The sequence below is a fragment of the Oncorhynchus keta genome, chromosome 22, assembly GCF_023373465.1.
Source record: "Oncorhynchus keta strain PuntledgeMale-10-30-2019 chromosome 22, Oket_V2, whole genome shotgun sequence".
NCBI lineage: Eukaryota > Metazoa > Chordata > Actinopteri > Salmoniformes > Salmonidae > Oncorhynchus > Oncorhynchus keta.
The window spans coordinates 698,115-770,203 of record NC_068442.1 but is presented as its reverse complement, the minus strand read 5'-3'; the positions used below and the strand labels follow the sequence as shown (position 1 = coordinate 770,203).

Below are 72,089 nucleotides of genomic sequence, written 5' to 3'. Positions count from 1 at the left end.
ATTAAGGTGAAATAAAATTTAAAAATTAAAAAAACCTATCGTCTCAATCTCCCCACCCACTACCGGACCTCACCTTCCTTTCATGTTTCCTTCCACAGGCCAGTGGTGCCAGGTCCCCTGGCTGATGCCGTCCCTCATGACACCGCACCGCCTCCCATGGACGTCGAGGGGACCCCTGCCTATGCTGTTATGTCCCTCTTGTACTCTCGACGTCGTGGGGGTCGGCTCCAGTACTTGCTGCAAAAGGTGTCTCTACAAAGTATTGACTTTGGCGGGGTGAATAGTTATGCATGCTCAAGTTTTCAGTTTTTTTTTTGTCTTATTTCTTGTTTGTTTCACAATAAAAAATATGTAATAATATGCATCTTCAAAGTGGTAGGTGTGTTGTGTAAATCAAATGATACAAACCCCTCCAAAAATCTATTTTAATTCCAGGTTGTAAGGCAACAAAATAGGAAAAACGCCAAGGGGATGAATACTTTTGCAAGGCAATCTATTTAGGGAGTTTCTCCCATTCTTCTATGCAGATCCTCTCAAGCTCTGTCAGGTTGGAAGGGGAGCATCGTTGCACAGCTATTTTCAGGTTCTCTCCAGAGATGTTTGATTGGGTTCAAGTCTGGGCTCTGGCTGGGCCACTTAAGTACATTCAGAGACTTTCCCCAAAGCCAATATTGCATTGTCTTAGCTGTGTGCTTAGGGTAGTTTTCCTGTTGGAAGACTAACACTCACCCCGGTCTGGGGTCCGGAGCACTCTGGAGAAGGTTTTCATCAAGGATCTGGCTGTACTTTGCTCTGTTTATTTTTCCCTCGATCCTGACTAGTCTCCCCAGTCCCTGCTGCAGAGAAACATCCCCACAGCAGGATGATTGCTTCCACTATGCTTCACCGTAGGGATGGTGCCAGGTTTCCTCCAGACGCATGTCATTGAGGTGAAGAGTTCAATTTTAGTTCCATCAGACCAGAGAATCTTGTTTCTCATGGTCTGAGAGTCTTTTGGTGCCTTTTGGCAAACTGCAACCGGGCTGTCATGTGCCTTTTACGGAGGTGTGGCTTCCATCTGGCCAATCTACCATAAAGGCCTGATTGGAGTAGTGCTTTGGAGATGGTTGTCCTTCTGGAAGGTTATCCCATCTCCACAGAAGCTGGAGCTCTGTCAGAGTGACCATTGGGTTATTGGTCACCTCCCTGACCAGGGCCTTTCTCCCCCGATTGCTCAGTTTGCCCAGGTGGCCAGTTCTAGAAAGAGTCATGGTGGTTCCAAACTTCTTCCATTTAAGAATGATGGCGGTCACTGTGTTCGTGACCGCCATCCAATGCTGCAGAAATGTGTTGGTACCCTTCCCCAGATCTGTGCCTCGACACAATCCCACCTCGGAGCTCTACGGATAATTCCTTCGACCTCATGGCTTGGTCTTTACTGTGGGACCTTATATAGACAGGTGTGTGCCTTTCTAAACCATGTCCAATCAATTGAATTTTCCACAGATGGACGGACTCTAATCAAGTTGTGGAAACATCTCAACAATGATCAATGGAAAAAGGATGCATCTGGCCTTAATTTCCAGTCTTTTTTTTTTCCAAAAAACTTTTGTTGCTTTGTCATTATGGGGTATTATGTGTAGATTGATGAGGGGAAAAAATGTATTTAATCCATTTTAGAATAAGGCTATTACAAAATGTGGGAAAAGGGGTCTGAATATTTTCTGAATGCACTGTATGTTAGGCAGAGCTCCCCATGCTCTTATTTAGACCTGGGGTGGTGTAGGATCGGCTACACTTATCTACCGCCTCGCAGAAGTACTTTATCATTCAGTATTTTTACCAAGCATTCCTTTGGTAAAATTCCTGTAGCTCAGAGCACACTACTCCGCTCCGTCGACAGTCAGTACTTGGGTGTACCATAATGCATTGCACCATTAGAGAGAACCAACATGGTGACACGATTGTCATTCCATTTAATGTGGCCCAGCTGTCTCCCTACCAAATGGCTCTGCTCCAAAATACCCAGGGTACAGTGCTGCAGGTTGTGGCTGCACCCCAAATGGCACCCTATTTCCTATTCAGTGAACTACTTTTAAATCAGGGCCAATTAAAAGTAGTGCACTACATAGGGAATAGGGTGCCATTTATAAAGCATCCTCTGTTCCTCACTCCCCTGCTGGGAGAAGTAAAGACGGGTGCTCAGTGTAGTGTGGGGGACTAAAGGTGACATCGCTGTGAACCAGGGACGGGAACACAGAGGACAAACACACACCAAGACAGACGAACGCACGCACACATGCAAACGCCTCCGCTGAGAGGACGGGGATGTGGCAGTAAGGATTCCCTGGTGGTTTAGGCAGCTGTAAACATGATACACTACTGAGAAAAGGAGAAGCAAGGGAGAGAGAGAAAGAGGGATTAGAGAGAACCATAAAGGGGGGATAGAGGGCGCATGGATAGAACAAAAGCATGAGACAGATGAAGAGGGATCGAGGGAAGAGAAGGGGGCAGAACAGATGGAACAAACAGTCACAGCAGGGGCCATTCTGTTCATATTAGATTGTGCCAATGAATATCATTAACATCTTCTCTAATCAGTCTCCAGGAATATTCTACGAACTCATGGCTGCTCCTCCCCAACTGCTACAACACCCTTTCTATTCCGCTTTCTTCCCCTTTTGACTTAAAAGTCACAAATTCATAAATTCATAAAATGCAAAGGTTCTGATAACAAATGTCCCCTGAAGAAAGCTGCTGTTATGAATGGCTGTCACACCCTGACCATAGTTTGCTTTGTATGTTTCTATGTTTTGGTTGGTCAGGGTGTGAGCTGGGTGGGCATTCTATGTTCCATGTCTAGTTTGTCTAGTTCTATGTTTGGCCTGATATGGTTCTCAATCAGAGGCAGGTGTTCGTCATTGTCTCTGATTGGGAACCATATTTAGGTAGCCTGTTTGGTGTTGGGTTTTGTGGGTGATTGTCCTTGTTCTGTCTCTGTGTTACTTTGCACCATTATCAGGCTGTTTCGGTTTTCGTGTTTCGTTTATTGTTTTTGTATTTGATTCGTGTTTACTTTGTTTTCATTAAACATGGATCGCAATAGCCACGACGCATTTTGGTCTGACTCTCTTTCACCTAAAGAAAACTGTGACAATGGCGTCTGTTCCATACTGTTGCATACTGTTGTCAGTCACAATAACCTGCCCTTATCTTACTAAAAAACATCCATACCCGTGTTGCATACTCATATACCTCTATTATAAACGCTTGGTTGATAATTGAGGGGAATTGTTTTCAACCATTTTTGGTCTGCAAATGAGCATTTGAAATCGTTACGCAGTCAAGCTCAAATCTGTGCTTTCCAAATGGCAGTTTACGAGATTAAGGAAACCAAACCACTCATGAACATTATTATCTGTGACACTCAAATGTGGCGGTACGGTCAAAAAATCAAGTTATAACAGTTTTTGGGGAAACAGTTCTTGTCGTTTCACTCATCAGAATTCATTGGCTTTATTCAACCAGGTAATTTATTGAGAACAAATTATCTTTGACAATAACAACCTGGAATTGCAGTCTCTTTGTGAAGATGTAGCCTATATCCTGTCACAAAACAAGAGATGACAGGATGTGTGCACTCAGAAACACAGCCTTCACAGAAGAGAGTAACCTTGATTAGCCCAAGGCAGGACAGGAAGACAGGTTTATTTCTCTAAAACATCCAGGACAAAGGAGGGTCAATAGGTTGTCAGTCAGATGTGTCACATTATAGGGGACAACAGGAAGTGAAGCATGGGTGATGGCAGGAAGCTCTGTCTCTGTGAAACAAGGATGTCCTTTTCTTTATGTGTACCGACTGTCCTCTCTCCTTTTCCTTTATGAGGACAGCACAGCCTTGACACACCTGAAGCCCCAAGCCATTGTGACAAGACCTCAAAAAGAAAGCATTGAGAAAGAGACCACATGCTCCTTCTGTCTCTCCTCTGTCTTCTTTTGTGATATGACAAGCTGTTGGAAGACAAGGAGGATATGGTGGACTCACTCAATATCCTCAGTGATGGACCATAGAGATACATACCTACAGTATGTGTCCTATTTAATGCTGTGTGATGTACTGACTCTCTGATAGGCACTGCACCTGGTCCCTGTCCCCACCATTCCCATGGAATTCCCATGGTCTTGTCTGCTCCCAGCCTGGGTGTGTTCCTGGCACTGTGCGGATGGGATAAATAAATCACACAGTCCCCCTGGAGAAAAGGGAAATGGAAGACATCTGGTGATGGCGATGAGGCTGGAGCTTCTCTATTAGAGCCTGTTGGACAGTCACAAATAGTTTCAACTGCAGTCAAATATTGGTCAAAGCGTCTTTGTCTCTTCTAAGGATTTTATTTTTTACAGGACAGGCTATGTTCAGATGTATTACTCCTTCCAATCATCACATCAACACCGAGCACTGATTCTCTCTCCTCGGTGTTGAGATGCCACTGTATGTGGTGTAGTCTCCTGTGACAGACTGTTAACGCAATGTCAGAGGATATCGGGAGATGAAGTGGAAACTGACCACTAGGGGCAACAGTGAATGCTGCTACCTTCAAGTAGGTTTAGGTTTTGCTGTACAGGGATGGTGGATAGGCGTAAGCATCTGCCTCTGGTGTCAAATGTTGCATGTTCGAATTCAGCGATAGAAGTTTTATTTTATTTTTTATTTTAAGCCCATCCTCAGATCCTCAAAAAGGTTCCACACCTGACTGGTTGCATCACTGCTTGGTATGGCAACTGCTCAGCCTCCAACCGCAAGGCACTACAGAGGGTAATGCGAACGGGCCAGTACATCACTGGGGCTAAGCTTCCTGCCATCCAGGACCTCTATATCAGGCCCTCTATATCAGGCCTTGTCAGAGGAAGGCCCCCAGTCATAGACTGTTCTCTCTGCTACCGAACGGCAAGCTGTACCGGAGTGCCAAATCTAGGCCCTAAAGGCATCTTAACAGTTTCTACCCACAACCATAAGACTCCTGAACAGCTAATCAAAGGGCTACCCAGACACCTCTTTTACGCTGCTGCTACTCTCTGTTTATTATCTATGCATATCACTTTAACTCTACCTACATGTACATATTAACTCAATTACCTCCACTAACCGGTGCCCCTGCACATTGACTCTGTACCGGTACCCCCTGTATATAGACTCGCTAATGTCATATTTGTTACTCTTATTTTTACATTTTAACATCTATTTTTTCACTTAAACAACCTCTTTGGGATAGGGGGCAGCATTGGCTGGTTACTTCTTTGTGGCCAAGAAGGATGAAGGGTTGCGTCCATGCATCGACTACAGAGGACTCAATGAGATTTCCACGACGTATCGGTATCCTCTCCTGTCGGTGCCGGCCATCGAACAGCTCTGCGGGGCCCGCTTCTTTACCAAACTGGACCTGCAGAGTGCTTACAATCTCATCCGCATCTGGGAGGGAGATGAGTGGAAGACTGTGTTTATCACAATGTCTGGTCACTACGAGTACTTCGTAATGCCATTTGGCTTAGTCAATGCTCCGTCAGTGTTCCAGGCATTCGTTAACGTGGTGTTTTGGGACATGCTCGGACGCCAGGTCGGTTGTGTATGTCGATGACATCTTGACTACTCGGCTACCCTGGAGGATAACATCACTCCTGTTCATGCCAATTTCATCAGAGGGTTGTCTCATTCTTAGGCTACCAAATCAGCCCGCAGTGAGTGAAGATGGACTATAAGAAGGCAGATGCGGTCAGGTCATGGCCAGTACCAAACACCATAAAGGGGTTACAACGGTTTTTGAGGTTTGACAACTTCTACAGCTGTTTCATCAGGAACTTCAGCACTGTTCGCGCTCCTCTCACCTCTCTCCTGAAGGGAGGCCCCTGTTGGTTGGCGTGGAGCCCAGCTGCCTATGAGGCCTTCCGTCTGCTCAAGGGACATTTCACCTCCACCCCATTGCTCAAACATCCAGATCCCACGATATCCTTTGTGGTGGAGAGTGGACGCTTCAGAGGTAGGCGTGGGGGCAGTTGTACTGTGCACTTTTTACTCTAAGAAACTATCCCCTGCAGACAGGAATTACGACGTCGGTGATCGTGAGCTCCTGGAGGTGAAGTTGGCATTAGAGGAGTGGAGATGCTGGCTGGAGGGCGCCAAGGAACCATTCGTCATTCTCACCGACCATCGGAACCTAGAGTATATAAGGACAGCAAGGAGGCTGAATCCGTGCCAAGCAAGGTGGGCCAAGGTTTAACTCCACACTGACCTTTCGACCAGGTTCAAAGAACTGCAAAGCCGATGCCCTGTCCCATCTCTACGATTCGGGAGAGGGTCCTGTCCAGAATGCTCCTATAATCTCATCCTCCCGAGTTGTAGCTCCTGTGGTCTGAGACGTAGATGTGGAGATGCACCAGGCTCTGGAGAGCAAGCCCGCACCCACTAACTGTTCTCCCGAGCGCATTTAATTTCCTACAGGGATAAGGGACCTGCTGCTGCCCTGGGCACACACAGCTGTCATCGCTGGACATCCAGGGATTTCTCGCACTACCCAATCCATCTCTGGGAAACACTGGTGGCCCACCTTAGCTTGGGATGTCACTCGCTACATCAACTCCTGTTCTGTATGTACCCAAACCAAATCCCCACGGAACGCTCCAGCAGGGAAGCTCCTTCCCCTTTCCGTGCCTCAGCATCCCTGGTCCCATCTATCTATTGCCTTTGTTACCTCTTCTGATGGTTTCACCACCATTTTGGTGGTTGTGGATAGATTTTTTTTTATCCTGTCATTTCATCCCTCTTTCTGGTCTCCCTACTACTCTACAGGTCGCTGAGGCACTCTTCCAGCAGGTCTTCTGTAATTATGGCCTCCCGGAGGACATCGTCTCTGACCGTGGCCCCCAATTCACATCACGGGTATGGAAAGCCTTTATGGAGAAGCTCAGGGTCATGGCAGCGGAGAGGATGAAGCAGGAGCTGGGGAGGTTCCTGAGGAGTCACTGTCAGGACGGCAGGGAGAGTGGGCGCAATTCTTTCCATGTACAGAGTACCACAACTCGCTACGTCACTCCTCCACTGGGTTGACCCCTTCCAGTGTGTTCTGGGTTTTCAGCCGGCCCTGGCTCCTGCAGTTGATGAGTGGTTCCGGCGCGAGGAAGAAGTGTGGAGCAATGCTCACGTGAGACTCCAGCGCGCCATCCACCATCCAAAGGAGCTGGCAGACCACTATTGCAGACCGACCCCTGTGTTCCACCCTGGGGATCGTGTCTGGCTTTCAGGAACCTCCCACTCCGCCTGCCCTGAAAGAAACTGAGCCCCCGGTTTGTGGGGCCGTTTAAGTTTCTCCGGAGGGCCAAGAGGTGACGTATAGGTTACAGCTTCCCAGTGACTACCGTATCTCACCTTCTTTTCATGTCTCCCTTCTCAGGCCAGTGGTTCCTAGTCCCCTAGCTGATGTTGTCCCCCATGACACACCTCCATCCCCCCCTAGACATCGAGGGGAAACCAGCATATGCCATCAGATCCCTACTGGACTCCCCATGTTGTGGGGGTCGACTCCAGTACCTGGTGGACTGGGAGGGGTATGGCCCAGAGGAGTGGAGTTGGGTTCCAGTGGAGAACATTCTGAATCACAACTGTGATTTCCACCTTCGCCACCTGTACCGGCCTTTTCCTCGTCCTCTGTGTCGACCCTTCTGTTGGTGTCATCTTACGGAGGGAGCCGCCAATCAGAGTGGGGATAATGTCACGTCTACTCCCACTCCTCTCCTCTGATGTTCGATGTCGCCGGTATACTAACCACCAGTCCTGGGAACCATCATTACTCACACACGGCATCCATCATTACGCGCACCTGCAGATCATCATGATACTCACCTGGACTCCATTACCTTCCTGATTACCTCCCATATATCGGTCACTCCCTTGGGTTCCATCCTCAGTCAGTATTGTTCCTGTGTTCATGGGTAAACACCACTGTTACGTTGTCTCTTTTTATTAAATGTTTCACCTGCACCTGCTTCTCGACTCACAGCGTCTCCGTTACATAAACTTAAAAAATGTAGTTAATGAGTTCATGCCTAAACCTATCCTTAAACACTTCGAAATTTGACCTTTGGAACAACTTCAAAATTTGACATTTAAGAAACATGGATGAATGTCTAATTCTGACACAAGACTGTGAGAACTAGTTGTAAAATACATTTTAGCTAGCTAGTACATGCAAGATTTGGATCTGGGTTCTAAGATATTACTGTATGTGTTGTAAAGGCATGTAAGCCACTTTGGTGAGGCCCTAGTGTAACTTAAGTCCATGAGCAAACAGGGCCATGTGTTCATGTGGACTGCTATCTACAGGTTATAGTTGGTCTGGCACCATGCAGCCATACTGTTCTCTCATTGGGTTACTGTGCTGGGACCATGCTGGGATCTCATTGGGTTACTGAGCACAGATTACATTAGAATATGTAGCTGCTGCTGTGTTGAGGTGACCTGGGAATATAGGGGATACACACACATGGATGCATGCACATGCAGACACACACACACATGGATGCAGACACACACACACATGGATGCATGCACACACACACACACACACACACACACATACACATACACATACACACACACACACTGCTTGGAGAAAAACTGGGGATTTAGGGATATGTGTGTGTGCGTATGCAACAGAGAGGGAGAAAGACACACACACAGAGCGTGAGAGACAGACACACACACACAGAGTTGAGAGACACACACACAGAAAGAGAGAGAGAGAGAGACACACACACACAGAGAGAGAAAGACATACACACACACAGAGAAAGACAAACAGAGATAAAGACACACACACAGAGAGAAAGACAGACATACACACACACACACAGAGAGAAGAGACACACAGAGAAGAGACACACACACACAGAGAGAGACAGACAGAGAGAGAGAGAGAGAGAGAGAGAGAGAGAGAACTGAAGCGTAGATAGCTGAGCGTGGATAGCCATCCTCTACAACTGTGCTGTGAGGCTCGATCAGCCGATCAGATCAGTGTGACAGATGCATTACCATAGGTTAATGAGAATCCTAACACTGCTGCCTGTAGCGGCAATCAACTCTACTCTCACAAGATACTCTCTACTCTTTCTACACCCACCTCCATCAATCAGTGTCACGTGGTTGGAGTTGTACAGAAGAGATAGACACACACTCCCTAACTGCGAGCTATCACATCACATTACAGTTTAAATTAATTTTTGTGAAGTTTTAATACATCTAGGGTGTAATCTGAGCCATACAAATTAATCGACTTCTTTAGCGCTGGTGATAAGCAGGAATAACACCACCCAACTGCTATGTCAATCCATCAAAAGCCACAGATTTATCCAGATAAAGTCAAATGTAAATCATGCATGTGTCACTCTGTAAGGGATATATAGGAGAGGAGGAGTGTTCATTTGGACCTGGCTCCAATTCTCTCTCTCTCTCTCCCTCTTTACAGCAGGAGGCTGGAAACAGCATGCTTTCACAGAATCATATTCCTGATGTTCCCTGATCTCCGGCAGGGCTGAAGCTGCACCATACTCATTTCGCGCACACGCACACACAGGGACAGACAGGAAGGCTGCATGTTAAGGAAGGATGACTGCTATCTTGCTTTCAGGTCCTGAGCAGCTCAGTTGATAAGAGACTGGCACTAGCTAGAAATGCTAAGGTTGTGTGTTCAATTTCTGCAGGGATCACATACACATACTAAAATGTATGCACTCACTGTACTGTAAGTCACTTTGGACAGACTGTAGCTCTGTGAGAAAGAAAGGAGCTGTGTGGGGATTGGGGGAGGTGTTGTGAGTCATTTGGAGCTCCGTGCTAGGTGATGGTGGGCTGCTGAGCAGGAAATTAGGCTTATGGAGCAGCCACTAATCTGGGACCCGAGACACGATGCCTCACTGCCTATCAGAGGAACAATTTAAACAGCTAATGGAATGAGACTGATTCCTCTCTCTCCCTCCCTCCCTCTCTTTTTCTGTCACTCTATCTCTCCTCCCTCCTCAGACTCCTCTTCTCTCTCCCTCTCTTTCTCTCCCTGGTATGTGAGCTCAGTCAGTGACTCAGAGCACATCTCTGTTACCTCCAGGCTTAAGGCAATCTAAATCTGGCAAGGGAATGATTCTTGGACAACTAGAGTATATGTGTGTGTGTGTGTATGTTTGCATATGAGTGTGTGTGTTTGAGGCTAATGTGCTTCTGAGTGTGTATATGTGTTAGTGGTGCGCCACCCTCAGTTACTAATAAACAATCAGCCATCGTCCGACTATATGTGATAAATTGAAACTCTGATTCCCGCCCCAGACCCTAACTGCAAATATATGCTAGTCAGAAATGGTGGAACAATATTTTGACAGGGTGCAGGGTTTATTTTGCCTAATTTAGATGTTTCTGCTTCTTTTCTGTCATTATATGTTGCCCTAGAAGACTAAATAAACCCTTACTCACCTGAATAATGCCATGAATCGACGAATGCTTCACTCTAGTTGACATCGGTAAAGTTCTCTGTCAGCTCTGCTTCTTTCGCAGAGCAAAGATGTTTAGGGACCGGGACTCCAATAACGAAAAGAAAACGGGAATGATGCTCTGTGCAACATTTTCAAATTACACCAGTTTGACTGGTTGTAAGGAAATAGCAAGCTGTAAAAACGATCCAGCATGTTTCTGATAAGATTTCAGTTTGGCTTGGATGCATATTTTATGTGGTTGAAATACTATCAGCTTTTATGATAGTGATAAAGATAGTTAATATTAAGGCTATGTGCAAGTGTATAGACCTACAGTCAGTGTCCAGATTTCAGTTTCCATTTTACTCATCTGAACAGTAGGCTACAGTTCGCTTGACATGCTATAGGCCTATTTGAAGTCCCCATCTTGTGACTGTCGAATTTGAATAGCGCCTCGCAATCATCACACGTAACATTCACTTCTATCATCCTCTTTTAACACTTCACTAAATCTTTCCCAAACATTGCTATTCTGTCCCTCCCTTCTCTATTTTAAAATCTCAATTTCGCAGCTTTTCTCTTGTTGAATTAAACTCTGACACTAGCTAGGTTTCCATCCAATTGGCAACAGATTTTCATGCGAATATTATAAAATCTGCATAAAGAAACTATGCTAATTTACCCACCACGAGCCATGTTTCCATGCTCCTTTGCAAAAAAATATTCTGGTGACATGATGATCGATGCTTCCCGAGTCGTAGTGCGAGGACCACACACCATATCATCGAGTGACTCCAAGTTCACTTCCATAATCATGGTTATTATATCAATATTAGCACATAAAGGCGTTTCCAACACCATTAGTCACATAATGTATTATACCGACACGAAACGATCCCACCATGTTAAACGGAGAACTGATTTTCCTGCATTTATAAAATTGTACCCAAAACAATTGTTTTTTTCCTAATATGGTATGACTTTACTCGCATAAAAACTGTAGATGGAAAAGTGGTTAGCGTTCATACTTGTTCTGCACGTTCCCAAAAGCATTTGGCCATTGGCGTGTAGGCTATTTGGTGCTTGTACAGTTAGGTCCTAAAAGCTTAGGTTTACACACTAATGGCAGATTTAATTAAAGAAAAACCTCAATGTATCCTGTAGATATAAATTGCACAAGAAGGATACATTTTGGGATTTTTTTAATGTATCGTTTTCTCTTTATTCAACCCGCCCGACCACCCACCTGCCTTTCCTCTAGACAATATTTCATGACCCTAAAACCACCCACTCTGAACCGGGTTATGAGTCACCCTGTGCATCACTAGTGTGTTAGTGTGTGTTTGTGTGCATTCCCCCTATGTGTGTGCATGTATTAATGCTATTGTAGTAGGCCATACTAGGTATTGCTATTGTAATGCTATTGTACTATATGAGTTACACGCAATCATGGCTTTGTATAATACTATATGCTTCTTTAATTTTCTTCTGGAACTGGGGACTGTGAAAAGACCCCTGGTCGTTTGTAACTACGCAAACAATTTGGAATTTCCAACACAATGTTTCTTATAGAAACAAGAAGCAATGCAGTCAGCCTTTCCTCAACTCTTAGCCAAAAGACACTGGCATGCATAGTATTGATATCAGCCCTCTGATTACAATGAAGAGCAAAACGTGCCGCTCTGTTCTGGGCCAGATGCAGCTTAATTAGGTCCTTCTTTTCAACACTTGACAATACTCAGGATCTTTATCATGGACAGACCTCTCCCCATCTTTACAACCATTGAAGCAATATGTTTTGACCATGACAGTTTACAATCGAAAGTAATACCAAGTAATTGTGTCTCCTCAACTTGCTCAACAGCCACATCATTCATTACCAGATTTAGCTGAGATCTAGAACTTTTGTACAAAATACAATGCTCTGAGTTTTAGAGATGTTCAGGACCATGTTGAGGATGTTCAGGTTTATTACTGGCCACCCATTCCAAAACAGTGATTTCACTAGCTGTGGTTGCTGACACGTATAAAGTTGAGTCATCAGCATACATGGAGACATGCTTTGTTTAATGCAGTGACAGGTCATTGGTAAAAATAGAAAACAGTAGAGGGCCAAGAGAGCTGCCTTGCAGTACACTCCACTCCACTTTATGTTTAACATTAGAGAAGCTCCATTAAAGAAAACCCTCTGTGTGTAAGGGTTGTCGTCGGTGGAAGAAGGAGAGGACCAAAGCGCAGTGTGGTTATTGTTCATCTTTTTAATAAACAACTGAACACTTCAAAAAATACAAAATAAAACAAAGTGACAACCGAAACAGTTCTATCTGGTGCAGACACACAAGGACTGAAAATATAGAAAAACAAACATAGACTGCCCACCCCAACTCACGCCCTGACCATACTAAATAAAGACAAAACAAAGGAATAAAGGTCAGAACGTGACAGTACACCCCCCTAGCCATGGGTCCCGAATGGACGGGAGATTCCGGCAGCGTCGGAGTGAAGGATGACTCCGGCAGCTCCTGGCTAACTGACGGCCAGACTCCTGGTGACGACCTGTTGTGACACAGCCCAGGATCAAACCCCGGGTCTGTAGTGACGCTTCTGTCATAGTGCCTTAGACTGCTGCACCACTCGAAAGGCCTTGATAGTACTTTCTACCACGCTGTTTTTGAAAGATATAACGTTAGTCGAGAACTACAAAAGTTTTGCGACATTCTCAACAACATTGATGCCCTGAATTTAGCAGGTGCTATCGACAGTTAACTGGAAAAAGTTGGAATAAGTGATGGGCTACTTTCTGCACACGCCACAGTAAGTGTGAACCAGAGTGACTTAACACACTGCTGGCCAAACAGAGTTAAACACACTGTAGCTACAAACGAAACAGAGTTATTAAGTGGTTCCAGTCTGCCTTGAAGCGTTCATCCATGTATGCGGATAAGAGTCTTGCTACAATTTCAGTTATACTTTAAAATGTAGTCAGAAAATCATTTTTATTGCAAGTTAAAGTGTACTGTTAGTTAGCTAAAGAATGTTAGCTTGCTGGCTCGCTTGTGGTAATATTACTACAAACTTGCAGTACTTGAATTACTTGAATCAGAAATGTATTTGCATTGCTAGTTATAGCCTAATGTTAGGTAGCTAACATTGAACCTAGTTTGTTAGCTTTAGCTACCTGCAGATTCATACTACAGCTATGACAATTTTTGTATTGGTTGCAGTATGAGTTGGGATTATGCTAGCTACTTGTCTAAACAAAAGACTCCACTTCGGCTGGATTATTACATGACCTATAAAATTAGCCAGGTGTGTCTGGGGGTGATTAAGGCCCTCTATTGTATTTCATGAACACGTGTACATGTCTAGACAATAGTGACCCATCCACTTAGCTAGATGTGGGTGAGGGGTGGTTATAGCATTTCCTTCACATAACCCATCAATTTAGACAAGTATGTCGGGTAAGAGTCTATAATCTATAATTATAAAATATTTTTATCTGGATACTTTCTGTTTTTGGTATTGCTACTATGCATGATTACGATGTGTCACTGTTCATGTTGGCATTTCCTGCCTAGGTTTACCCACTTTACCAAAAATAATTGTCAACATCAAATGTTTTTGTGACGATTAAGCCATCTGATTCAATGAAAGATGGAGTTGAATTTGTCTTTCTGACCATAATTTCCTTTAAAGTACTCTTAAAGTCCCCCCCCCCCCATCATTATTATATCATTGATCTTGTTTTCAATATACTCAGGCCACCAGGTGGAGGTGGTGGGGTACCACTGGTGACCACTGTGGCGTGAGGGGGGTCCAGCCTGAGGATGCCCACTATAGTGAGCACTATAGTAAGGGACCCTGCTGTGGGAGTGGAAGTGTGTGTGTGTGAGAGAGGAAGAGGGGTAGTAGGCAGCAGCACTAACCCTATACCTACATCCGGGTTGGATTATCACCCACAGCCATGGGACCGGCGGCCAAAAGTGAGTGAATGTTAGACATGTTCAATCAACCAGTCAGTTGTGACAGTGGTATGGTACTCCTGGGGTACAGGCCTGATGGGTCCATAATTTGCATTCCCAGCACTGCACCCAGACCTCCTTAGGCTTGTTACAACTAACCCTGACCCTTGCAGCCATTGACTAGATTCAATTTTAGCTACATGTTAAAACTTTAGCATTGCTAACATCAAATTATAAACCTGATATAAACTGCTACATTCACACCTCTACCATTGTAAGTCGCTCTGGATAAGAGCGTCTGCTAAATGACTTAAATGTAAATATAGCAGTGTTCCTACATGCTCAAAAGAGTAATTATACACGGTTCATAGGCTTCTAGCCTTCACCACTCTATAACCTTCCCATTATCTCATGCTCTGTCTGAAGGATCATTTAGAGCCAATACCTGTGTCCCACTTCCTGACCCTAGTGATAGAAACAGAGAGGAGACCTTGCTTCTTCTTATGAGTGTATGTGTGTGTGGTGCGTGCCAGTGTTGTGCTGAGAGTGGGCTCGTGGCCATGGCCGAGTGCTGCTGTATCCATCCAGAACCCCTCAGACACACACATACACACAAACTAGACACGAGACGAACCAGAGTTCCATCAAAAAGACAAATGAAAGAGTAACACAAAACAGAGATGGACTCAAAATAAAAAGTCAGTATTTCCCATTCTGTTTTCTCCCTCAAGGCTCTTGCTTTAAAAAGGAGCAGGGTCTTTGTCATTGACACAGATTACATCAGTAAGAAGTCGTTTGAAACATTGTTGAGTGATCCTAATAGCCTACTTCAGTCAGTTCCATCATGGGTTAACACCTACCATATGCAGGTTATCATAGTGGACAGGGTGGGCACAGGTTGAAGATGAGGGCACCTGCATATGTTCCAACAAAATAGGCCACAGGCATACCCTCTGCTAGGTTTGAAATTAATGCAAGTTATGATCTATGGTCTATTCTGATACTGTACATGGGCAACAATTAAACAAAGCAAACCAGGATCCTCCCTCTGACTTTTTCCTGTACTCAACCAGGGCCAGTATCCACAAAGCGTTTCAGAGTAGCAGTGCTGATCTAGGATCAGACTACCCCGTCTATGTAATCTTAATCCATTATTATCTAATAGACAAAACTGATACCAGATCAGCATTTATACTCTCAGACGCTTTATGAATATAGGCCCAGGCTTTCAACATTACTCTCTGCTCAGCTGTGGCAGACACACACTAACTGTGTGCCTATGCTGCTTTCTTCTGGCTGTGTTCAGTATTGCAGCTGTCTGATCCTGCCTTGGCCACATTTCAGACCCCTTGACCTTTTCCACATTTTGTTGTGTTGTAGCCTTATTCTAAAATGGATTAAATAAATAACATTCCTCAGCAATCTACACACAATACCCCACACTGACAAAGCAAAAAAGGTTGAGAAATGTTTGCAAATATATAACAAATAGAAAATCAGACCCTTTGCTATGAGATTCAAAATTGAGCTCAGGTGCATCCTGTTTCCATTGATCAGAGCAAAAACCAAGCCATGGGGTCGAAGGTATTGTTCTCATAGCTCCGAGACAGGATTGTGTCGAGGCACAGATCTGGGGAAGGGTAGCAAAATATTTCTGCAGAATTGAAGGTCACCAAGAACACAGTGGCATCCATCATTGTTAGATGGAAGTTTGGAAGACTCTTCCTAGAGCTGGCCGCCCGGCCAAACTGAGCAATTGGGGAGAAGGGCCTTGGTCAGGGAGGTGACCAAGAGCTTTAGAGTTATTCTGTGGAGATGGGAGAACCTTACAGAAGGACTACCATCTCTGCAGCACTCCACCAATCAGGCCTTTATGGTAGAGTGGCCAGACGGAAGCCATTCCTCAGTAAAAAGCAGCCCGCTTGGAGTTTGCCAAAAGGCACCTAAAGAATCTCAGACCAATGGAAACAAGATTATCTGGTCTGATGAAACCAAGATGGAACTCTTTGGCCTGTATGCCAAGCGTCATGTCTGGAGGAAACCTGGCACCATCCCTACAGTGAAGCATGGTGGTGGCAGCATCATGCTGTGGGGATGTTTTCAAAGACAGGGACTGGGAGACTAGTCAGGATCGAGGCAAAGATGAACGGAGCAAAGTACAGTGATTCTTGATGAAAACCTTCTCCAGAGCGCTCAAACCCTCAAAGTGGGGCAAAGTTTCACCTTCCAACAGCAAAACGACACTAAGCCCAAAGCATAGACAACACAGGTGTGGCTTCGGGACAAGTCTCTGAATGTCCTTGAGTGGCCCAGCCAGAGCCCGGACTTGAACCCAACCGAACATCAATGGAGAGACCTGAAAATAGATGTGCAGCGACGCTCCCCATCCAACCTGACAGAGCTTGACGGGATCTGCATAGAATAATGGGAGAAACTTCCCATAAACAGATATGCCAAGCTTGTAGCATCATACCCAAGAAGACTCAAGGCTGTAATCACTGCCAAAGGTGCTTCAACAAAGTGCTGAGTAAAGGGTCTGAATACTTAGGTCAATGTGATATTTCCTTTTTTATTTTGAAAGAATTAGCAAAAATGTCTAAACACCTGTTTTTGCTTTGTCATTATAGGGCATTGTGTGTAGATTGATGATAATTATTTTACATTTTTAAATACATTTTAGAATAAGGTTGTAACATAACAACATGTGGTAAATGTCAAGGGGTCTGAATACTTTACGAAGGCACTGTAAATCTGCAGATTGTAAGTCTTCCTCCTATATCAAAATAAAATAATACAACTCAAAAATACAGTATAAATCCTTTCTTTTATACTTTCTTAAAAAATATATAATACTGCTAATGATTTGTGATGGATTCAGTTTATTAGCAATCCTTGATACTGAATAAAAAATGCCAAATTGTTTTCCTTTTCAACATGGCTTCTAACTCCAGGAACACCCCTACATGTAACATACAACAAATACATACATGACTTTAGAATGTTTCTATTGAGTCAAATAGAAACTTTCAAAAGTACAAAGAGGACTTCACAGGGATTTTATATTTCATACCTCCACTGATTTTCGAATAATGCCTCGGCTTATTATTAAAAACTCTTCTTCGTGTCGAAAATGGCCAACTTAATAAAATAATAATACATCTGTTTTGAATGTGTAGTTATATAAGTAATGCTGAAATGAGAAATGTAGCAACCTCTTAAAGGGATGACAGTCATGGTGGTGGAATTCTTGGGCTGAAGAACAGAGAACAGAGACCTAAGGTTTCAGAGACCAACAGTTTCACCAACAGTCTGACTACAATAGCTACATAAAGTCAGGACCCGATTTCTCTGCCTATTCCACAGCAAATAGTGCCGATAATAGCAGTGAAGCTACTACATCAGCCAGCCAGACTCTGTAGTTAATAAGAGACAATGTCTGCATGCCAATTGGTGCCCTTTTTCCTATAAAGTATACCACTTTTGACCAGGGCTCAAAGGGAATACATAGGGGCTTTGGTCAAAAGTAGAGTGCAATATATAGGGAATAGGTTGCAATTTGGGGTGCACACAATAAGAGTGGAAACGAATAATAGCATCCTGAAAATAAAACAAAAACAGAGCAGGCGGGCTGAAGCGATCGCTTTCTTTCCAATATAAAATACTGACCATGCTCAGTGACTCAAACCATCACTAATTTGTCCCTTAGTAACGTTTTTAAAAATCCCATGAAAAAATGACAAAGAAATGACAAACAAAATAATAAAAGAAAGTAAAACACAAGCATAATGTATCATACACACATATACACTGAGTGTACAAAACATTAGGAACACCTGCTCTAAATCCACTTGAATCAGTGTAGATGAAGGGGAGGAGGAGACAGGTTAAAGCATAATTTTTAAGCCTTGAGACAATTGAGACATGGATTGTGTATGTGTGCCATTCAGAGGGTGAATGGGCAAGACAAAATATTTGCCTTTGAACGGGGTAGGTCAGGGGCACCAATTTAAGTGTGTCAAAAACTGCAACACTGCTGGGTTTTTCATGCGCAACAGTTTCCTGTGTGTATCCAGAATGGTCCACCACCCAAAGGACATGCAGCCAACTTGACACAACTGTGGAAAGCATTGGAGTCAACATGGGCCAGCATCCTTGTGGAACGCTTTCGACACCTTGTAGAGTCCATGCCCCGATGAATTGAGACTTGTTCTGAGGGCAAAAAAGGTGTGCAACTCAATATTAGGAAGGTGTTCCTAAGGTTTTGTACACTCAGTGTATAATATACTTCATGAAATCTATTAATTCATCTTGGTAGCTACTCGTTTTCCGGAAACCAGTCAGACCAGACACACCCGTAAGAAAAAGGGAGGGCAGATGAAGGCAGAAGATACTAAGGCCTCCGTGGAGAGACTGATGAAAGAGTGGAGTAAAAAGTAAAACCCACCTCAGCACCACAAATAGCAGCTGTGGGATACCCCTCCTGCAGTACCCCCTCCACAGTGTTCCATAGTGTTGCATTTCAAGCCCCTCCCCAAAGCCCATCTTCAGAAAGTAGGAGTGCTGATCTACTATCAGTTGCCTTTTAGATAATAATGAATAGACAAGAATGGAAAGGGGATACCTGATCATAGATCAGCACAGGTCCAGGTCCTCTCTCTGATCAACAGCTCACAAAAAGTCACTAAAGTGCTCTCACAAACAAAGCTAGCTTACTAACTAATTACGTAACAACCCCGAAAAGCGCTTCAGGAAGAGACAGAAAATAACAGATGAGAACATCCTGGATTCATATGGGTGTTTGTTCACACTCACTTCATCAGATACATTATATCCCACTGTTGAATTCATTAATACCTAAAGATGAGTGTCTTCTAAAACCAAGTCATTTTATGAAAGATAAGGCAAAATGTGTGTGTCCAAAAAGATACAGGTCCATATGTTGTGCTTGATTGAGAGTATGTGTGTCCGGACACTGTGTCTGTGTTTCTCTGTCAGAGTGTGTGTCCGGACACTGTGTCTGTGTTTCTCTGTCAGAGTGTGTGTCCGGACACTGTCTGTGTTTCTCTGTCAGAGTTTGTGTCCGGACACTGTGTCTGTGTTTCTCTGTCAGAGTGTGTGTCCGGACACTGTGTCTGTGTTTCACTGTCAGAGTGTGTGTCTGCGTGTCTGTGTTTCACTGTCAGTGTGTGTCTGCATGTCTGTGTTTCACTGTCAGTGTGTGTCTGCGTGTCTGTGTTTCACTGTCAGACTGTGTGTCTGCGTTTCTCTGTCAGAGTGTGTGTCTGCGTGTCTGTGTTTCACTGTCAGAGTGTGTGTCTGTGTTTCACTGTCAGTGTTTTTCTGCATGTCTGTGTTTCACTGTCAGTGTGTGTCTGCGTGTCTGTGTTTCACTGTCAGTGTGTGTCTGCATGTCTGTGTTTCACTGTCAGTGTGTGTCTGCGTGTCTGTGTTTCACTGTCAGAGTGTGTGTCTGCGTGTCTGCGTTTCACTGTCAGAGTGTGTGTCTACGTGTCTGCGTTTCACTGTCAGAGTGTGTGTCTGCATGTCTGTGTTTCTATGCTGTGTGGTGTATAGCTTTTCGTGTCTTCAGGTCTTCATAGTCAGTACTTGGGTACTTTGGTGTAGTCCTCCTGGACAACACTCTTACACAGGCACATAGACAGGATCATTCCCAGAAGCTGGAGGACGAAACAACTGGGTTAGTTATGCTAAAAGCACGCACGCACACACGCACGCACAAACACACACACACACACGTGTGCCCAAAAGCACCAATGCATGCACACACAGATAGACAGACACAAGCACGCACACGGCAAGTACGCACACAAGCATTAAAACCAAAACTAGCATACACAAAGACAACCACACCAGGCGCAGAAACAGGGTGGGGCACAGTAGACCTCCTATTATTAATCTTGAAGGTGCAGGATGCATACACATTCATACCTCACAGGATGAGGGACTGTGTGTGGGCATGTATGTAATGTGTGTGTGAGGGCCTGTGTGTGTGTGCGATACCTCAATGACTGCCACTCCAACACAGATTCCAAGAATAACTCCACAGTTCTCCAGAAGCCAGCCCTCCACACTATGCATGCAGCCCTGTAGAAAGAGGGGGGAGAGAGAGAGAGAGACAGATTTTAATTTGAGAAAACCTTGAATGGCACAATCCAGGTAATGTACATACCGTACACAGTGGCGAACCGTCATTCAGGGCAGCTTTGAGCCCCACATTTTTGCCCCCCCCCCAAAAAAAATGAAAGGGGTTGCAGTCTGCTGTGAAGCATTCCACCATGTATACGGACGGGTAAGAGTCTAGCTACAGATTCAGATATTATACATACAGTTGAAGTCGGAGGTTTACATGCATTTAGATTAGAGTCATTAGAACTCGTTTTTCAACCACTCCACAAATTTCTTGCTAACAAACTATAGTTTTGGCAAGTCGGTTAGGACATCTACTTTTTGCATGACAAGTAATTTTTACAACAATTGTTTACAGACAGATTATTTCACATATAATTCACTGTATCACAATTCCAGTGGGTCAGAAGATAAAATACACAAAGTTGACTGTGCCTTTAAACAGCTTGGACAATTCCAGAAAATTATATCCTGGCTTTAGAAGCTTCTGAAAGGCTAATTGACATCATTTGAGTCAATTAGAGGTGTACCTGTGGATGTTTTTCCAGGCCTACCTTTCAACTCAGTGCCTCTTTTCTTGACGTCATGGGAAAATCAAAAGAAATCAGACCTCCACAAGTCTGGTTCATTCTTGGGAGCAATTTCCAAACGCCTGAAGGTACCACGTTCATCTGCACAAAGTATAGTACGCAAGTATAAACACCATGGGACCACGCAGCATCATACCGCTCAGGAAGGAGACTTGGTCTGTCCCCTACAGATGAACGTACTTTGGTGCGAAAAGTGAAAATCAATCCCAGAACAACAGCAAAGGACCGTGTGAAGATGCTGGAGGAAACAGGTAAAAAAGTATCTATATCCACATTAAAACGAGTCCCTATATCGACATAACCTGAAAGGCCGCTCAGCAAGGAAGAAGCCACTGCTCCAAAACCGCCATAAAAAAGCCAGACGAAGGTTTGCATCTGCACATGGGGACAAAGATTGTAATTTTTGGAGAAATGTCCTCTGGTCTGATGAAATTGAAATAGAACTGTTTGACAAAAATGACCATCGTTATTTTTGGAGGAAAAAGGGGGAATCTTGTTAGCCAAAGAATACCATCCCAACTGTAAAGCACGGGGGTGGCAGCATCATGTTGTGGGGTGCTTTGCTGCAGGAGGGACTGGTGGACTTCACAAAATAGATGGCATCATGGGTAGGAAAATTATGTGGAGATATTGAAGCAACATCAGTCAGGAAGTTAAAGCTTGGTTGCAAAATGGATCTTCCAAATGGACAATGACCACAAGCAGACTTCCAAAGTTGTGGCAAAATGGCTTAAGGACAACAAAGGCAAGGCATTGGAGTGGCCATCACAAAGCCCTGACCTCAATCCTATAGAAAATGTGTGGGAAGAACTGAAAAAGCGTGTGTGAGCAAGGAGTCCTACAAACCTGATTCATTTACACCAGCTCTGTCAGGAGGAATGGGCCAAAATTCACCCAAGCTTGTGGAAGGCTTGTGTTGGTTGACACGTTGTGTTAGCTAATCCAAGCTTATCATTTTAACCTGTTAATCCTACCCCCTACTTTTTTGAACATTCTGTTAAAAATCGCTCAACATTTCAGCACCCTGCTACTCATGCCAGGAATATAGTATATGCATATGATTAGTATGTGTGGATAGAAAACACTCAGACGTTTATAAAACTGGTTAAATCACGGCTGTGACTATAACAGAACGTGCGTTTCATCGAAAAGCGCAGGAAAATCTGATCACTGAAAATGGAAATATATATCCATGCGCGACTTGAACCCATTGATAAAGGTGAACCACATTTAATGGGGCTGAGGTTGCAATACCTACAGCTTCCACACGTTGTCTAGAGTCTTGTCATTTGCCTAGGCTTTGTTTCTTGGTCAAACAGACGCAAGGCAACGCATTTCCTCCGGTCTCCGACCGGATATTTTGGTTGAGAATTACACAGACATTTTTTCCAGACGGACAGCTAAAGAATATACTTCGCCTCGTGATCAATTTGATCGCTTATTAACGTTTAATAATACCTAAAGTTGCATTACAAAAGTATTTCGAAGTGTTTTGTGAAAGTTTATCGTCGACTTTTTTAATAAAAAAAAATGACGTTACGTTATAAGACGCTATTTTTTTCCCGTTTATCACACAGTCTTCATAGATCGATATCTAGGCTATATATGGACCGATTTAATCGAAAAAAAGACCCAATAGTGATTATGGGACATCTATGAGTGCCAACAAAGAAGATGGTCAAAGGTAATGAATGTTTTATATTTTATTTGTGCGGTTTGTGTAGCGACGACTATGCTAATTATTTTGTTTACGTCCCCTGCGGGTCTTTTGGGGTGTTACATACTATCAGATAATAGCTTCTCATGCTTTCGCCGAAAAGCATTTTAAAAATCTGACTTGTTGCCTGGATTCACAACGAGTGTAGCTTTAATTCATACCCTGCATGTGTATTTTAATGAACGTTTGAGTTTTAACTAGTACTATTAGCATTTAGCGTAGCGCATTTGCATTTCCAGATGTCTAGATGGGACGCCTGCGTGCCAGGTAGGACCAAGAGGTTAAAAGGCTAATTGATCATTAGAAAACCCTTTTGCAATTATGTTAGCACAGCTGAAAACTGTTGTCCTGTTTAAAGAAGCAATGAAATTGGCCTTCTTCAGACTAGTTGAGTATCTGGAGCATTAGCATTTGTGGATTCGTGGGTTCGATTACAGACTCAAAATGGCCAGAAGCAAAGACCTTTCTTCTGAAATTAGTCAGTCTATTCTTGTTATGAGAAATTAAGGCTATTACGTGCGAGAAATTGCCAAGACACTGAAGATCTTGTATATCACTGTGTACTACTCCCTTCACAGAACAGTGCAAACTGTCTCTAACTAGAATAGAAAGACGAGTGGGAGGCCCCGGTGCACAACTGAGCAAGAGGACAAGTACATTAGAGTGTCTAGTTTGAGAAACAGACGCCTCACAAGTCCTCAACTGGCAGCTTCATTAAATAGTACCCACAAATCACCAGTCTCAACGTCAACAGTGAAGAGGCGACTCCGGGATGCTGGCCTTCTAGGCATAGTTCCTCTGTCCAGTGTCTGTGTTCTTTTGCCCATCTTAATCTTTTATTTTTATTGGCCAGTCTGAGATATGGCTTTTCTTTGCAACTCTGCCTGGAAGGCCAGCATCACTGAGGAAGTACAGTTCCCGCTCAGCCCAGTCAAAACTGTTCGCTGCTCTGGCTCCCCAATGGTGGAACAAACTCCCTCACGACGCCAGGACAGCGGAGTCAATCACCACCTTCCGTAGACACCTGAAACCCCACCTCTTTAAGGAATACCTAGGATAGGATAAAGTAATCCTTCTCACCCCCCGCAACCCCCCCCTTAAAAGATTTAGATGCACTATTGTAAAGTGGCTGTTCCACTGGATGTCATAAGGTGAATGCACCAATTTGTAAGTCGCTCTGGATAAGAGCGTCTGCTAAATGACTTAAATGTAAATGTAAATGTAATCCCGGAGTCGCCGCTTCACTGTTGACGTTGAGACTGGTGATTTGTGGTTACTATTTAGAGAAAGAGATTGAGAGAAATAGAGAGGGGGAGAGCAATAGATACAGGGAGAGAGAGGGAGAGAGAGGTGTGCAGAAAGAGGTAAGAATAAAGGGGTTATCCAAACGGGCCAGGACACAGAGCGCTCTCCAAACACCACCGTTGTCTTTGGACGAGGCTCAGTGCAGCATGCATACCGGTGTGTGTGTGTGTTGTCTTTGGCGGGGCCTGTAGAGCGGTAGAATAACAACCAGAGGCTGGCTGGAAAGAGAGAACATAAAAAGGGTCCCTCTATAATAACAGTCCAGCAGCCTTACGGGAAAACATAGGAAACATTCATCAGCCCTCTGCTGTGTGTGTGTCTCTGCTGTGTGAATAGAGGCCTTTACTCAACACAAACAACAGGGATTGCTGCTGTCAACAGGGTGAGCAGGGTGATTAAGTACTACCGTAGTCCTGCCTTACTGAATTACCATCTGGGACATGACAAGGTTGCTGTCGGATGGTCAGGTGGAGTCTGATTAGATTCATATAGGAATATAACTTTGTAATGAGATGACACAGACCTTTGCTAAAAATACATTTTCTGTTCAAAATAAATATAAACAGAGAAGTTTATCTATGGTTTGCCCTAATGAACAAGAGCCAGGGCGTGGCTCATATACAGGCAGGTCAGCAGACAGGTGTACACAGATCCCAGTCTCCTTGACGTCTGTCCCTCTCCCTCCCTCTATACTACTTCGTATACAGGCAGGTCAGCAGACAGGTGTTCACAGATCCCAGTCTCCTTGACATCTGTCCCCCTCCCTCCCTCCCTCTATACTATTTCATAAACAGGCAGGTCAGCAGACAGGTGTTCAGAGCCCAGTCTCCTTGACATCTGTCCCCCTCCCTCCCTCCATACCGTTTCGTAGACTGGCAGACCGGTAGAGCATGGTTTAATGTCAGTCCCCCCTATCCCACCCTCTCTCTTTAGCTTTCCCTCCCTTCCCCCTCTCTCCAACATACCGTTTTTGTAGACAGGCAGGTCAGTAGACAGGTGTTCACACAGCCTACTCCTTGATATCTGTCCCCCCCTCTCTCTATCTCCCCCCTTCAACATACCGTTTCGTAGACCGGGAGGATGTTGGACAAGTGTTCACAGAGCCCTGTCTCCTTGACGTCTGTCCCGGGCAGGGTTTCGTTCCGACAGGAGCAAGGGTACATGGAGACAGAACTGTTCCTGATCCATACATTCTCCGACCAGTTGCCTGGGCCAGTCCAACCACAGCACTTCATCTGGAAGGCGGCGGGGGGGGGGCAGGACAGGGAGGTGGGAAGAGGATGGGGGAGAGAGAGAGGGGGGATTGGCAGAAAGAAAGAACAAAAGAAAGAGAAATAGGGAGAGAAAGCATGATTCATATGTACCAGTTAAATTCTTTGCTGAAACTGCATGCTTTGGAACTACTGAACATAACACGCCAATGTAAACTGAGATTTTGGATATAAATATTCACTTTATCGATCAAAACATACAAAACATTTACATTTTATCCAAAGCAACTTACAGTCATGTGTAACATTCTATGAAATATCCTGCTCTATGTGCTAGAAGGACCACGTGTCATCTGAGTGTCAAGATCATTAACCTGTTGTGACTAGGGGGCAGTATTTTCATTTTTGGAAAAATAACGTTCCCAAAGTAAACGGGATATTTTGTCAGGACAAGATGCTAGAATATGCATATAATTGACAGCTTAGGTGTCACGAATATTACCGAAGGTGACTCCCTTCTTGTTTGGGTGGCGCTCGGCGGTCGTCGTCACAGGTCTACCAGCTATCACCGATCCTTTTCTGGTTTTTGTTTTGTCTGATTGGTATCACCTGTTTCTTGTTTGGTTGTTAGGGTGGGGTTATATAAGTTTGTTCAGCCCGTTTCTGTTTCGTGCGGGCTTGTTCGTCTGTTTTGTGTTAGAGTGATTTTTGTTTGCATTTTCGGGTTTCGCGCTGTCCGTTATTATTTCTGATCATTTGTTTTCCTACTTTTGTTCATGTTATTTTTCCTGGACATTAAAGCGTGTTTTTCCCACATCCTTTTGCTCTCTGCGCCTGACTCCACACCTCTTCACTCATTAATCGTAACATTAGGATAGAAAACACTTGTTTCCAAAACTGTAAAAATATTGTCTGTGAGTATAACAGAACTGATGCAGTTCTGAGAAAGCCTGAGAAAAATCCAATCCGGATGTGACTCATGTTTTGAATGCGCTGCGTTCCGATGCGTCCCTATTGAGCAGTGAATGGGCTATCAACCAGATTCCTTTTTCTACGTATTCCCCAGGCGTCTACAGCATTGAGACGTAGTTTCACGCCTTTATGTTGAAGAATACCCGTAAGAGGCTACATTGCGCAAGTGGTCACCCGATGGCTCTCAGAGTGATTCTTGCGTAAAATACAGAGGTAGCCATTTTTCCTCTCGCTCCTACTGAAAAACCAATTGTCCCGGTGGATATATTATCGAATAGATATTTGAAAAACACCTTGAGGATTGATTATAAACAACGTTTGCCATGTTTTTGTCGATATTATGGAGCTAATTTGGAATAGTTTCCGGCGTTGTCGTGAATTTACGGTGGATTTCTCAGCCAAACATGAAGAACAAACGGAGCTATTTCGCCTACAAAAATAATATTTTTGGAAAAAAGGAACATTTGCTATCTAACTGGGAGTCTCGTGAGTGAAAACATCCGAAGCTCATCAAAGGTAAACGATTTAATTTGATTGCTTTTCTGATTTTCGTGACCAAGTTACCTGCTGCTAGCTGGTCATAATGCTATGCTAGGCTATCGATAAACTTACACAAATGCTTGTCTTGCTTTGGCTGTAAAGCATATTTTGAAAATCTGAGATGACAGGGTGATTAACTAAAGGCTAAGCTGTATTTCAATATATTTCACTTGTGATTTTCATGAATAGGAATATTTTCTAGTAATATTTATGTCCGTTGCATTATGCTAATTAGTGTCAGATGGGAGTTACAACAAGTTAAAGGTTAGTGATTCATTTTATCTATATTTCTGCTTTTTGTGACAACTCTCTTTGGCTAGAAAAATGGCCTTGATTTTCTGTGACTTGGTGGTGACCTAACATAATCGTTTGTGGATCTTTCGCTGTGAAGCATTTTTGAAATCAGAGACTGTGGCTGGATTAACGAGAATTGTATCTTTAAAATGGTGCCTAATACCTGTATGATTTATGAGATTTCTGTTGATTGAATTTGGCGCCCTGCAATTTCATTGGCTGTTGGCGAGCGGTTCCACTAGCGGATGGAACATTTCTGGGATCTTTTATTCAGCTCGTGAAACATGGGACCAGCACTTTACATGTTGCGTTTCTATTTTTGTTCAGTGTAAATATCAACATTGACAAAGTGGAAACTAAGGCTACTCACCGTCCTCTGTACATAGTCCCAGGTGTGTTCTGTGGTCCTGTTCTGACCAGTGTAGTTGATCAACATCCCCTTGATGATGTTGGACATCTCATGCTTCAGCTGCATAGGGAGACAAAGGAAATAATACATGCATGAGCTAATTTAACTTTCAAAGTTAGGACAAGAAAAGGTACTAAAAAAGGTACTAATATTATCTAGGCATGATGCACTAATATTATGAAACCTGAATATAGCACAGAGCATGGGTAATAATGCACACATCAACAGCACAATGTCATGTTTCAATTGCCTTTCTATATACAAATAATGACAACAAGCTATACACTAAGTGTACAAAACATCAGGAACACCTGCTCTTTTCATGGAATAGACTGACCAGGTGAATCCAGGTGAAAGCTATGATCCCTTATTGATGTCACTTGTATACTCCACTTCAATCAATGTAGATGACTGGGAAGGGACAGGTTAAAGAAGTATTTTTGAGCCTTGAGACATTTTAGACATGGATTGTGTTTGTGTGCCATTGAGAGTGAATTGACAAGACAAAAGATTGAAGTGCCCTTGAACGAGGAATGGTATTCGGGGCCAGGTTGGGTTTTTCACGCTCAACAGTTTCCTGCGTGTATCCAGAATGGTCCACCATCCAAAGGACATCCAGCCAACTTGACACAACTGTGGGAAGCATTGGAGTCAACATGGGCCAGCATCCCTGTGGAACGCTTTCGACACCTTGTAGAGTCCATGCCCCGACTAATTTAGGCTGTTCTGAGGGCAAAAGGGGGTGCAACTCAATATTAGGAAGGTGTTCCTAATGTTTTGTACACTGAGTGTATATTACAGGGCCACATGGTAGGGAGGCAGGGGAGTTGTGCCTAGCCTACATGCCTTAATTAGGGGAGGAGTGGTGAGGGAGCCCAACCCTGTTCTGGGAAAGTGTGCCACCCTGCCCTGGCCTGTGGTAAATCCTAAACACAGAGAGCAAGCATTCACACACACATACAACCATAGCAACCCCCACCTATCGTGAGTCATGAGATTCAAGTGGATCATGGGAACGGCTGAGCTAACAGAACTTAAACCGGTCAGATCGGCTCAAACAAAACACTCCCGTTTGTTCACACACACACACACACACACACACACACACACACACACACACACACACACACACACACACACACACACACACACACACACACACACACACACACACACACACACACACACACACACACACACACACACACACACACACAATTTCACCCATTAGCCTACTCTTCTTTCTTCTATAAAACAAGAATCACAGGTCCCAACAAGTTATGAAATCTTGAATATCATTATTCTACCTCAATTTTGTGTTAAACAATTAAATAAAAGCTTGAGCAGTTTGACTCTGGTAAAAACTCAAATAGCTGACACTCAAGTTTGTATCTATGCTGTTTTAATGTTAGAGTTACAGTAGATTTACAGTTGACCAACCCTTGTGGTGCTGCTTGTGCCCCTCTCCTACCTATAGGGTGTGACGTGCCATTATACACCGTGATGACACATCTCCATCCCCGTGCTGTCATTTCACCAGCCACTCAGAGTTGGCAACCGTCACGACAGAGCTGGAAACACATTTCACAAGCAAATGCCTTCCACATCGTTCCCCCTCCACAACCTTTCACACCCCTCACCCCCACATCAATCCCCAGCCTGCCCCCCCCGAGTAGAAGCGGAACTACCTGTATGAACTGCTCACAATGAAAACATACAACACCACAGTACAGCAATACACGTTTCCTCTGCAGATTTCACACATCTCTCCCTCAACCCCACCTGCTCTCAGTCTTTCACTTTCCACTGATGGGTTGCGATCCGATTCTCTACTCTTCACCCAGTAGTGTCTACCCGTTCAATCCCCCCTAAAAACACTGCATTGGAGCAAGCATGGCTGGAGGAAGTTTCCACCATATTTCTTAAATCCTTTTAAATCCATAAGTGGAAGTACACTTCTGGAGAAGGGTCGAGAATCGGAACTCAACCGTTGACTCATCACAGAACAATGCTTCACTCCTGGCACACCCTGTTCCTGTTACACCAACACTAACTGTACATTCCATCACAGTCAGGGGTCAGAGGGGGGATTCTGAGAAGGCCTTCCCAGGAGTCAGGGAAGGTACAGCTGTGTAGGGGGGAGTGGAAATGCAAGATATGTCCCAGCTGCAAGGCCAAGAGAGGGAAGGTGAAGGGGGGAGAGCGGGACTCGGGAGATGGGGTGGGAGAGGGGCAGGGATTGTTAAAGGGGGACAAGGAAGGCAAAGAGGGAGAAGGATGAAGGGGGTGGGAGAGGGATGAAGAGAGAGGTGGTAGAAGAGTGAAGCAGAGGGAGATGAAGATGGAGAGAGGGTGGGGTAGAAAGAACAGGGAAGGACATAGGGAGGAAGGTATAACTCACCCTGTCTCTCTGAAAGTAGATGAGCACCCCAGCGGTTACCTGGGCAATGAGGATGAGCAGGAGGCAGGTGAAGTACTGGGGAGAGACAGACAGAGAGCATCATGGGAAAGTGAGTTTGACAGGTTCATTATAACAGTTCAAAACAACAATGGTCTAGTTTGTATGACACAGGCCAAACCAGGTTTTACAGAGAACGTTAATCAATGTTATTGACTTGAAATGTTAGTCAGTTTAGTTAATCTGAAATGGAATCTCAGAAGTTGAATGGACACTGAAATAATGTATGTCATTTGAAATGTTTTCGTAGAAGCAGAGCATGGCTGCCCTTACTACACCCCTGAAGTTCCCAGGTTTATCTCCCTGTAACTCCTCCTCACCCTCCTTTAACCCTCTCATCACAGTAAATCCACACATACCTAGGATGGTATTTAACTAACAATCCTCCATAGACCAAACAGGACTCTTTGCGTCTATACTAGAGGTCAAGCGATTAATCGGCACGGCCGATTATTTAGGGCCGATTTCAAGTTTTCATAGCAATCGGTTTTGAATGCCGATTATGGCCAATTACATTGCAGTCCATGAGGAGACTGCGTGGCAGGCTGACCACTTGTTACGTGAGTGCAGCAAGGAGCCAAGGTAATTTGGTAGCTAGCATTAAACGTATCTTATAAAAAACAATCAATCTTAACATAATCACTAGTTAACTACACATGGTTGATGATATTACTAGATTAACTAGCTTGTCCTGCGTTGCATATAATCAATGTGGTGCCTTTTCATTTATCATCGAATCACAGCCTACTTCGCCAAACGGGTGATGATTTAACAAAGCGCATTCGCGAAAAAAGCAGTCGTTGCACCAATATACCTAACCATAAACATCAATGCTTTCTTAAAATTGTACATAATTATGACATAACATTGAAGGTTGTGCAATGTAACAGCAATATTTAGACTTATGGATGCCACCGGTTCGATAAAATACGGAACGGTTCCGTATTTCACTGAACGAATAAACGTTTTCTTTTTTAAATGATAGTTTCCGGATTTGACAATAATAGTGGCTCGTATTTCTGTGTGTTTTTTTTACATTATAATTAAGTCTATGATTTGATATTTGATAGAGCAGTCTGACTGAGCGGTGGCAGGCAGCAGCAGGCTCGTAAACATTCATTCATACAGCACCATCCTGAGTTTTCCAGCAGCTCTTCGCAATGCTTGAAGCACAGCGCTGTTTATGACTTCAAGCCTATCAACTCCTGAGATTAGGCTGGCAATAGTATAGTGCCTATAAGAACATCCAATAGTCAAAGGTATTTAAAATACAAATGGTATAGAGAGAAATAGTCCTATAATTCCTATAATAACTACAACCTAAAACTTCTTAACTGGGAACATTGAAGACTCATGTTCAAAGGAACCACCAGCTTTGTTCTCATGTTCTGAGCAAGGAACTTAAAAGTTAGCTTTTATACATGGCACATATTGCACTTTTACTTTCTTCTTCAACAATGTGTTTTTGCATTATTTTTACCAAATTGAACATGTTTCATTATTTATTTGAGACTAAATAGATTTTTATTTATGTATTATATTAACTTAAAATAAAAGTGCTCATTCATTATTGTTGTAATTGTCAGTATTACAAATATATATATATATATATATATATATATATCAACCGGCCGATTAATCGGTATCGGCGTTGAAAAATCATAATTGGTCGACATCTAGTTTATAAACACTTCCACAACAAATCAGGGCCGCCAAATAAGAATTGAAGACCCAAGAGTCAATGAGTAATTTGAAATGTGAAACTTTAGGTTTAGCATTAGCGTGTTAGTAGTGGTGTTGTGTGTACAGTGGAAAGAAGAAGTATGTGAATCCTTTGGAATTATCTGGATTTCTGCATAAATTGGTCATAAAAGTTGATATTTGCAGGAGAATGTAAGGCTATCTGTCCGCCAATTGAAGCTCGACAGAAGTTGGGTGATGCAACAGTCCTGGCCTCAACCCGATTGAGATGCTGTGGCATGACCTCAAGAGAACGGTTCACACCAGACATCCCAAGAATATTGCAGTTTTGAGACAGTTTTGTAAAGAGGAATGGTCCAAAATTCCTCCTGACCGTTGAGCAGGTCTGATCCGCAACTACAGAAAACGTTTGGTTGAGGTTATAGCTGCCAAGGTAGGGTCAACCAGTTATTAAATCCAATGGTTCACATAGTTTTCCCACCCTGCACTGTGAATGTTTACACTGTGTTCAATAAAGACATGAAAAAGTATAATTGTTTGTGTGTTATTAGTTTAAGCAGACTGTTTGTCTATTGTTGTGACTTAGATGAAGATCAAATTTGATGACCAATTTATACAGAAATCCAGGTAATTCCAAAGGGTTCACATCATATTTCCACTTCATATTACTCGGTGTGTGTGTTTACTCACCAGGCCCAGCAGGCAGCGTATCTCATAGATGGCTCCTATACAGCCCAGGAAGCCCATGGCCATGGAAAGAGACCCCACACTGATGAAAATGTAGGACACTACCTTCAGGGTAGTAGAGGATTCCTCTGTAGGGAAGACATAGTGGAAAAGGTCAACTCTCAGCCCACACTAAACCAGAATCCATTTTACCTACTAGCTAAAATCAGGCCTACTCCTGGACTAAAAGGTATGCTCAACTAAAAAGGTATGCACATGTGGCAGATGAAGTACCATCTAACCTGTGCATTCAGTAGTACCGTAGTCAAGCAAAGCAACGTGGTCTGCCACAGACCAGGGCTCAAATGAGGCATTCTAAACATTCTAGCAATTCTCTGGACTACAAGAGTTTAAATGGCCCACCAGAGCAAAGGAGGAGATACAGAGCATTCACAAAGTATTGAGAACCCTAGTTGTTTTCCACATTTTGTTACATTACAGCCTTATTTTAAAATTAATTTAAAAAAAAAATCCCCTCATCAGTTTACACACAGTACCCCATAATGACAAAGCAAAAACAGTTTTTTTTGGTGCTAATTCATGTAAAATAAAATAAACGGAAATGTCACATTCACATAAGTATTCAGAACCTTTACTTAGTACTTTGTTGAAGCACCTTTGGCAGCGATTACAGCCTCGAGTCTTCTTGGGTATGATGCTACAGGCTTGGCACACCTGTACTTGGGGAGCTTCTGCTCCAAATCACTGGGGCCACAGCCAGAAGAACCAGAGAGTCCTATATACTGCATGATAACCTTTTACTCAACCCTGTTCCATGAATAATACAATCACAATATAGTCACATCAAGCCAGCCAAAATGCTCTAAAGATAAAACGCAATAAGTCACTTCAAAATATTGGCTCAAGGTGCAGAATATATTAATTTCAGAACCTGCCTTTGTTAAATCTATACTGTGGCAATACCAGTCACCTTATATGAATGGTAAACTACTGTTTGTGTAGCCTATTGTTATTTTATAATTTATTTTAAAAGAAAGTTGTCTTTAAAAAGTATGGTAATTTCTTATCAAGATTGGGGGAAATATCCCTGGACTGTCCATATTTGAAATGTGTATTAAATGAAGTCAATCATGATACTTATATAATTATGTTTTTTTATCAAGTGAAAATGTAGTGTAATAAAGTTATTTCAAATAGCACACATATTATTTTTCCATTGATGGTGAAACAGCCCACTATTTCTATATTCTTATACTCTAAGTATTTTTTCACTCATAAGTCCAGAACGTAGACACAGCTGTCTAGTATCATAATCACATGGCAAGGTAACATGAGAGACCAACTGATCTGTAAGAATTTTTGTTTGTTTTAACATGTTATCTCCCGTTAGTATCTTTTTAAGAAATACAGCGTTAACCTGCAGGGGCACGTTAAGTTCTGCATTTTCGTTGCAATTGACCCTACATGTCCATGAAGGATAAACAATGCCGGTATAATCATATATCTATTCTACAGTATAGCTATAGTGAAAGTAAACCAAGTCAGCGTAGTACAGTACATCACTGTGTGTACAGACAGACATATATAGGCTATCAGTAACGTTTGTTTGCTCTGTTCTAGGCCCTCTCTTATTCTCGCTATACACCAAGTCACTTGGCTCTGTCATAACCTCACATGGTCTCTCCTATCATTGCTATGCAGACGACACACAATTAATCTTCTCCTTTCCCCCTTCTGATGACCAGGTGGCGAATCGCATCTCTGCATGTCTGGCAGACATATCAGTGTGGATGACGGATCACCACCTCAAGCTGAACCTCAGCAAGACGGAGCTCCTCTTCCTCCCGGGGAAGGACTGCCCGTTCCATGATCTCGCCATCACGGTTGACAACTCCATTGTGTCCTCCTCCCAGAGCGCTAAGAACCTTGGCGTGATCCTGGACAACACCCTGTCGTTCTCAACTAACATCAAGGCGGTGTCCCGTTCCTGTAGGTTCATGCTCTACAACATCCGCAGAGTACGACCCTGCCTCACACAGGAAGCGGCGCAGGTCCTAATCCAGGCACTTGTCATCTCCCGTCTTGATTACTGCAACTCGCTGTTGGCTGGGCTCCCTGCCTGTGCCATTAAACCCCTACAACTCATCCAGAACGCCGCAGCCCGTCTGGTGTTCAACCTTCCCAAGTTCTCTCACGTCACCCCGCTCCTCCGCTCTCTCCACTGGCTTCCAGTTGAAGCTCGCATCCGCTACAAGACCATGGTGCTTGCCTACGGAGCTGTGAGGGGAACGGCACCTCAGTACCTCCAGGCTCTGATCAGGCCCTACACCCAAACAAGGGCACTGCGTTCATCCACCTCTGGCCTGCTCGCCTCCCTACCACTGAGGAAGTACAGTTCCCGCTCAGCCCAGTCAAAACTGTTCGCTGCTCTGGCCCCCAATGGTGGAACAAACTCCCTCACGACGCCAGGACAGCGGAGTCAATCACCACCTTCCGGAGACACCTGAAACCCCACCTCTTCAAGGAATACCTAGGATAGGGTAAGTAATCCTTCTCACCCCCCTAAAAGATTTAGATGCACTATTGTAAGTGGCTGTTCCACTGGATGTCATAAGGTGTATGCACCAATTTGTAAGTCGCTCTGGATAAGAGCGTCTGCTAAATGACTTAAATGTAAATGTAAATGTAAATGTTTGTCTTCCTCCTCTTCTGAGGAGGAGTAGCAAGATCGGAGCACCAATGCGCAGCGTGGAACGTGTTCATGATGAATTTATTAAACACAGAACACTAAAACAAAAATAACAAAGAGAATGACACGAAACGAAACAGTCCTGTCTGGTGACATACACAAAGACAGAAAACAATCACCCACGAAACACAGGTGGGAAAACGCTACCTAAGTATGATTCTCAATCAGAGACAACTAACATTTTACATTACATTTTACATTTAAGTCATTTAGCAGACGCTCTTATCCAGAGCGACTTACAAATTGGTGCATTCACCTTATGACATCCAGTGGAACAGCCACTTTACAATAGTGCATCTAAATCTTTTAAGGGGGGTGAGAAGGATTACTTTATCCTATCCTAGGTATTCCTTAAAGAGGTGGGGTTTCAGGTGTCTCCGGAAGGTGGTGATTGACTCCGCTGTCCTGGCGTCGTGAGGGAGTTTGTTCCACCATTGGGGAGCCAGAGCAGCGAACAGTTTTGACTGGGCTGAGCGGGAACTGTACTTCCTCAGTGGTAGGGAGGCGAGCAGGCCAGAGGTGGATGAACGCAGTGCCCTTGTTTGGGTGTAGGGCCTGATCAGAGCCTGGAGGTACTGAGGTGCCGTTCCCCTCACAGCTCCGTAGGAAAGCACCATGGTCTTGTAGCGGATGCGAGCTTCAACTGGAAGCCAGTGGAGAGAGCGGAGGAGCGGGGTGACGTGAGAGAACTTGAGAACTAACGACACCTGCCTCTGACAACCCACCCCAACTCACGTCCTGACCAACCTAAAACAAATACATAACAAAATAACTAAGGTCAGAACGTGACAGTACCCCCGGTGCGGACTATGGCCGCAAAACCTGAACCTATAGGGGAGGGTCTGGGTGGGTGTCTGTCAGCAGTGGCGGCTCTGGCGCAGGACGTGGGCCCACTCCACCATAGTCTTTCTCCACCTCTTAACCCGCCTCCGTGGCGCCTTTCGAGCGGCGACCCTCGGACTGGGGACCCTAGCAACGGGACCCGAATGGACGGGAGATTCCGGCAGCACCGGACAGGAAGGAGACTCCGGCAGCTCCGGAGTGAAGGGCGATTCCGGCAGCTCAGGACAGACGGGCGACTCCGGCAGCTCAGGACAGACGGGCGACTCCGGCAGCTCAGGACAGACGGGCGACTCCGGCAGCTCAGGACAGACGGGCGACTCCGGCAGCTCAGGACAGACGGGCGACTCCGGCAGCTCAGGACAGGCGGGCGACTCCGGCAGCTCAGGACAGACGGGCGACTCCGGCAGCTCAGGACAGACGGGCGACTCCGGCAGCTCAGGACAGACGGGCGACTCCGGCAGCTCAGGACAGGCGGGCGACTCCGGCAGCTCAGGACAGGCGGGCGACTCTGGCAGCTCAGGACAGGCGGGCGACTCAGGCAGCTCAGGACAGGCGGGCGACTCTGGCAGCTCAGGACAGGCGGGCGACTCTGGCAGCTCAGGACAGGCGGGAGACTCTGGCAGCTCAGGACAGGCGGGAGACTCTGGCAGCTCAGGACAGGCGGGAGACTCTGGCAGCTCAGGACAGGCGGGAGACTCTGGCAGCTCAGGACAGGCGGGAGACTCTGGCAGCTCAGGACAGGCGGGAGACTCTGGCAGCTCAGGACAGGCGGGAGACTCTGGCAGCGCTGGACAGGCGGGAGCACCTGCCACCGGAGACCTGCCACCGGAGGCCTGGTACGTGGAGGAGGCACCGGATAGACCGGACTTTGGAGTCGCACTGGAGGTCTCGAGCACCGAGCCTGCACAAACCTACCAAGCTGGATACTCCCAGTAGCCAGGCCAGTGCGGCAAGGTGGAAGAGACCGCACTGGGCTGTGCTGGCGAACCGGGGACACCATGCGTAGGGCTGGTGCCATGTACCCCGGCCCGAGGAGACCAGATGCGCTGAGCCGACTTCATGGCACCTGGCTCGATGCCCACTCTAGTCCGGCTGGTACGAGGCGCTGCGATGTAACGCACCGGGCTATGCCTGCGCACCGGGGACACTGTGTAACTCACGGCATGGCAGTGGGTGCGAAAGACGAAACAGCCCTGTCTGGTGACATACACAAAGACAGAAAACAATCACCCACAAAACACAGGTGGGAAAAGGCTACCTGAGTATGATTCGCAATCAGAGAGAACTAACAACACCTGCCTCTGGTTGAGAACCATACCAGGCCAAACGCAAAACACAATATAGAAAAACGAACACAGACAACCCACCCCAACTCACACCCTGACCAACCTAAAACAAAGACATAACAAAAGAACTAAGGTCAGAACGTGACACGATCCCACTTCAGACAGGCAAAAACACATACATTTATACTTTATACACACACTCATAACCTACATGCATGCATACGTCAGTCGCAGTGGTTATGGGATAATGAAAAGGCCTGGGTTTCACAGGGTGGGTCTACTACTAAGTATAGAGCAGGACACCCCATACAGACAGACTGTATGTGGCTCAGGACTATAATTTATGGGGATGTAACACACACACTGATCTATATCCAGTAAAGCCCCCTCCAATGTGCATGTGTGTGTGTTACACACATACGGCACTACAGAGCCATACTGAAATACGCTAGTTAAAAGGGCTCACACACAGAAAACACAGATCTAAGCTCCACCTGTCTTACAGCACTTGGCATCCGCTGACAGGAGCCTCTCACTACAAAACACAGATTCTTTGTGGATATAGAGGAGAGAGGAGCAGTTGTACTGAGCACCAGTGTACTATACTGTAAGACTCAAAGCACGTGAAGTAAGGAACACAGTGGACTGACAGAGATCAGCCCAATACTTCCTAACTCTGACCAAGGTCGTTGGTGACAGAAAAGTTAGCAAACAAAACAGTGAAACTTGCATGCAGACTTCATTTCACAGCTGGATACTTTCTAAAAGCAGGATCTCAAGGCCTTCAGATTAGTAACTTCTCTCCGAATGCACCTCTTGTCACATCTGCTCCTGCTATGCCCTCTGGTGTTCATCCAGTGTCTTCTTGACCTGCAGTTACTCCCCCTGTACACTCTCTCTCCCTCTTCCTCTCTGTGTGATTGTGTGGTTGGAGACAGGTGTGCTGGAGTCAGAGCAGATCCCTACCAGATGCAACTTGTTCCATAATAAAGACCTCCACAAAATTCAGTCCTGCCACTTCAACTCTGCCAGATCATAATCTCTGCACAGTCAGTTCGCAATTATATCCATTTATGATTATTCAAGATCCTGTTACTCTGCTGTGCCTGTTACCCTGCCTGACACCATTTATCGTTTCATTGCATTTACCGATATGTCTCTGGCTCCTGTTCCACATTCACCACCCAACTACCCTAAATTCCCCTCAGGATCTGCTTACCCTGTTCTACTCAGCTAACTCCAACCTCAGTCTCCACATCTGGTTTTTCTGCAAGTCATCCGAGCTTCCCCGGATCTGCACTCCATATCTCTATGTGTAACAATAAATATTTTGGTTAATTCATCCCTGTTTCCTCATCTGAGTCTGCTCTTGGGTTCCCCTGTGTCGCTCCGTGTAACACATCTGTATTCTCTAGTGGTAGCGTAGCTAAAACAACTTTTCCCTGTAGTCAGGATGTGTTCTCTGCTCTACTCTGTCTTGTACTATGGCACATTTCCAAGTAGGTCTCCTTCCCCTGGAACTGCCAAAATAGTTCCTCTGGTGGTTTCCACAGAAACGTACATTTAAAGAGTTTATTTCAAGGCTGCATCCCAAATGGCACCCTATTCCCTTCGACCAGGGCCCATAGGGTGCCATTTGGAAACCAGCAGCTGCTCAGATTTAGGGGGATTATTTGGCATAGCAGGGTTCAATGTATAAACATTTCCAGCTAGGGCAACATATTTAGTCTGTATTCAAATACCGAATGAACGCATCAAATGGAGCACATATTCTCATTTTAAACACAGTGATTCCACATTGACCTCAAATTCAATCTGTAAGACAGATATAATATATCACGTTTTTACCTCAACAAGATTCAGTGTGGGATACATGTGAACTGAAAAAACATTCCCTGAGCTAAACTGATAAATGCAGCAGTTTGAGATTGAACCCAAATTCAACCTGTACAATGGATATAATACATATTTTTACCTCATAAAGTGTGTGTTTGTGTACATTGAAAAAATAATTCTATGAGCTATAATCTTTCTCTCATCTTAACTGAAGTATAGCCTTGCAGATCATAATTTCACACTGAGTTTTGGCACAAGATCGTAGATCTCCCTCACCAAGGCCAAGGTCTTTTGTTTAAATATATGTCAAGCTGTGTTTTCGCGAGCGCTCCAATGATGAACTGTGTGTCGCGCGCGTCACTATGGTGAACTACTAACAGAGTGGCACTGATAGAGAGAGAACAGTAGTCCAGTAGCTACTCCCATGGTGGAACAGCTGGACTCAGAGAGTCGGTCCCCATGGAGGAAGAAGGGGGAGAAAAAGGAGAATGAATATAGTGAGCCCCTCGAGAAGGAAGAGGGGATATCCTAAGGGTTCCCCACCTTCTTGATTTGAGGGGTAGATATAAAACGCCGCATAAATCCATGATGCTTTAGGCTAGAAGCAAGCGGTAAAATGCCAGAGGAAGACATGACTCTGATGCACATGGTTTCTCTCTATGACATTCAGGAACTGAGCTACAACCTTTTAAAGTAGAGGAGTCATTACAAATTGACTTGGGAAGTAATCTTATACAATTTGTGACTGTCGCTATCAATTGATCAATTCACTTTCTGTAAAAAATAATATGTATAATTAAATTGAGGGTTCATATAGATTATCATAATAAAACATTTGGTAGTGGAATAATATTTGGGGAAATTGGGTCTAGATTTTATTTTCCTTATCAATTATTATACATTTTATTATTATTGTCTTGAGTCTTGTTAAACTACGTAGAATTGCAGGTAATAAGCTTAAAACAAGTCTATATACAGTGGGGAGAACAAGTATTTGATACACTGCCGATTTTGCAGGTTTTCCTACTTACAAAGCATGTAGAGATCTGTCATTTTTATCATAGGTACACTTCCACTGTGAGAGACGGAATCGAAAACAAAAATCCAGAAAATCACATTGTATGATTTTTAAGTAATTAATTTGCATTTTATTGCATGACATAAGTATTCGATTACCTACCAACCAGTAAGAATTCCGGCTCTCACAGACCTGTTAGTTTTTCTTTAAGAAGCCCTCCTGTTCTCCACTTATTACCTGTATTAATTGCACCTGTTTGAACTCGTTACTTGTGTAAAAGACACCTGTCCACACACTCAATCAAACAGACTCCAACCTCTCCACAATGGCCAAGTAAAATTGGGTAAAATTGTAGACCTGCTACAGGACAATAGGCAAGCAGCTTGGTGAGAAGGCAACAACTGTTGGCGCAATTATTAGAAAATGGAAGAAGTTCAAGATGACGGTCAATCACCCTTGGTCTGGGGCTCCATGCAAGATCTAATCTCGTGGGGAATCAATGATCCTGAGGAAGGTGAGGGATCAGCCCAGAACTACATGGAGGACCTGGCCAATGACCTGAAGAGAGCTGGGACCACAGTCTCAAAGAAAACCATTAGTAACACACTACGCCATCATGGATTAAAATCCTGCAGCGCATGCAAGGTCCCCCTACTCAAGCCAGCGCATGTCCAGGCCTGTCTGAAGTTTGCCAATGACCATCTGGATGATCCAGAGGAGGAATGGGAGAAGGTTATGTGGTCTGATGAGACAAAAATAAAGCTTTTTGGTCTAAACTCCACTCTCCGTGTTTGGAGGAAGAAGAAGGATGAGTACAACCCCAAGAACACCATCCCAACCGTGAAGCATGGAGGTGGAAACATCATTCTTTGGGGATGCTTTTCTGCAAAGGGGACAGGACGACTGCACCGTATTGAGGGGAGGATGGATGGGGCCATGTATCGCGAGATCTTGGCCAACAACCTCCTTCCCTCAGTAAGAGCATTGAATATGGGTCGTGGCTGGGTCTTCCAGCATGACAACGACCCAAAACACACAGCCAGGGCAACTAAGGAGTGGCTCCGTAAGAAGCATCTCAAGGTCCTGGAGTGGCCTAGCCAGTTTCCAGACCTGAACCCAATAGAACATCTTTGGAGGAAGCTGAAAGTAATTATTGCCCAGCGACAGCCCTGAAACCTGAAGGATCTGGAGAAGGTCTGTATGGAGGAGTGGGCCAAAATCCCTGCTGCAGTGTGTGCAAACCTGGTCAAGAACTACAGGAAACGTATGATCTCTGTAATTGCAAACAAAGGTTTCTGTACCAAATATTAAGTTCTGCTTTTGTGATGTATCAAATACTTATGTCATGCAATAAAACGCAAATTAATTACTTAAAAATCATACAATGTGATTTTCTGGATTTTTGTTTTAGATTCCGTCTTTCACAGTTGAAGTGTACCTATGATAAATATTACAGACCTCTACATGCTTTGTAAGTAGGAAAACCTGCAAAATCGGCAGTGTATTAAAAATACTTGTTCTCCCCACTGTATATCTTAGGTTGGGGGCATTTTTTTTTTTCAATGTGAAAAAGGGGGTCCTGGGGGAAAAAGGTAAGGGTATGGTCCGAGGGAATATAGGGGGAGGATACAGGATCTCAGCTATCTGTAGAACAGCTGGATAATAAAAACAATGCATGATAAAGAGACTGGGGCCAGGGCTGTGCTGTGCTTTGTGTTATGTCCCGGACACCCGACCTTGGTCAGAACAGATGGTGGTTCAGTATCCCATATTCACAATGAGTGTCAGAATATTAGTAGTGCTGATTTAGGATTGGGTACACCTTTTAGATTATAATGAATACGATTATATGGCAGATCCTAGATCAGTAGAGAGGGATCATCGCCTAGGCTAAGCAGCAGGCATCAATCAATATTCAGTGACCTTGGAAAACATCAAGAGGGAAATGCCGATTCCAGAATCTCCATCCCTCAGTGATATATTTAATTTAGCCTTTATTTAGCCATGAAGTCCCATGAGATGAGACATATTTTTTTAAAGGAGACCCAGTGGAAAATGATGACCACAGGGAAGAGAGGAGGGAAGACCCAGGCCAGGCCTGAGAGGTCCGGGAAACATGTTACGTTTCTATGTGTGTGTGTGTGTGTGTGTGTGTGTGTGTGTGTGTGTGTGTGTGTGTGTGTCACAGGGAAGAGAGGTCCGGGTAACACTTCCAGTTCTGGCCAGTTAATACTCTCTCCAGACTAAATATAGACTATCTACTACTCCACCTAACCTTCTGTGAGAGATCTCACTGGTCGCTCCAGCAATACAACTCATTGACGGAGTTGGAATCAACTAGAATTAAGTTCAGAGTTATGCAGGAAAAAAATCCTACACGCCAAGAGAAGTACATTTCCAAGAGCAGTTCAAATAGAAAGTTGGATATGTATGACTTCCCGATGAAAATCAAAAGAAGAATCATTGAAGGGAGAGGATCAACTTTATGCTCTTCTGTAGCTCCAAAGGTGGTTTTCCATCCATGTTTCCCTTGATGGCCTGCTCTCTCCTTAAGCTACAGATTGAGACTGGGCTTGCTACTGACTTGCAGTGTCTATAAGAAACCAATAAAACTAAAGCAGAAAAGATGGTGGGGATATCTGCTACCTCTTAACACGGCATGTAAAGGTATTGAAACAGATCTAACCATATGTGTCCGCGTGTCTGCTTCTGCGCGTGCGTACAAAGTGTTTGTACCTGCATATATGACTCGTTTCAGGAAACTAGGCGTATGTCGCAAGTCACGACTTCACAGGAGAGGCTTCAACTTTAATGTTTTTAAATTTTTTATCAAAATGGGTTTTCGGGCAGAAATGCCTTCTTGAACATTTGAACATTCATGTGCCTTAATAACAAACGTGAATGCCATCTGTGCCATTTAGCAACAGGAAAAGTCAGGAACCTTCCCGCTAGCCATGATTGGCTGAGATAATGAATGGGCTGGACATGCCGAGAGATGAGTTTCGGATTGGTCTGCCGTGTAGCATCTTCTGTCTATAAAATGAGCTGCTCGTTATGAGTCGATAAACCTTTCTACTGCAGTTTTTTATAAAGATATAACGTTAGCCATGGAGTACTACAAATGTGTTGCTACTTGTCTCTAACATTGCTGCCCTGAATTTATCAGGCACTATCGACAAAGGTCAGTGGGAAAAAGTTGTGATGGATTACTTTCAGGAGGACAATCGTACCATGCTCACTCTCTCTGACTCTGAAAATGAAATCAGACAATGTGAACCAGAGTAACTTGACACAACGGGCCAAGCAAGCTGTACAAACAAAACAGAAATGACACAGGACGTGTTATTTAATGAAAGGGGTTTTGCAGTCTGCTGTGAAGCATTCCACCATGTATACGGGTAAGAGTCTAGCTACAGATTCAGATATTATACATACAGTTGAAGTCGGAAGTTTACATACACTTAGGTTGGAGTCATTAAAACATGTTTTTCAACCACCTCACAAATTTCTTGTTAAAACCTCTCTGGGATATGTGGGACGGTAGCGTCCCACTTGGCCAAAAGCCAGAGAAAATGCAGAGCGCCAAATTCAAATAAATTCCTATAAAAATCAAACTTTCATGAAATCACACATGTAAGATACCAAATTAAAGCTACACGTGTTGTGAATCCAGCCAACATGTCAGATTTCAAAAAGGCTTTTCGGCGAAAGCAAACGATGCTATTATCTGAGGATAGCACCTCCATAAACAAAAGAGAGAAAACATTTCAACCATGCAGGCGCGACACAAAACGCAGAAATAAAAATATAAATCATGCCTTACCTTTGACAAGCTTCTTCTGTTGGCACTCCAATATGTCCCATAAACATCACAAATGGTCCTTTTGTTCGATTCATTCCGTCCATATATATCCAAAATGTCAATTTATGTGGTACGTTTGATCCAGAGAAACACGGGTTCCAACTTGCGCAAAGTGACTACAAAATATATCAAACGTTACCTGTAAACTTTGCCAAAACATTTCAAACTATTTTTAGAATACAACTTTAGGTATTTTTTAAAGTAAATAATCGTTAAATTGAAGACGGGATGATCTGTGTTCAATACAGGAAGACAACAAACTGAAGCATGTTTTCTGGTCATCTATCAAACAGTACACATGAAGTGACCCTCGTTCAAGATGGCCGTACTTCTTCATCACAACCAAGTCCCTTAGAAATCTGGATTTCCATAGAAAAGAGGGTGATGTCAAAAAAAATAATCTGAATGGTTTGTCCTCAGGGTTTCGCCTGCTACATAAGTTCTGTTATACTCACAGACATGATTCAAACCGTTTTAGAAACTTAAAGTGTTTTCTAGCCAAATCTACTAATAATATGCATATCCTGGCTTCTGAGCCTGAGTAGCAGGCCGTTTACTTTGGACACACTTTTCATCCGGACATGAAAATAATAATATGCATCTTATCTTCTGGGGATGAGTAGCAGGTAGTTGAATTTGGGCATGCTTTTCATCCAAAATTCCAAATGCTGCCCCCTATCCTAAAGAACTTAACAAACTATAGTTTTCGCAAGTCGGATAGGACATCTATTTTGTACATGACAGAGTAATTTTTTCAACAATTGTTTACAGACAGATTATTTAACTTATAATTCACTGTATCACAATTCCAGTGGGTCAGAAGTTTACTTAGCTTCTGATAGGCTAATTGACATCATTTGAGTCAATTGCAGGTGTACCTGTGGACGTACATCAAGGCCAACCTTCAATCTCGGTGCCTCTTTGCTTGACATCATGGGAAAATCAAAAGAAATCAGGCAAGACCTCAGAAAAAACTATTGTAGACCTCCACATGTCTGGTTCATCCTTGGGAGCAATTTCCAAATGCCTGAAGGTACCATGTTCATCTGTACAAACAATAGTACGCAGGTATAAACACCATGGGACCACGCAGCCGTCATACCGCTCAGGAAGAAGACGCTGTCTGTCTCCTAGAGAGGAATGTGCTTTGGTGCGAAAAGTGCAAATCAATCCCAGAATAGCAGAAAAGGACCTTGTGAAGATGCTGGAGGAAACAGGTACAAAAGTATCTATATCCACATTAAAACCATTCCTATATCGACATAACCTGAAAGGCCATTTAGCAAATAAGAAGCCACTGCTACAAAACCGCCATAAAAAAAAGCCAGACTACGGTTTGCAACTGCACATTGGGACAAAGATCGTACTTTTTGGAGAAATGTCCTCTGGTCTGATGACAAACAAATTGGACTGTTTGGCCATAATGACCATCGTTATGTTAGGAGGAAAAAGGGGGCTTGCAAGCCGAAGAACGCTATCCTAACCGTAAAAGCACAGGTGTGGCAGCATCATGTTGTGGGGGTGCTTCGCTGCAGGAGGGACTGGTGCACTTCACAAAATAGATGGCATCATGGGGCGGAACATATGTGGATATATTGAAGCAACATCTCAAGACATCAGTCAGGAAGTTAAATCTTGGTCAAAAATGGGTCTTCCAAATGGACAATGACCCCAAGCATAGTTCCAAAGTTGTGGCAAAATGGCTTAAGGACAACAAAGTCAAGGTATTGGAGTGGCCATCACAAAGCCCTGACCTCAATCCTATAGAAAATGTGTGGGCAGAACTGAAAAAGCGTGTGCGAGCAAGGAGGCCTACAAACCTGACTCAGTTACACCATCTCTGTCAGGAGGAAATAGCCCAAATTCCCCCAACTTATTGTGGCAAGCTTGTGGGAGGCTACCCGAAACGTCTGACCCAAGTTAAACAATTTAAACCGGGAATACTATTATTCTGTCATTTCACATTCTTTAAATAAAGTGGTGATTCTAACTGACCTAAGACAGGGAATTTTTACTAGGATTAAATGTCAGGAATTGTGAAAAAATGAGTTTAACTGTATTTGGCTAAGGTGTCTGTAAACTTCTGACCTCAACTGTATCTAATTTTGTCAGAAAGTTGTTTTTATTGCAAGTTAAAGTTTATTGTTAGCGAGCTAGCTGAAGCTAGGTGGGTGGCTGGCTAGCTAACATTATGTGTAGGATCTGTCGAGTAATATTATCTTAGAAATACATTTGCATTGCTAGTTGTAGCCTAATGTTAGCTAGACAGGAACTAGCTAACATTGAACTTTATTTGGTTAACTTTAGCTAGCTATGACAATCCATTTGTATTGCTAGTACTCTATGGATTAGGATTATGGTTCATTGTTTAGCTAGCATATCTAAACAAATGATTGGATTGATGACATGACCCATCAAGTTAGACAGGTGTGTATGATGGTGATTACGGCTATCTATTGTATTATAATGTTAAAATATTTGTATCTGGAATTTGACTTTCAGCATCAGTAGAACACGCCTGACTCTCCTCCACCAGTCATACAAGGAGAATGATCTAATGCCTCCCATCAAAAAGAGAGCTGGCTCAAGCAAGCAATTGTTTACAGTGAGCAGTCGGTCTGCAGTGGTCAAAACAAGAAAAAGTTTGTGCTCTGGTATTGTGCCTGGCGGACCATGCACAAACTCCACCATAGTCTGGACATTCACTTCCTGGTGGAAAGCTTGCAACAACACCTGAGTCCGTAGTGCAGGCCACTGCCACAGATCAAGCAGTACCAGCACTTCAGGTGAATATTATTTTCACTGCATTGTATGAGGTTATTTTTCTTATCTAAACTTGGGAGATGAATTGATGTTACGCAAGGTTGTAATGTCCTCTCAATTTTTTTTGTTATTTCCTGTTTTACAGTTTCGATGCTCTGGAGCCTGGTATTGTTGTCTCCAAGGAGCATTCGGACTCAGTCGTGACCAGGTTTTAGCTGCTGCGCAATGCTGACATCCTTCCTCCCATTGATGGTCAGCCTGTACAAGCAACCACCTTGACTGGACACAGCTAGACAAACATATATTTTTGACAAGATCAGGGAGTTTTGTGACAAAGAGGCTATGGACATCACATGCCCTGCACCAAAGTCAATGGCAGCACAGAAACAGGCTCTCCGAATATAGATTACCTTGTTCATGCGTGGTTTGGACTTGGAGTGAGTTCCCAGTCATCAACACTATCTGCAGTGCCTCTATTCACATGACTCTCTCCTAACACACATGCCATACGTTGCTACTAGTGGTCCTTCTGTAGCTCAGTTGGTAGAGCATGGCGCTTGTAACGCCAGGGTAGTGGGTTCGATTCCCGGGACCACCCATACGTAGAATGTATGCACACATGACTGTAAGTCGCTTTGGATAAAAGCGTCTGCTAAATTCCATATATTATTTATATTATTACTACAACTTAAAAAATGGATCCTGCTGCTCAACCACTTTTCCCTTGATTGTATGCATATAACTACCTCATACATCACTGATATCATTATTGATATTGTTCTTGAACATAATGTATATTATTTTTATTTTTTTTCTACTGGCATTGACACTTGTTATTTTTTTTCTTTATATTGACACTCTCTCTTTTTGATATTGCTACTATGCAAGTAACCATTTCGCTTTACCGTTTACTCCTTCTGTAGAGACCCATCCACTTAACAAGATGTGGCTGTGGGATTATAGCATTTCTTTTACATGAGCCATCAATTTAGACAAGTGGCACCTAATATTTTTAAAATATTTTTCTGTTTAACTGGAATTTTTCCTTATTGTAGGCTACTACTTTTACCTCTTAGTCTTAATCTTTACTACACTACTCACTGTGTAGCACATGACCTCACATGTGAATCCTTAAAGAAATGGGTGGGGCTGGCTTAAGAGGGTGTGAACAATGGGTGTAGACAAAGAAGAGCTCTCCAGTAGGTACCAAAACATTCAAGGGCCATTTTCTCAAAAGTGAGGTTACACATTTATCAACGTTCAAAGCAGAATTACTTTCCCATTGTTCCTCAAATACAACGTAAGATAAACAATTTTGTAGCCCTGTGTCTCTGCTTTTATCCAAAGCAAAAAACACAGTTTCAAATGTTGCTACATAACACCAAATTAAGGTGGTCGGGCACATATGGAGACAATATAGGAAATAAGGTGACATGCTGTGTGTGAACGGCAAAGTTAGTAGGGTTGAAGTAAGCTGTCATCCTCTAACACAGTATGAAACTACTTAAGATGTTAATCACCAACCTATCGCTAGTGATCTGTCACTTCCGCCTGTATGTGTTTGCATTTGCGCATGCATGTGTGTGAGCATGCATGCCTGCCGAACCAGATAGCTGTTTCTAGTGGTTGAGAGTACCATACGCTATCTATCAGTTGTGGGTCACATTTTTGTTTTAGTGCTTACATCTGCTCTTAACTTATGGCCCTCTTCCCTTGGGTTGGTGTTTGTGGGAATGGGACAAGTAAGATGAGAGTCACTTTAACTGCACAGACTGGGCTAAGGGTTTAGGATTGGACATGGATTGAAGTAGTAACAGTAGTAACACTTTGGGATCTGACAATCACAATTTCCAATCTCTACTTTTCGCTTCTCCTGTGCATAGAACACTTGAGCAAAGACAGACAGTATCAACAACTATCAGGCAAGATCACAAAGGGTGTGCCTGTGTTCTTACTTACGCAGAACTGCGATGAAGCTCTGGTTATCCAGGAGAACCCACAGTCCAAAGCCCATGATCAATGCTCCAAAGATCTACAAAGGGAAAAGGATTTGAGTTACAAGGTGGCACTCATTATTATGGTCCATAGAGCCAGATAGCAACAATTGTCCTGGACCAGTACAATACAATAGAGGCAGGTAGATTCTTACTGAAAATGTTGGGCTCATTGCAAACCAGATCAGTGAGATATCAAATCGAGACAAATTGAAAAGCGGTGTGTCTCTAAAATAAGAAATTATAATATGTCTGCTCCCTCTCATTCTCTCTTATTTTTCAAGTCTGGTGCACTCAGCCTGTTGTTACATTGGTATCGTTTGTATCATTTTACTTTGCCTGGGAGAACTATTAGCAAGTGGCTAGGCTTAGCTGTACCACAGGCTCTGACATAGAAATAAGAGTATGGCTTTGTGTCCACGGTTGCACCTTTTAAAATGCAGAAAACCACCTCTCTCTAGCTCAAACCGTTCAAAACTAAAGACCTATTTTACCGGAGCAAAAGAAAATTACTTCTAGTATGGTTTCGTGGGACTCTCTTAAAGGGGTACAGACAAATTAATCATAATTTTTTTGTGAAGAATCAACAACAAGTGGGACACAATCATGAAGTGGAACGACATTTATTGGATATTTCAAACTTTTTTAACAAATCAAAAACTGAACAATTGGGCGTGCAAAATTATTCAGCCCCTTTACTTTCAGTGCAGCAAACTCTCTCCAGAAGTTCAGTGAGGATCTCTGAATGATCCAATGTTGACCTAAATGACTAATGATGATAAATACAATCCACCTGTGTGTAATCAAGTCTCCGTATAAATGCACCTGCACTGTGATAGTCTCAGAGGTCCGTTAAAAGCGCAGAGAGCATCATGAAGAACAAGGAACACACCAGGCAGGTCCGAGATACTGTTGTGAAGAAGTTTAAAGCCGGATTTGGATACAAAAATATTTCCCAAGCTTTAAACATCCCAAGGAGCACTGTGCAAGCAATAATATTGAAATGGAAGGAGTATCAGACCACTGCAAATCTACCAAGACCTGGCCGTCCCTCTAAACTTTCAGCTCATACAGGGACAAGACTGATCAGAGATGCAGCCAAGAGGCCCATGATCACTCTGGATGAACTGCAGAGATCTACAGTCGTATATTGCACAAATCTGGCCTTTATGGAAGAGTGGCAAGAAGAAAGCCATTTCTTAAAGATATCCATAAAAAGTGTCGTTTAAAGTTTGCCACAAGCCACCTGGGAGACACACCAAACATGTGGAAGAAGGTGCTCTGGTCAGATGAAACCAAAATGTAACTTTTTGGCAACAATGCAAAACGTTATGTTTGGCGTAAAAGCAACACAGCTCATCACCTGGAACACACCATCCCCACTGTCAAACATGGTGGTGGCAGCATCATGGTTTGGGCCTGCTTTTCTTCAGCAGGGACAGGGAAGATGGTTAAAATTGATGGGAAGATGGGTGGAGCCAAATACAGGACCATTCTGGAAGAAAACCTGATGGAGTCTGCAAAAGACCTGAGACTGGGACGGAGATTTGTCTTCCAACAAGAAAATGATCCAAAACATAAAGCAAAATCTACAATGGAATGGTTCAAAAATAAACATATCCAGGTGTTAGAATGGCCAAGTCAAAGTCCAGACCTGAATCCAAACGAGAATCGGTGGAAAGAACTGAAAACTGCTGTTCACAAATGCTCTCCATCCAACCTCACTGAGCTCGAGCTGTTTTGCAAGGAGGAATGGGAAAAAATGTCAGTCTCTCGATGTGCAAAACTGATAGAGACATACCCCAAGCGACTTACAGCTGTAATCGCAGCAAAGGTGGCGCTACAAAGTATTAACTTAAGGGGGCTGAATAATTTTGCACGCCCAATTTTTCAGTTTTTGATTTGTTAAAAAAGTTTGAAATATCCAATAAATGTCGTTCCACTTCATGATTGTGTCCCACTTGTTGTTGATTCTTCACAAAAAAATAAAATTGTATATCTTTATGTTTGAAGCCTGAAATGTGGCAAAAGGTCGCAAAGTTCAAGGGGGCCGAATACTTTCGCAAGGCACTGTATAAAATACATCTTAAGAGAACATGTATGATTTTGCAGTATGAATTAGATGAGATGGAGGTCATTACCATGAAATTAATTGATCAAAAAATGCTAGGTGCCGCAGAATTTTATATCCAATCAAGGTGTGCCATGGTTCAAAAAAGGTTAGGAACCACTGGTCTACACCACACCTTCTCTACTGTAACAGATCCGTCGGAGACCTCCCATTCAGACTAACCTAACACATAAAGGGCCAGATTGAAAAGTTCTGAAAGGGAACTAGCCAATAGAGGAGCCAGGTCTAGACCAGAACCAAAAGGTCTGAACCTGATCAGAGTTTCTTGTTAAATTTTCATTTCCGGTCCAGACCACGTCCTTTTCTGACACTCACCTCCAGCAACGAACGGATGTGTTAGACAGCCAGATTATCTGCCAATTATTTGGTAACGAGTCAATAAAGTGTAGCCTAGTGGTTAGCGCGTTGGGCCAGTAACCGAAAGGTCGCTGGTTTGAATCTCTGAGCTGACAACATGAAAAATGTGTCAATGTGCCCTTGAACAAGGCACTTCACCCTAATTGCTCCTGTAAGTCTCTCTGGATATCAGTGTCTGCTAAATAACTGAAATGTAAAAATGTAGCCTAAAGTGCAGGGTGGAGTTTATGTCTGGTAGTGGGGGGGTCAACCCAAAAGATGAGAGGTTCCTAATTCACCACTTTCCCTTGACTTGGAAATGGAAACCTAATTGAGAACTCTTCATTTAGACTAGAGGGTCTGTTTCAACCTCATTAGGTCCATATAAACTAGTACTATGCAGTCCACTACTAGCCTCTGTCCACAGATGCTTTCCATGAAGGGCGGTGAGTGTTCACATCAAAAGCCTGAGTCACATTTACTACACACAGACACACAGTGAGTAAATTGGAAAGGAGGTAAAGAGTCAGGTTGGAAGGTTTAATATAGGAGCTGTTGTGTAAGTTTCAGGATGGACTGTCTGGGTTTTGATCAAACACACTTGTAGGTTGTGTTTGAAGAGTGAAGTCTCTGCCAGGTGAAGTCTTTTGACCTCAATGGTATTTCCTAACTTTCTAAATAAAGGTTAGAAGATGAAAACCACCAGTTCTGACTGTGTTGCTACAGTACAGTACTACAACACTTATCACTTTGGAAAGTAACACGTACTCTGCTAATCTCTGGGATATTTCAATAAACAGCCTACCATATTCAAATGATAATGAAAACAGGAACAACATGGAAAGAACAGCAAACAGAAACTGGTCACCCTCTGTTCCGCGGGTGATGTGGAGGTAAACCCAGGCCCTGCATGTCCCCAGGCACCCTCATTTGTTGACTTCTGTGATCGAAAAAGCATTGGTTTCATGCATGTCAACATCAGAAGCCTCCTCCCTAAGTTTGTTTTACTCACTGCTTTAGCACACTCTGCTAACCCTGATGTCCTTGCCGTTTCTGAATCCTGGCTCAGGAAGGCCACCAAAAATTCTGAGATTTCCATACCCAACTATAACATCTTCCGTCAAGATAGAACTGCCAAAGGGGGAGGAGTGGCAGTATACTGCAGAGATAGCCTGCAAAGTAATGTCATACTTTCCAGGTCCATACCCAAACAGTTCCAACTATTAATCTTGAAAATTATTCTCTCCAGAAATAAGTCTCTCACTGTTGCCGCCTGCTACCGACCCCCCTCAGCACCTAGCTGTGCCCTGGACACCATTTGTGAATTGATTGCCCCCCATCTAGCTTCAGAGTTTGTTCTGTTAGGTGACCTAAACTGGGATATGCTTAACACCCCGGCAGTCCTACAATCTAAACTAGATGCCCTCAATCTCACACAAATCATCAAGGAACCACCAGGTACAACCCTAAATCTGTAAACAAGGGCACCCTCATAGACGTCATCCTGACCAACTGGCCCTCCAAATACACCTCCGCTGTCTTCAACCAGGATCTCAGCGATCACTGCCTCATTGCCTGCATCCGCTACGGAGCCGCAGTCAAACGACCACCCCTCATCACTGTCAAACGCTCCCTAAAACACTTCTGTGAGCAGGCCTTTCTAATCGATCTGGCCCGGGTATCCTGGAAGGACATTGACCTCATCCCGTCAGTTGAGGATGCCTGGTCATTCTTTAAAAGTAACTTCCTCACCATTTTAGATAAGCATGCTCCGTTCAAAAATGCAGAACTAAGAACAGATATAGCCCTTGGTTCACTCCAGACCTGACTGCCCTCGACCAGCACAAAAACATCCTGTGGCGGACTGCAATAGCATCGAACAGTCCCCGCGATATGCAACTGTTCAGGGAAGTCAGGAACCAATACACGCAGTCAGTCAGGAAAGCTAAGGCCAGCTTCTTCAGGCAGAAGTTTGCATCCTGTAGCTCCAACTCCAAAAAGTTCTGGGACACTGTGAAGTCCATGGAGAACAAGAGCACCTCCTCCCAGCTGCCCACTGCACTGAGGCTAGGTAACACGGTCACCACCGATAAATCCATGATTATCGAAAACTTCAACAAGCATTTCTCAACGGCTGGCCATGCCTTCCGCCTGGCTACTCCAACCTCGGCCAACAGCTCCCCCCCCCCCGCAGCTACTCGCCCAAGCCTCTCCAGGTTCTCCTTTACCCAAATCCAGATAGCAGATGTTCTGAAAGAGCTGCAAAACCTGGACCCGTGCAAATCAGCTGGGCTTGACAATCTGGACCCTCTATTTCTGAAACTATCTGCCGCCATTGTCGCAACCCCTATTACCAGCCTGTTCAACCTCTCTTTCATATCGTCTGAGATCCCCAAGGACTGGAAAGCTGCCGCAGTCGTCCCCCTCTTAAAAGGGGAGACACCCTGGACCCAAACTGCTATAGACCTATATCCATCCTGCCCTGCCTATCTAAGGTCTTCGAAAGCCAAGTCAACAAACAGGTCACTGACCATCTCAAATCCCACCGTACCTTCTCCGCTGTGCAATCTGGTTTCCGAGCCGGTCACGGTGCACCTCAGCCACACTCAAGGTACTAAATGATATCATAACCGCCATCGATAAAAGACAGTACTGTGCAGCCGTCTTCATCGACCTCGCCAAGGCTTTCGACTCTGTCAATCACCAAATTCTTATCGGCAGACTCAACAGCCTCGGTTTTTCGGATGACTGCCTTGCCTGGTTCACCAATTACTTTGCAGACAGAGTTCAGTGTGTCAAATCAGAGGGCATGCTGTCCGGTCCTCTGGCAGTCTCTATGGGGTGCCACAGGGTTCAATTCTCGGGCCGACTCTTTTCTCTGTATATAATAATAATATAATATATATAATAATATAATAATATATGCCATTTAGCAGACGCTTTTATCCAAAGCGACTTACAGTCATGTGTGCATACATTCTACGTATGGGTGGTCCCGGGGATCGAACCCACTACCCTGGCGTTACAAGCGCCATGCTCTACCAACTGAGCTACAGAAGACCACAATGATGTTGCTCTTGCTGCGGGCGATTCCCTGATCCACCTCTACGCAGACGACACCATTCTATATACTTTCGGCCCGTCATTGGACACTGTGCTTTCAAACCTCCAAACGAGCTTCAATGCCATACAGCACTCCTTCCGTGGCCTCCAACTGCTCTTAAACGCGAGTAAAACCAAATGCATGCTTTTCAACCGATCGCTGCCTGCACCCGCATGCCCTACTAGCATCACCACCCTGGATGGTTCCAACCTTGAATATGTGGACATCTATAAGTACCTAGGTGTCTGGCTAGACTGCAAACTCTCCTTCCAGACTCACATCAAACATCTCCAATCAAAAATCAAATCCAGAGTCGGCTTTCTATTCCGCAACAAAGCCTCCTTCACTCACGCTGCCAAGCTTACCCTAGTAAAACTGACTATCCTACCGATCCTCGACTTCGGCGATGTCATCTACAAAATGGCTTCCAACACTCTACTCAGCAAACTGGATGCAGTCTATTACAGTGCCATCCGTTTTGTCACTAAAGCACCTTATACCACCCACCACTGCGACTTGTATGCTCTAGTCGGCTGGCCCTCACTACATATTCGTCGCCAGACCCACTGGCTCCAGGTCATCTACAAGTCCATGCTAGGTAAAGCTCCGCCTTATCTCAGTTCACTGGTCACGATGGCAACACCCATCCGTAGCACGCGCTCCAGCAGGTGTATCTCACTGATCATCCCTAAAGCCAACACCTCATTTGGCCCCCTTTCGTTCCAGTTCTCTGCTGCCTGTGACTGGAACGAATTGCAAAAATCGCTGAAGTTGGAGACTTTTATCTCCCTCACCAACTTCAAACATCTGCTATCTGAGCAGCTAACCGATCGCTGTAGCTGTACATAGTCTATCGGCAAATAGCCCACCCATTTTCACCTACCTCATTCCCATACTGTTTTTATACTGTTTTTATTTATTTACTTTTCTGCTCTTTTGCACACCAATATCTCTACCTGTACATGACCGTCTGATCATTTATCACTCCAGTGTTAATCTGCAAAATTGTAATTATTCGCCTACCTCATGCCTTTTGCACACAATGTATATAGACTCCCCTTTTTTTCCCCAACTGTGTTATTGACTTGTTAATTGTTTACTCCATGTGTAACTCTGTGTTGTCTGCTCACACTGCTATGCTTTATCTTGGCCAGGTCGCAGTTGCAAATGATAACTTGTTCTCAACTAGCCTACCTGGTTAAATAAAGGTGAAATAAAAAATAAAATAAAAAACACACACGTTTTCTATGAATGATCTTCAATAACTACTAGTCATTATACACGGAGTAATATTCTCTTAAGTCAGATGGATTTGATGCAAATGAAGGCTACAGTGGCTGGGGTTGACGTAGATATCCATTGACATAGATAGCAGGCTAGGGCTGAAGGTGGTGATGTCACTTACAAAGAAGAGGAGGTTGAAGAGGAACAGGAAGTACTTAGTTGCCGTGATGCATCCCTTCCCCATGGTTACGACTCTGCAACTGAGAGAAAGAAACAGTTAGGTTAGATGAAGGCTACTTTTTATTTGTTTTATTTAACCAGGTAAGCTAGTTGAGAACAAGTTCTCATTTACAACTGCGACCTGGCCAAGATAAAGCAAATCAGTGTGACACAAACAACAACACAGAGTTAAACATGTAATAAACAAGCGTACAGTCAATAACACAATAGAAAAAAGTCTATATACAGTGTGTGCAAATGGCGTGAGGAGGTAAGGCAATAAATTGGGTGGGCTATTTACAGATGGACTATGTACAGTTGCAGCGATCGGTAAGCTGCTCAGATAGCTGATGTTTAAAGTTAGTGAGAGAAATATAAGTCTCCAGGTTCAGCGATTTTTGCAATTCATTCCAGTCACTGGCAGCAGAGAACTGGAAGGAAAGGCGGCCAAAGGAGATGTTGGCTTTGGGGACGACCAGTGAGATATACCTGCTGGAGCGCGTGCTACGGGTGGGTGTTGTTATCGTGACCAGTGAGCTGAGACAAGGCGGAGCTTTACCTAGCATACTTATAGATGACCTGGAGCCAGTGGATCTGGCGACGAATATTTAGCGAGGGCCAGCCGACTAGAGCATACAGGTCGCAGTGGTGGGTGGTATAAGGGGCTTTGGTAACAAAATGGATGGCACTGTGATAGACTGCATCCAGTTTGCTGAGCAGAGTATTGGAAGCTATTTTGTAGATGACATAGCCGAAGTCGAGGATCGGTAGGATAGTCGTTTAGTACCTTGAGCGTGCCTGAAGTACACCCGTGACCAGCTCGGAAACCGGATTGCACAGCAGAGAAGGTACGGTGGGATTCTACATACTCAGTGATCTGTTTATTAACTTGGCTTTCAAAGACTTTACAAAGGCAGGGCAGGATGGATATAGGTCAGTGTGTCATCCCCTTTGAAGAGGGGTTCACCGCGGCAGCTTTCCAATCTTTAGGAATCTCGGACGATACGAAAGAGAGGTTGAACAGACTAGTAATAGGGGTTGCAACAATGGTAGTGGATTTAATTAATTTTAGAAAGAGATTGTCTAGTCCAGCTGATTTGTACGGGTCCAGGTTATGCAGCTCTTTCAGAACATCTTCTATCTGAATTTGGGTGAACGAGACGCTGGGGAGGCTCGGGCTGCATAGCTGTTGGCCGGGGTTGGGGTAGCCAGGAGGAAAGCATGACAACGAATGACAACAAATGAAAAAGCCTGGGAGGAATTATTGTGACAGGTTAGGAACCAAAATGTTGGTCAGTGTTTCCCAGCTGATCCTAATTAGATGTTGTATTTGAGTTTTCTCTTACTTCATGTAGCTAGCTAGCTAACATATTAATGCTAGCCTATTCCTCTCTGATTTAGAAGATGTAGTTGCGCAAACAAAATGCTGATCTAAGCCTACATCAGCACTGTTATGAGCCTAGCTATGTTTGCGCTGACTCTGAGTACATTTAGCCAGCCAGCTAACACTATTTATTTTAGCCATAACTTGCTAAGAAATACAAACTATCTGTTTGTAGACAGTAAGATACACTAACAAATAGCATAATCATAGAACACTTGCAGATTTATAATGAGAAGCAAAGTGGATAGCAGCATCATTGTCCTGTTGCATCTAACCATGCAGACAGAGTAAACTGCAACTTGTCGGTAAGTGCCCCTGACTCCGAGGTCGAGCAACAACTTGCTCTCCTTGAGTGACTGTTGGGAAAGTTATGATTACATGACTGAACAAATCATTTTAAATGGAACTGTAACTAAGTAAACTTATACTCTGTTTTATTATATCTGATTAACAATATAAGTTCATACGATGGGATTGTATGACACAGACAAGGAGTAATTAAAGTTAATGAATACCATTCCAACTAGGAAGAAACTAATGGGTTGTGGACTGTGTAAACAGATAAGGTCATTAACCTATGGTTGAACCTACGGAACTGAGCTCTGGGGTTTTTAGATAAGACTGAGTGCATTCCTAAGTTTTCTGTTAATTAGAACTGTCAGCTCAGTGGTGATCGATAATGTTGAGGGGTCAAAAGTTACCTGGGAGTGTGTTAGTAAGTTAGAATGAACTTTTCACCTTTGTCCCGGTCGAGAGGAGGGGATTCTGTTAAAACAATGAAATGACGTCATGATTTGTATATAAACTGTTGCTCGTGGTGAAGTGGCAGCGCGCTCCGAGAATAAATTCTGTTACCTATTATTAAAAAGACTGGTCTCCGTCTATTTTATACAAACAAGAATCTTACAAATTCTCATAAAATAGATTAAGGGTTTTCAATTAATGAAAGCACATTGGCATAATTCAATTACAGTAACAGTGACAGGGGAAAGGGCTGGGTGTGGGAAATGCATGGGAAAGTGTCAAGCAGGAGGAGAGGAAGAGAGACAACTCATCTAGCATATGAGGTGAAATATAAAAACAGCGTTGGAGTGGCATATCACATTTAACAAACCAAACATTGAAATATCATTGCAGAAAGTAAAATAAAAACCCAAACTGGTCCATGCAGCAATACTGGTATATAGTAAACAAGGGTATACTGCCTATCCCTGCAGTGGTGTTTCACCCCCAGTCCTTAATATCCCCAAGTCCTGTGTTAGAGCCTATATAGCAATTCTACTGTCATCTCCACTTCTAGATAACAGCAACAACAACCTCTTTTTACAGTGTGTAGGGATTCACCCATACTGGTCGCGGATTCAAATGTTTAAGTTCAGAAGGCATCAGTCTGCGGACCGCAAACCGATCCAAATGTAGAATGCATTGGTCAGAAAATCAATTAAAACTGTTAGGCATTGCCAATTCACAAAAATGTTTTGTTCATATTACTTTCTTTCTACTTTCTGAAAATACCTAAAGTGACGACTGATGCGTCCTCTCCTTCAATGTCAAACTAAGCATGTAATTCTGTTGATAGTCATTGATCTACAAGTGATTTTGCATGCCGAGTATCCCCATGGAATATCAGTAGCCTAGTCAAACTGGGCACAGTGCCCAGCTTTAAGCGCTGACCAATGCCAGATATGCGGCCTGTTCCTGATCTTGCACATCTGCATGGCACTTTCAGCGTTTATATACATCCGTCGGCATACCGTGAATAAGGCCAAGTTTACACTGGATCATCAAGGCTTCTCATGGGTTTTAACACACACGCACATATGCTTTGCTCCTCTCAGTCCACCCTGCCTGTTTGCCTGCACGATCCCTTCCCTCTGTTCACATGGCAGAGCAATCGCTGCAAGGCACTACTGTGTCGTAGCTCTTAATATGAGCAGGATGTAGTGTCAGTTTTGAGTCTCACACTGAGACCAGATACAGTACACACACACACACACACACACACACACACACACACACACACACACACACACACACACACACACACACACACACACACACACACACACACACACACACACACCATTAGTGGTTATTACATAGACCTAATTATTTGTCACGCCTGCTCCCGCTCTCCCTCTCTGGCGCTCGAGGGTGTCAGGTTACAATTCATTACACACACCTGTCACCATCATTACGCGTATCAGAGCTCATTGGACTCACCTGGACTCCTTCACCTTGTTGATTGCCCCATCTATCTCGGTCTGTTCCTACATGTGTTCCCCGCATCAGCATTATTGTCGTTTACCTGTTCCCCTGTCCAGACGCTGTCCGTGCTCTGTTTCATGTCCGAGTTTCATTAAATGTTCACTCCCTGTACTTGCTTCTCGTCTCCAGCATCTGCGCTCACAGAATGCTGACACCAATATGTGAAGCATGAGGGAGTTTTAGTTTTTTTGTTTTTGTTGCTGACGTTGGGTCTGGGTGCCGTCGCCAATGGAACCGAGAGTGCCTCGGCTGGCTCGTCGGGATTCCATGTCTTAGCTGGCTCAAGAGGTTTTCTTGCCTCTATAGGCACCCGTCATGCTTCAGCCGGCTCGTCGAGAGCTCTCACGCCTCAGTGGGATCGTCAGGCTTTCACGCCTCAGCCGGATTGTCAGGCTCCCATGCCTCAGCCGACTCCCACGACATCTGCAGGCTCGTCGGGCTTCTACACATCAGCCGGCTTGTCCAGCACCCATGCCTCGGCCAGCCCGTCAGGCTCAAAACAGGCGGGACGCTGGGTGGCGCCTCTAGAGGGGAGGGGGTACTGTCACGTCACTGTCAGTCTGCCCTTCATTACGCACACCTGTCACCATCATTACGCGTATCAGAGCTCATTGGACTCACCTGGACTCCTTCACCTTGTTGATTGCCCCATCTATCTCGGTCTGTTCCTACATGTGTTCCCCGCATCAGCATTATTGTCGTTTACCTGTTTCCCTGTCCAGACGCAGTCCTGTCCTGTTCCATGCCCATTGTTAATTAAATGTTCACTCCCTGTACTTGCTTCTCCTCTCCAGCATCTGCCCTCACATTATTAACGTGTAAGGACAGGATTGATCAGAACCAGATATTCTAGTCAAGCACATAAAAACAAGTAGGCCTAAGTACAGTAGCAGCAGATACTATAGTCTACTACACAAAGCACATAAACCTTAACACTAGAACCACTAAAGCAGCCATTTGGACTGCTCATTAATCAAATGATCTTATTACTCTGCCATTTTTAAAGTCATGGCCCCCTCTGTCCTTGACTTCTTCTAAATATGTCGATATAACACACAGTCATTGTTAGAATCTTAATATCACAAACTGAACTGGAGTTCTAACCAGTTTTAGGAGGGCATGTATTTTTTTTGAAAAGGGGTTATATGGTAGGAGATCCATGAGGACCCCATTATTGAGAGAGAGAGAGAGACAGAAGAAAGGCTGACGGCAATTTACATATTTTTGGAAAAGCACACCATCTCTATTTCTAAAGAAAACAAAATAAAGCCCTAAAAGAAAAGAACACCTTCCCTACAGTCAAATATGTAGGAGGTTCAGAGATGTTTTGGGGTTGCTTTGCTGCCTCTGGAAATGGGTGCCTTGAACATGTGCATGACATCATGAAATCAGGAGAATACCAAGCACAGGAGGTTGGTGGTACCTTGACGGGCACGTGATAATGGATGGAGCGAAATAAGTGGAAAGGTATCAACAACATCAAACACATGGTTTCCATTTGTTTGATGCCATTCCATTTGCTCAGTTCCATCCACTATTATGAGCTGCCCTCCCCTCTGCAGCCTCCACTGATACCAAGGCATTTTGGAGCGCAATGTCGGACACAACTTTCCCGAAAGCTCGGTCTCCATATAAGGTCAATGACCCAAACACACTTCGAAAAGCACCCGGGATTGGTTAAAGACAAAACGCTGGACTGTTTTGAAGTGGCCAGCAATGAGTCCAGATCTGAAAACTTGTGGAGAGATCTGAAAACAGCAGTTGGGAGAAGGCACTTTTTTGTTTTTACATACACTAGGTGTACAAAATAGGGATGCACAATACATCGGTGAACATATCGGAATCGGACGATATTAGCTAAAAATGCCAACATCGGTATAGCCCCAATGTCTAGTTTAACGGCAATGTTAAAAACCGATGTCTAAGCTAACGTGCATACCTATATAATGTAGGTACAGGCCTTAATGACACCACATAAACGTTTGCGCTTCACGTGCAACACAGCATTCCGAACCTAGCCCACAATGTCTGCTGTGTGGATCGAGCAGTCATTTGGAAGAGTGGAAGATAGTGGAAGATGGAAGATATTTTCAGTGAGACAACTCAAAAGCAAAATCCATTAATGCCAAGATAATGGAATTCATTGCCCTTGACAATCAACCGTTCTCCGTTGTGGGTGATGTTGGCTTTAGCGACTGGTCGAGCACCGGTACACACATTACCAAGTGCGCTATTGTTCAGATGTTGCCCTACCGGAGTTACACAGTAATAGAGTCACTGCTATTAGCTTCACGACATACTATACTATAACACTATTTTAATACTATTTGACAATAACACTATTTGATGAGATAAATAAGCTTTTCATTTGAAATGTCAAATAACACTATTATAGAATGTTGTGTGTGCTGAATTTGCACATGCAAGCCAAGCTCCACCACTACTATCAGTAGAATTTTCAAAGCTGTACAAAAAAGTCTGCAAGCAAACACCTGCCACAAATGATGTGTTTACAATACAGTTGGCTAGAAAGCATTATATGTCAGACATCTGGGGTAGCTAGCTTTAGCTTTGTACCTAGCTAGCACCAATATATCCAGCCTGAAAACAATGACCAGTAGAAACTGCAGACATTTTCATTATTGTTTGCAATGTGTTGGCGCCCCCCCTTGGGTTGTGCCGTGGCGGAGATCTTTGTGGGCTACACTCGGCCTTGTCTCGGGATGGTAAGTTGGTGGTTGAAGATATCCCTCTAGTGGTGTGGGGGCTGTGCTTGGCAAAGTGGTGGGGTTATATCCTTCCTGTTTGGCCCTGTCCGGGGGTATCATCGGATGGAGCCACAGTGTCTCCTGACCCCTCCTGTCTCAGCCTCCAGTTTTTATGCTGCAGTAGTTTACGTGTCGGGGGGCTAGGGTCAGTTTGTTATATCTGGAGTACTTCTCCTGTCTTTTCTCCGGTGTCCTGTGTGAATTTAAGTATGCTCTTTCTAATTCACTCTTTCTCTCTTTCTTTCTCTCTCTCGGAGGACCTGACCAGTCCACCTGGTCGTGCTGCTGCTTCAGTTTCAACTGTTCTGCCTGCAGCTATGGAACCCTGACCTGTTCACCGGATGTGCTACCTGTCCCAGACCTATTATCTGACCATGCTGGAGTTTTTTCCAGGAGGTTTTTAAAACCACGTGACCTGATTAGAAAAACTGGTCCTATAATGGCCCGTGCAAAACATGTACAACTGATTAATCACTGTCATACCTTATAGGGCAAGAAAATGAAAAAACTCCAGGCCCCAGGAAGTAAGAATTGCCCCACCACTCTGGGACCAATGGTGCAACCAGTCTGCTCGCAGTTATCATTTAGGTATGTGGATGATCAGGGCTTTATCCAGGAACATTTAACGGGCTACATCAATGTGTCAAGTGTGCGAGATGGCAGTCTGTGTTAGACTTTGTGAATTCTGAGATGTCTGAGTTTAACTTCATGGAGAAACTTTTTGACCAAACCTATGGTGGCGCTGCTGTAATGGAATGTATATGCTTTTTGTATTTACAGTGTGTTGTGTTAGTTTTTTGTCTTCCCAGTGAAATCCTGTCCTGCCCTCAGTGGAAGAGTTGAGCTCTTCTCCTACACCCTCCATCCATGATGAGCCTGTCCTGCACTGAAGCCTCTGAACACCTCAACCCCTGTCCTGCACTAAAGCCTCTGAACACCTCAACCCCTGTCCTGCACTGAAGTCTATGAACACCTCAACCCCTGTCCTGCACTGATGCCTATGAACACCTCAACCCCTGTCCTGCACTGAAGCATCTAAACACCTCAACCCCTGTCACTGAAGCCTCTGAACATCTCCTCCTGTCCTGCACTGAAGCCTATGAACACCTCAATCCCTGTCCTGCACTGAAGTCTATGAACACCTCAACCCCTGTCCTGCACTGAAGCCTCCGAACATCTCAACCCCTGTCCTGCACTGAAGCCTATGAACACCTCAACCCCTGTCCTGCACTGAAGCCTATGAACACCTCAACCCCTGTCCTGCACTGAAGTCTATGAACACCTCAACCCCTGTCCTGTACTGAAGTCTATGAACAGTGTGACAGATGAAAATATCCGTTAGAAATGTAGAAAGGGAAATCTATATGCAAAAATTAGCATGGGTTGCTAATATGACTAGGATTGTGAAAGAAATAAAAGAAAGTTTATATAAAATAATTTCCTCCACGGATATGGTCGGATTTTGGCTAGGCTACTTTAAAGCAAGGTAGCAAAACGTTCAGGTTTCAAACAATTAAGTATATGTTTTCATACTACCTCCAGCTCCTTGCAAAGTGGTGTGTGACGTGCTGATGAAGCATGCCTACCATTGTCTGTGCATTTGGTGTTTGAGATGCTGACATATTTTCCGCTCAAAGGCTCTGTATCTGTATGCTGTACGCATGTGATAAATAAGATACATAACGAATATACTGTACACACACGCGCCAATTTAACTTCACAAAATTATGCTAATTACCCTATAGACCGATAAGCATGACCTGTCAAATGTATTTCCATCGACTGGTATTTAAGTAAATGAATAGGCTAAAAAGCATTATTTCGTAATGGTATTTTTTGTTCTTAATTGTCAGGCGGCAATTTTACTTATCAGTTTTTCAATTTTTGGGGGGGCCAAAATCAGGCTATTATAACCAGCTAACGGAAACCCTGAGTTGAACACCAGTTCTTACATTGATTTGGACATTCACAGAAATGAGAAGTGCAATATGTATTTATTGCCGATTTGAGGCAATAAAAAGATGAGGTCGAGCGTATTGCCTGCCTTGTGAGTAGGGGGGGAAGGTGATTAAGAAGGTATTTATTGCCGAACACAAGTGCCGTGTGTTCTTTTCTGCTAAATCCTCTAGAGGGCAGAATTGAAAGAACAATACCTTCCCCCCCTACTCACAAGGCAGGCAATACACTCGACCTCATCTTTACTAGATGCTGTTCTTCCACTAACCTCATTGCAACTCCCCTCCAAGTCTCCGACCACTACCTTGTATCCTTTTCCCTCTCGCTCTCATCCAACACTTCCCACACTGCCCCTACTCGGATGGTATCGCGCCGTCCCAACCTTCGCTCTCTCTCCCCCGCTACTCTCTCCTCTTCCATCCTATCATCTCTTCCCTCTGCTCAAACCTTCTCCAACCTATCTCCTGATTCTGCCTCCTCAACCCTCCTCTCCTCCCTTTCTGCATCCTTTGACTCTCTATGTCCCCTATCCTCCAGGCCGGCTCGGTCCTCCCCTCCCGCTCCGTGGCTCGACGACTCATTGCGAGCTCACAGAACAGGGCTCCGGGCAGCCGAGCGGAAATGGAGGAAAACTCGCCTCCCTGCGGACCTGGCATCCTTTCACTCCCTCCTCTCTACATTTTCCTCCTCTGTCTCTGCTGCTAAAGCCACTTTCTACCACTCTAAATTCCAAGCATCTGCCTCTAACCCTAGGAAGCTCTTTGCCACCTTCTCCTCCCTCCTGAATCCTCCTCCCCCCCTCCCTCCACCCTCTCTGCAGATGACTTCGTCAACCATTTTGAAAAGAAGGTCGACGACATCCGATCCTCGTTTGCTAAGTCAAACGACACCGCTGGTTCTGCTCACACTGCCCTACCCTGTGCTCTGACCTCTTTCTCCCCTCTCTCTCCAGATGAAATCTCGCGTCTTGTGACGGCCGGCCGCCCAACAACCTGCCCGCTTGACCCTATCCCCTCCTCTCTTCTCCAGACCATTTCCGGAGACCTTCTCCCTTACCTCACCTCGCTCATCAACTCAACCCTGACCGCTGGCTACGTCCCTTCCGTCTTCAAGAAAGCGAGAGTTGCACCCCTTCTGAAAAAACCTACACTCGATCCCTCCGATGTCAACAACTACAGACCAGTATCCCTTCTTTCCTTTCTCTCCAAAACTCTTGAACGTGCCGTCCTTGGCCAGCTCTCCCGCTATCTCTCTCAGAATGACCTTCTTGATCCAAATCAGTCAGGTTTCAAGACTAGTCATTCAACTGAGACTGCTCTTCTCTGTATCACGGAGGCGCTCCGCACTGCTAAAGCTAACTCTCTCTCCTCTGCTCTCATCCTTCTAGACCTATCGGCTGCCTTCGATACTGAGAACCATCTGATCCTCCTCTCCACCCTCTCCGAGTTGGGCATCTCCGGCGCGGCCCACGCTTGATTGCGTCCTACCTGACAGGTCGCTCCTACCAGGTGGCGTGGCGAGAATCTGTCTCCTCACCACGCGCTCTCACCACTGGTGTCCCCCAGGGCTCTGTTCTAGGCCCTCTCCTATTCTCGCTATACACCAAGTCACTTGGCTCTGTCATAACCTCACATGGTCTCTCCTATCATTGCTATGCAGACGACACACAATTAATCTTCTCCTTTCCCCCTTCTGATGACCAGGTCATTCAAAGATTAAGATCATTAAAAGATTTAGATGCACTATTGTAAAGTGGCTGTTCCACTGGATGTCATAAGGTGAATGCACCATTTTGTAAGTCGCTCTGGATAAGAGCGTCTGCTAAATGACTTAAATGTAATGTAAATGTAAACAATACTCGATATCAAAACGATACCAAAAAATCCTTTTTTTTTTTTTAAACAACAAAATGGGATGATCTAAGTCCACAAAAATGCTTACCCTTTTATTCAGGTGCGCCCAATCCAGAAAGTTGTGTTTGGCTGGAGGTGTTTCTGTAGCGCACATGTGATGGAGTTTTCAAAACAAATGGCCACTGGATTAATGCAAATAATCATTATTCTGCCAGGTAGGCATAAGCTACTGTGTTACCTTTTAATTGCCTTCCCATCTACCTGAAAATGGTTAGGCTATCATTAGCATTTCTAACGGCTCCACAAAGTGGTAGACGTGTGACGCGATTCAGGAAACCAGGCGTATGTTGCAAGTCACGACTTCACAGGAGAGCCATTTGAACGTTTATTTGTATCAAAATGCGTTTTTTAGCAGAAATGCCTTCTGGAACATGTGAACTTTCATGTGCCTTAATAACAAACTTGTATGCCATCTGTAAATATGAATAAAATTGTTAAATTAAGAGCCTTGTTGGTTAAGCTACAGAAAAAGTTGTCAACCTTCCCACTAGCCATGATTGGCTGAGATAATGAGTGGGCTGGACTTGCCGAGAGAGGATTGGTCTGCCATATAGATGGCTTCTGTCTATTTGAGCTGGTCAGTCTGTGTTGGTAATCCTGTTGAACGAACCTTTTTAAAAAATGTATCAAGTAATGGAGCTGCATATGTGTTCCTCTCCATATTCTGGAGGCTGGAGTTTTGAAATCAGTGGAATTAGAGTATGATAGCTAAAGAGAAGGAGAAAACACCTCCGTCTCCGGATTACGTCTTCAATCCAAGGGCAACCGTGGCATGGCATCCATGACAAGAAGATGCGTCCATCATGCATGATAGATAGTCTAGCTAGCTACTTTTCAGATATTACACTTTTCCAATTTTGACAGAAAGTGGTTCCATTTCAAGCTAGTGTACTGTTAGCCAATTAGCTAACATCAGCTGATTGGCTCCCTTGCGCCAGGGACTGGGAGACTAGTCAGGATCGAGAGAAATTTAGCTAGCAACAGCAAGCTAGCTAGCTAAATTGCCATAAATGTTTGCTTATCGACCTGTCCCAAAATGAATGTAGTTGGTTCAGAGTTGGTTTTGATATTTCAACCACCTGATTGCGTATGGTATGGGAGGACAAAATCAACATGGACGGACGCACGCGCGGTCTGGTCAACATGTAATGCAACAATGCTGTAACGTTAGGCGATGTGCATCTTTCAAATTATTATTATAGCACACCGCACATCATCGTTGTTAAGCTGGAAAAATTATACAGAAAGGCAAAGCGACAGCAGCGAACAGCCTGCTCTGCCCCTGTCGAGTCTGCTGCTACGTTGTGCTTTTAGCTGACTCAACGTTACAATGAAGCAGTTGGTGCTTTGGAAACAAGCTGAAGTCCTGACTGACTGCTGGGAACATGTCCACAACTTCCTCAGCAAGTTGTCAAACTATTGTAAATAAGTGACAAATGTATGTGTGCAGTGCCCAACATCCTTAGCTAGCTAGCTAAAATTCAATCCATGTGTTTGTCATTGAAGCTAGCTAGCAGCAGGCAGGCTACAACAAGCTAAATCAGCTGATGCTTCGTTTTGCCCCAGTGCCCGTGTTTCATAGTGAGTGAGTCATGCACAAGACAGGTAGCGGAACACAATGCTCGCAAATGGATTGTCTTCCAACTGACACAAATGGAAGTGTCAGTTGGGAAGTGGAGTGTGCAATGTCTCAATGCTCATTTTGGCCAAAACACTTGCAGACTCAAGTGATCACTATTGACCACAACAGCAAGTGGCCACTTTATAAAGGGCTTAATGGCCAATTGTTTGGTTTCAGATGGTACTCTTAGAAAAGAAAATGTTCTACCTGGAACCAAAAAGGGTTCTCCTATGGGGACAGCAGAAGAACCCTTTTGGAAACCTTTTTTCTAAGTGTTGATAGAACTTAATTGCCCCCTAGCGGTCATACGAAATAGGACCAGATTATGCATAGTGCATGTGGAATTTTATGAATTTTCTCAACGTTTTAACGGAAAACCGATTAAAGGCGATTAAAGACGTTAAAACATGTTTTTCTATTGGTCACATCCATAATATTCACATCTGTGAGTCCATTACCCTCGCATGGTACAGCCCTCCCTCTGGGGTTAAATATTTTAGTATTATGTTATGGGTCCCCAGCGTTCTCCGTTTAACAACTGTCAGCTCACAGGAAAAATGGAGGATGCACATGGACACAGAATCCGTTTACACCAAGTTGTATTGCACCAAGCCAGGAGCTACAACATTCATGGGTCCATCTCTCAAGACCAAGGCCAAAGCAAAGGAAAAAAACACAATTTATAGATTTGTGTCAGCTATTCAATGCAAGAAGTGTGAACTTCACAAATCGACCAAAACGTTATTGTATTGTAGCTAACGTTATTCATACAGCCAGAGAGAAAATGTTCCTACAACTTTCTTTCTAATCACCAAATTCAACCAGGGCGCATAGCGCTCACTCATCGTTTCTCTATCAACCCGAGGCTTGACAGCTGTCCATAACTTCGGGATGTGATGGGAAGTTCCACTTTGTCTCGCACATTTCCCTATCAAATGTTATTCACAGTAAATGACTAATAGCTAGCTACAGCTACCTAGCGTATGGCTCAGTTATAAACCAGATAACTTTAGCTCTATTCAGAAATGTAAACTAGCTAGCCATACTAAGTTAGCTATATAGCGTGCTGACTATCATTAGAGTTATCAAAATACCTCGTGACTTTGTCTAATATTAACTAATATCTAATAACCCCACAAATAAACAAATACTTACTTTTTTGGTGTAAAATGTGGAGAGAACAGTTGTCCGTCTTCTTGTCTGTCCCGTTGTGCGTGTGAGAGAACGGGATGTGTGTCAGTGACGGGCCACGCGATTGGCTGTGAAGGCGTGGTAGATCCCCACCGTGCGGCAGACATGGATGGATTCATTCCTCTTTCATGTCTGTAAAAAAAAAAGGTGATACTGTACAGTTTGTTAAATGATAGGCCACTGCAACATGTTTTTCTCTGCAATAATTATTGCAATTCATGAACGTAATACTTTAAATGTTACATTTCATGTTGTTCTTACTGTTCTCTTCAAGAACACGATATCATTTTTAAAGGCCTTCAACTTAACTACACAAAATTAAGAAAGTAGCCAACTTCGCTCATGCATGAGTCATTAAAAGCAAATAAATAATGAGCTCACCCTTTACATTGAATATAGTTACACTAACATGAATAGGTTTGTTGATTCCTTCCTCAACATGTGGTTTTTACTCTTCAGCTTCCTGTTTACAAAGTAACCACAGAGAGAGAGTGTCACACGTGTTGAACTGCCGATGGAGCCGTGCGTCCACCCTCCTGTCTGACTCCCACCCTGACCACTGATACCACCCTATAAAAGAGTTAACCTGACCATATCCCCTAAGCATGCTAGCACATTGAGTGTGGTAGGGGTGTGTCGATGTGGGTGGGCGTCTAATAAATCCATTGAATATACACCATCACAAAGACATCTACAGGTACTGTAACTGCCCAAATAAAGGAAACACCAACATAAAGTATCTTAATAGGGCGTTGGGCCACCACGAGCCAGAACAGATTCAATGTACCTTGGCATAGATTCTACAAGTGTCCGAAACTCTTTTGGAGGGATGCGACACCCTTTTTCCATGAGAATTTCCATTATTTGGTGTTTTTGTTGATGGTGGTGGAAAACGCTGTCTTCGGCGCCGCTCCAGAATCTCCCATAAGAGTTTAATTGGCTTGAGATCTGGTGACTGAGACGGCCATGGTATACATGATTTGCATTGGTTTTCATGCTCTTCAAACCATTCAGTGACCACTCGTGCCCTGATGATGGGGGCATCCTATGAGGGCATAGCCATGGTAGCCAAAATAATGGCCTGCCCAGCATGTTTATATATGAGCCTAAGCATGATGGTATGTTAATTGCTTAATTGACACAGGAACCACACCTGTGTGGAAGCATTTGCATCACTCGGTAAGTGTTTCCATTATCTGTATTACTAATTCATTTAGTCAGGTCATGACTAACAAAAGACTAATAACATGTATTTTCAAAATAAAATAATATATTTTGAGTTTAACTATGTCACTGGTCTGTGCAACCTTTAGGCTACAAGGCTGAGCTATGCAAATGAAATCAATAGTTCTTCTCTTGTTCATTAAACAGACAAGACAATTACATTCCCCTGCCTTGATCACAGTCAACACGCATATTTTAGATATAATGGAATATAAAATCATCATATTTCATATCATATTTTTCCCACACAACTTGAATGCCATGGAATATATGGAACCGCTGTCATATAGCCTAGGCTCATTTAAAAGTAGTATTTTGAAACAACCCATGTCCTTATTTTTATAAAAAAACACTAAATCTGCTCTTTCCGATCATGTTAAACAAAAAATCTAACCTGGATTTGAGAAAACATTTTCTGGTCCATGTTAGATGTGATTACCCCATCGTGCACCTGCTCTCTTTTCAAATTCCCCAGTCCACATGGGCTATTTTGGCTGAAGACAGATAAACTACACATCGCTAGTAGGCTAAGTTGAAAACATGCAGCTCAAGCTATCATTAACAAGCTAAATATAAGAGCATTTAAATAGTTACCTGTCAAATATTTGTTTAAAATATATGAAATTGCAGTGTGCATTCCCCCAGGCTAAATGCCAAAGCATTTCTGTGACAATATACTAGAACATCTCAAGGACAGCACTACACACATTTAAATGGAAAGAATAAATGCATTACAAGCATTTCTGTGAAGCTTTGTGATTGACAAGAACAAGTGTGATGTCTGACAACAATAGAATATTTAAAATGTAATTTGTGCTAATGCCGCATCAGCTTTATGGGTACATTTATATTATACTAAGCCGTAGGCAGAATTTTACCGCAATTATAACTAGGTCGGTTGGGGGCAATAAAAGTTTGGGCTTTGATACCAGCAACACCTTTCAGACAGATACATAGAAAAGACGGAAAAAAGTTGCCAGCATGCGAAAGTTGGCAGGTTTTCGTCTTGGTTTGTAAGGGGTATAACTTATCTTATTCTCTCTCGTGCTCGTCCCTTCAGTGTTAAGTTAGGTAAGCATCAGTGTGGCTTCATAGAAGTGGTGAAAAGCTTGGGAGCCTCAGGTCCCATTTTTTTGTGCGTTACTATGTTATTATGCTGCTGTTACTGTATGTCCTTAGGCTAAATACTTACAGTAATTGATTGTTTCAGTAAAAATAGGCGATCCAGCTGTGTAGAAATTCAACAGATCAACTTTGAAGCTTCACATCTTTTGAATGAAAGCAGATTTGGTGAGCCTGTTATTATCCTGGTGGGGACGCTTATATAGTTTATAATGTTTTAGAGTTCATGAAAATCAGAGGAGAATCCAGAACCACATCTACAGTACTCTATACAGTGGGAGTTTTTTTTTAGGTCAAGGCTTCACCACAGCTAATGTAGGGTGTGTGTGTGGTGGCTCATCGTCTTGCCTGCGTAAGAAAGATGACCCCCCACCACCGACCTGCAGTCAATAATAGAAACCCCAATAATAGAAAACCCTTTTTGCATGTGGTTAGGTGTGCGTATACCATGAAGAGGCTCAAGACAAATATAGAGTAAAAATTACAGAGTAAATTTAACTCTATTTAAAGAAAACATATCTCTGCCAAAGATAACATTTAGTCTCAGTCCAAAGAGTAAAATGTACTCTGGCAAATTATTTTTTCAGAGTTGTATTTGCTCAACTTGGTGTAGAAATGTAACTCCTACGTCATTGCGTTTCACATTTTTTTACTCTGCAGTGTTGTTCAGTATTCTAGAATTAATTGTTGAGTATAATGTTTACTCCTACCAATGTTATCACACATTTACTCTGACTCATACTAAATAAATTGACCTTGATCAGGGTAAACGCAGAAAAATGTCATTACTACCATAAATC

General features: G+C 43.8%; 1 protein-coding gene across 1 annotated transcript; it reads right to left on the bottom strand.

Annotated features, from left to right (window-relative positions):
- Positions 1-17,306: 17,306 nt before the first annotated feature.
- On the bottom strand, positions 17,307-69,060 carry LOC118400934 (CD82 antigen-like). Its single transcript, XM_035797971.2, has 9 exons — positions 68,908-69,060; positions 55,805-55,883; positions 48,795-48,867; positions 32,482-32,606; positions 30,034-30,108; positions 27,594-27,692; positions 25,268-25,441; positions 20,469-20,552; positions 17,307-20,125 (listed from the first exon to the last, which is right to left on the bottom strand). Exons 1-9 carry the CDS (start codon positions 69,048-69,050, stop codon positions 20,048-20,050), a joined length of 930 nt encoding a protein of 309 aa, XP_035653864.2. The 5' UTR covers positions 69,051-69,060; the 3' UTR covers positions 17,307-20,047.
- Between the last annotated feature and the right edge of the window lie 3,029 nt (positions 69,061-72,089).

Bases quoted from the DNA above. Each gene is read 5' to 3' on its own strand.
- LOC118400934 (XM_035797971.2), bottom strand. From the start codon at position 69,050: ATGTCTGCCGCACGGTGGGGATCTACCACGCCTTCACAGCCAATCGCG. The intron at 55,884-68,907 runs GTAAGTATTTGT...TCTTTCTCTCAG, and splicing joins CCACATTTTACACCAAAAAA to TTGCAGAGTCGTAACCATGG. The intron at 32,607-48,794 runs GTAAGTAAGAAC...TCTTCCCTACAG, and splicing joins GAGCTTCATCGCAGTTCTGC to AGGAATCCTCTACTACCCTG.